This window comes from Salmo trutta, chromosome 38 (genome assembly GCF_901001165.1).
Source record: "Salmo trutta chromosome 38, fSalTru1.1, whole genome shotgun sequence".
NCBI lineage: Eukaryota > Metazoa > Chordata > Actinopteri > Salmoniformes > Salmonidae > Salmo > Salmo trutta.
Window position 1 is genome coordinate 30,246,167 of NC_042994.1, and position 72,089 is coordinate 30,318,255.

Consider the following 72,089-nt stretch of genomic DNA (forward strand, 5'->3'; position numbering starts at 1 on the left):
AGTGTCACGTTACAGCAGAGATCCTTTGTTTTCAATAAAGAGAGTGTAGAAGGCCAAGAAATGGTCAGAGAGGGCACTTCCTGTAAGGAATCTTCTCAGGTTTTTGCCTGCCATATGAGTTCTGTTATACTCACAGACACCATTCAAACAGTTTTAGAAACTTTAGGGTGTTTTCTATCCAAATCAAACAATTATATGCATTTTCTAGTTTCTGGGCAGTAGTAATAACCAGATTAAATCGGGTACGTTTTTTATCCGGCCATGCAAATACTGCCCCCTACCCTAGAGAGGATATGTTATGTTTCGTATGGTTACATAAGACAGATGGTTACTTAAGGCAAAAACGAACGGATGCATAACGTCTAGCAATCCAAAGGTTGTGCGTTTGAATCTCATCACGTACAACTTTAGCATTGTAGCTAATTAGCAATTTTGCAACTACTTAGCATGTTAGCTAACCCTTCCTCTAACCTAACCCCCAACTCCTAGAGCTAGCTAATGTTAGCTACAACAAATTGGAATTCGTCACATATCATACATTTTGCAAATTCATAACATATTGTATGAAATGGATGCTGGGCATCCACAAATTAATCCACACCATACGTAACATATCATACTAAATGGAGTGTCTTAGATTTACGTACAGAATAATACAAAACGCTCCGAGACCATGTTGTTATTTCTATATAACCTACACTTTCTCATTCTTAACTTCTAAAGCAAGTGGGGCTGTTGTGGCATTTGTGACAACGGTCGCAAGAGTAGCTGCTCACCGATTTGAGGCTCCAACGCAGTTCCACCACCACATCCGCTATGTGGGTGTCTGCTATCACCAGTTAAGACTTGATCTGATTGAATCAAAGTAATAAATTAGAAAAGCAGATGGTGCATAACCCCGCCTAAACAGGTGTTCTATTCCCCTAGCCAGCACCTCTCCTAAACAGGTGTTCTACTCCCCTAGCCAGCACCTCTCCTAAACAGGTGTTCTACTTCCCTAGCCAGCACCTCTCCTAAACAGGTGTTCTACTCCCCTATCCAGCACCTCTCCTAAACAGGTGTTCTACTCCCCTAGCCAGCACCTCTCCTAAACAGGTGTTCTACTCCCCTAGCCAGCACCTCTCCTATACAACTGTTCTACTCCCCTAGCCAGCACCTCTCCTAAACAGGTGTGCGTTTCTTTCGCCTCCAGCTGTTATCGCCACAAGACAGTTCAATGGAAATACACCAAACTTTCTAAATATCGACCAAAATTACTGGACAAGTTAAATGAAAACCTATCTACTGTCATAAAAAAATCATATAAAAATAACCAGACATGTTTTCCCTTACATCTTACAGATAATAATGTCCTCTACCCCGATGTAGACGCTGAATAGGAATACACATTATTAATAAATACTGTTATGAACAGGTAGTGTTAATTTTTTGGGGTACTCTATTGTTGTAAACTTGCTCTTTTTCACATCCAAAGTTTTTATCTAGATGAGACCATACTATTCCTTTCAAGCCACACCGTAAGAACAATCTTCCAAGTGGGGGACCGACGATGCAGATGTCAACCATGGAGCACATGCATCACATGCAAACATAACCGGATTATCTGTAGAGGAATGACACACACACACACACACAGAGTGAGAGAAAGAGCCAAGAGTTTGAAAAGAACAATTTAATCAAAGAAAGCATACAAATGGAATCTGATGTGCTCTATACTCAAGACATGAATTCATGTCTTGAGATTTGTTTTAAAACATACCAATTATTTTTTTAGTAGGCTTTATCCAATTAGATTTCATATGGCATAACAAACAGCACACATTTTCTGTAACAAATATGAGACAATGGGAGCACTGTGTATGTGTTCTCTCATGAATTCTAAGTATGTGTGATGTACTAGATCTCTTTCCACACTGGGAGCAGTGGTAAGGCTTCTCCCCTGTTCTCTTCTCCCCTGTGTTTGTTACCTCATGGTCCTTCAGGTTCCCTAACTGGGTAAATATCTTTCCACACTGGGAGCATTGATATTGTTTCTCTCTGGTGTGGATTATTTCATGCTCTGTCAGTTGCCTTAACAAGGTAAATCTCATTCCACAGTAGGATCAGTGGAAAGGCTATTCTACAGAGTTTGTTTGCTCATGTTAATTTTATTCTACAGTGGGAGAAATAACAAAAGACTTCACGCTTGTGTGTACTTTCTCATGCTGTTTCAGTTTGCCTAATTTCTTAAAACTCTTTCCACACTGGGAGCAGTGGTAAGGCTTCTCCCCTGTGTGTGCTCGCTCATGTATTTTCAGGCTCCCTAGCTGGTTAAAACTCTTTCCACACTGGGAGCATTGATAGGGCTTCTCTCCTGAGTGTATTCTCTCATGTGTTTTCAAGTTACATGACATGGTGAAATTCTTTCCGCACTGTGAGCAATGGTAAGGCTTCTCTCCTGTGTGTGTTCTTTCATGGTATTTCAGGTATGCAGACTGGGAAAAACTATTTTGACACTGGGAGCATTGGTAGGGCTTCTCTCCAGTGTGTATTCTCTCATGTCGTTTCAGGCCGTTTAACCGGCTAAATCTTTTCCCACAGTCTGAGCAGTGGTAAGGCTTTTCTCCAGAGTGTAAACCTATATGTCTTTTCAGGGAATCTGATGAGGTAAAACTATTTCCACACTGGGAGCATTGGAATGGTTTTTCTCCTGTGTGTACACTCTTATGCAATTTAAGATGCGATGACCGGATGAATCTCTTTCCACACTGGGAGCATTGGAACGGCTTCTCTCCTGAGTGTATTCTCTCATGTGATTTCAGTGAACCTGATGAGGAAAATCTCTTTCCACACTGGGAGCATTGGAAAGGCTTCTCTCCTGAGTGTATTCTCTCATGTGATTTCAGGGAACCTGATGAGGAAAATCTCTTTTCACATTGAAAGCAGTGATAAGGCTTCTCTCCTGTGTGCATTCTCTTATGTTTTTTCAGGTGTCCTAACTGGATAAATCTCTTTCCGCACTGAGAGCAGTGATGTGGTCTTGCTGATTTGGACATCACTGGGTCTGGTTCCTCGGAGGGACACGTCCCACTTTCAGAGTAAGAGTCTGGTCTCTCTCCTGCCAAAGACAGAGTATTTTTCAGTTTAACAGAGAATTTCCAGAGTGGGCTCTCTGTTACCTTTGAAGTAATGACCATTTTACACATAGAAATTGACATTATAGGCTATTAACCTCTCTAGGGGGTGTGGGACGGTAGCGTCCCACCTGGCCAACATCCAGTGAAATTGCAGAGCGCCAAATTCAAAAACAGAAATACTCATAAAAATTCATAAAACATACAAGTGTTATACATCGGTTTAAAGATTAACTTCTTGTTAATCCAACCACGGTGTCAGATTCCAAAAAGGCTTTACAGCGAAAGCATATTATGCGATTATCTGAGAACAGCGCCCAGCAGACAAATCATAACAAACAGTAACCAGCCAAGTAGAGGAGTTACACAAGTCAGAAATAGCGATAAATTTAATCACTTACCTTTGATGATCTTCATATGGTTGCACTCACAAGACTCCCATTTACTCAATAAATGTTCGTTTTGTTCAATAAAGTCCCTCTTTAAATCCAAAAACCTCAGTTTTGTTTGCGTGTTTTGTTCAGTAATCCACAGGCTCAAAGGCAGTCACAACAAGAAGACGAAAAATCCTAAAAGTATCAGTAAAGTTTGTAGAAACATGTCAAACGATGTTTATAATCAATCCTCAGGTTGTTTTTAGTCATAATAATCAATCATATTTCAACCAGACAAAAGCTTTGTCAATATAAAAGGAAAACAAGAAAGGCGCACTCTCGGTTGTGCGCATGAAAACCTCTGGGACACTGAATGGTCCACTCATTCAGAGTGGTCTTACTCCCTCATTATTCAGAATACAAGCCTGAAACCATTTCTAAAGACTGTTGACATCTAGTGGAAGCCATAGGAAGTGCAATTTGAGTCCTAAGTCAATGGAATCTGTATAGGCAGTCTATGGAAAATTACAAATATAAAAAAATCCCACTTCCTGGATGGATTTTTCTCAGGTTTTCGTCTGCCATATCAGTTCTGTTATACTCACATACATTATTTTAACAGTTTTAGAAAGTTTAGAGTATTTTCTATCCAAATTTATATGCATATCCTAGCTTCTGGGCCTGAGTAACAGGCAGTTTACTTTGGGCACGCTTTTCATCCGGAGGTGAAAATAGTATCCCCTACCGTAATGAAGTTAACCAATCACAGCCCTCCTTTATGATTGCACATTCAGTAAACCACCAGCAGAGGGAGTTTCCTTTGAATCCATTTTCCCATTCACTGTGTTGGTGGTGCTTAATACAATTGATCATAACTTCAAAAGTAGCAGAGAGCCTACTCTGGAAATGTACATTTACATCCTTTGGCAGTCGCTCTTATCCAGAGCGACTCACAGTTCATCTTAAGATCTCTTGGTGAGACAACCACATGTCAGTGACAGTAAGTAAATGTTTTCCTCAATAAAGTCGTTCTCAGCAAACTCTACTGTTATGTACCGCACTCTACTGTTATGTACTGCACTCTACTGTTATGTACTGCACTCTACTGTTATGCACTGCACTCTACTGTTATGCACTGCACTGAACTCTACTGTTATGCACTGCACTGAACTCTACTGTTATGCACTGCACTGCACTCTACAGTTATGCACTGCACTGCACTGCACTCTACAGTTATGCACTGCACTCTACAGTTATGCACTGTTCTATACTCTACTTTTCTGTACTGAACTGTGCTGTCCTTTGATGTCCAAACTTCAGATTTGGTACGGACCAACCCAATGTGGTCTTGTTTGGGGGCAGAGCTCATTAACCTCCCTGGGCTAGGTTAGTCAACAGCCAGTGGAATCGCATGGCGCGAAATAGAAATACCTAAGAAATGCTATAACTTCAATTTCTCAAACATATGACTATTTTACACCATTTTAAAGACAAGACTCTCGTTAATCTAACCACATTGTCCGATTTCAAAAAGGCTTTACAGCGAAAGCAAAACATTAGATTATGTCAGGAGAGTACCCTGCCAAAAATAATCACACAGCCATTTTCAAAGCAAGCATATATGTCACAAAAACCAAAACCACAGCTAAATGCAGCACTAACCTTTGATGATCTTCATCATATGACACTCCTAGGACATTATGTTATACAATACATGCATGTTTTGTTCAATCAAGTTCATATTTATATCAAAAACCAGCTTTTTACATTAGCATGTGATGTTCAGAACTAGCATACCCACCGCAAACTTCTGGTGAATTTACTAAATTACTCATGATAAACGTTGACAAAATACATACCAATTATTTAAAGAATTATAGATACAGAACTCCTTTATGCAAACGCGGTGTCAGATTTTAAAATAGCTGTTCGGCGAAAGCACATTTTGCAATATTCTGAGTACATAGCTCGGCCATCACAGGCTAGCTAATTTGACACCCACCAAGTTTGGGGCTCACTAAACTCAGAATTACTATTAGAAAAATTGGATTACCTTTGCTGTTCTTCGTCAGAATGCACTCCCAGGACTTCTACTTCAACAACAAATGTTGTTTTGGTTCCAAATAATCCATAGTTATATCCAAATACCTCCGTTTTGTTTGTGCGTTCAGATCACTATCCGAAGGGTAACGCGCGAGCGCATTTCGTGACAAAAAAATGCAAAATATTCCATTACCGTACTTAGCAGCATGTCAACCACTGTTTAAAATCAATTTTTATGCTATTTTTCTCGTAAAATAGCGATAATATTCCAACCGGGCAACGTTGTATTCATTCAAAGGCTGAAAGAAAAAAATGGAGAAGTCTCGTGACCACACATCTCAGTCTCACTGTCCCCAGGCTAACCACTTACAAACTCTGCTGCTGTACTTTGCCCAGAGACAGCAGACACCCCATTCCACTTTCTTGCGATTTTAGCGAGCCAATGGAAGCCTTAGAAAGTGTCACGTTACAGCACAGATGCTGTATTTTCGATAGAGATGCAACAGAAAGACAACAAATTGTCAGACAGGGCACTTCCTGTATGGAATCTTCTCAAGTTTTGGCCTGCCATATGAGTTCTGTTATACTCACAGACACCATTCAAACAGTTTTAGAAACTTTAGTGTTTTCTATCCAAATCTACTAATTATATGCATATTCTCATTTCTGGGCAAGAGTAGTAACCAGTTTAAATCGGGTACGTTTTTTTATCCGGCCGTGAAAATACTGCCCCCTAGCCCCAACAGGTTAAAATAATAGCCAGTGTATAGAACAATACCCGAATATGCAAAGAAGGATAGTGCATATTTCTACCTTTGTGTACCTATTCAGGATACATCACCACGAAGAGAGAACCCACTTCACTTACTGTACTTCAATAACCAAAACAGTCATGTCATAGACGACACCTCATTCTTTCTGCAGACATCGTTGATTCTTAATTCAAAGTGAATATTTAACAGAGTTTTTTGGAATGTACACAAACTGAGGGAGATGGAACCAACATTCTGTAACCAAACTTTGCATCTGCACAATTCCGCCAGTAAAAGTTTTTTTTGTTTGTCAAATGTTAAAATGCTGTTCGGATGCTGGAGTGAGTAGTCGTGCTGTACTTTGCTCTGCGGGTAATATTACATTTCATTACATTGGAACGATTTGATTAGTGTAATGTTAGCTAGCTAGCTACATAGATGTCTTTGCATCAAGGATAAAGGTGTAGCTAAAGGTGTAGGTGTAGGTGTAGCTTTGAGAAACTAACAAGGTTAGCTAGCCAGCTGTATTCGTTCGTTCGCGCCGTTTTCCAAACAGCGTCAACACCACAGCCACTGCTAGCTAGCCAACTTTACCAACTAGCAGTACTGTAGAAACTAAATACATTACAACGGAACGATTTGATTAGTGTAATGTTAGCTAGCTACATAGTTGTCTATGTATCAAAGATAAAAGATAAAGGTAAACGCAGCCACTGCTAGCTAGCCAACTCTACCAGCTAGTAGTACTGTATCATTTTTAGTCAATAAGATTTTTGCAACGTAAGCTTAACGTTCTGAACTTTCGAGTTGTGTAGTCCACTTGTGTAGCTAGCAGGACTGACTTTGCGTTAGCTAGCCAACGTTTAATTACTTCTGCGTTATGAAAGGAACTAGACACGGACACGAATGATCCATTGGTAGTTTGTTGTAATCAAGTATTGGTGCTAACCGTGTGTTATTGGATGCTAGCATGCTAGTTAGCTACGGCGTCATAGGACACGGTGCACTGGGTGGGTTTCACGGAAGAATACTGTACCAAGTTATCTAGCTGAATAAACTAAGTTTGAGCCTATTCCTGGAAACATTGAACCACTGTAGTTTACATCAATTATAATTTCTAAAGTGGAAGTTGGAAAAGTTATATTTGAGTATTTCAGTGAATGGTTCGTGAGGGAGGCCCTGCTCTCTCGCTTCCCCAGTTGTTTAGTTAATTTTCATTCCAATCTCTTTTGCATTAGCGTAGCCTCTCCTGTAGCCTGTCAACTATGTGTCTGTCTATCCCTGTTCTCTCCTCTCTGCGCAGGCCACACAAACGCTTCACACCGCATGGCCGCTGCCACTCTAACCTGGTGGTCCCAGCGCGCACGACCCACGTGGAGTTCCAGGTCTCCGGCAGCCTCTGGAACTGCCGCTCTGCGGCCAACAAGGCAGAGTTCATCTCAGCCTATGCTACCCTCCAGTCCCTCGACTTCTTGGCGCTGACGGAAACATGGATTACCACAGAAAACACTGCTACTCCTACTGCTCTCTCCTCGTCTGACCACTTGTTCTCGCATACCCCGAGAGCATCTGGTCAGCGGGGTGGTAGCACTGGAATCCTCATCTCTCCCAAGTGGACATTCTCTCTTTCTCCCCTGACCCATCTGTCTATCTCCTCCTTTGAATTCCATCCTGCCACAGTCACTAGCCCATTCAAGCTTAACATCCTCATCATTTATCGCCCTCCAGGTTCCCTTGGAGAGTTCATCAATGAGCTTGACGCCTTGATAAGTTCCTTTCCTGAGGATGGCTCACCCCTCACAGTTCTGGGTGACTTTAACCTCCCTACGTCTACCTTTGACTCATTTCTCTCTGCCTCCTTTCCACTCCTCTCCTCTTTTGACCTCACCCTCTCACCGTCCCCCCCTACTCACAAGGCAGGCAATACGCTTGACCTCATCTTTACTAGATGCTGTTCTTCTACTAATCTCACTGCAACTCCCTTCCAAGTCTCCAACCACTACCTTGTATCCTTTTCCCTCTCGCTCTCCTCCAACACTACTCACTCTGCCCCTACTCAGATGGTATTGCGCCGTCGCAACCTTCGCTCTCTCTCTCCTGCGACTCTCTCCTCTTCCATCCTATCATCTCTTCCCTCTGCTCAATCCTTCTCCAACCAATCTCCTGATTCTGCTTCCTCAACCTCCTATCCTCCCTTTCTGCATCCTTTGACTCTCTATGTTCCCTATCCTCCCGTCCGGCTCAGTCCTCCCCTCCTGCTCCGTGGCTTGATGACTCATTGCGAGCTCACAGAACAGGGCTCCGGGCAGCCGAGCGGAAAACTAGCCTCCCTTCGGACCTGGCATCTTTTCACTCCCTCCTCTCTACATTTTCTTCCTCTGTTTCTGCTGCTAAAGCCACCTTCTACCACTCTAAATTCCAAGCATCTGCCTCTAACCCTAGGAAGCTCTTTGCCACCTTCTCCTCCCTCCTGAATCCTCCTCCCCCTCCCCCCTCCTCCCTCTCTGCGGATGACTTCGTCAACCATTTTGAAAAGAAGGTTGACGACATCCGATCCTCGTTTGTTAAGTCAAACGACACCGCTGGTCCTGCTCACATTGCCCTACCCTATGCTTTGACCTCTTTCTCCCCTCTCTCTCCAGATGAAATCTTGCGACTTGTGACGGCCGGCCGCCCAATAACCTGCCTGCTTGACCCTTTCCCCTCCTCTCTTCTCCAGACCATTTCCGGAGACCTTCTCCCCTACCTCACCTCGCTCATCCTTGACCGCTGGCTACGTCCCTTCCGTCTTCAAGAGAGCGAGAGTTGCACCCCTTCTCAAAAAACCTACACTCGATCCCTCCGATGTCAACAACTACAGACCAGTATCCCTTCTTTCTTTTCTCTCCAAAACTCTTGAGCGTGCCATCCTTGGCCAGCTCTCTTGCTATCTCTCTCAGAATGACCTTCTTGATCCAAATCAGTCAGGTTTCAAGACTGGTCATTCAACTGAGACTGCTCTTCTGTGTCACGGAGGCTCTCCGCACTGCTAAAGCTAACTCTCTCTCCTCTGCTCTCATCCTTCTAGACCTATCTGCTGCCTTTGATACTGTGAACCATCAGATCCTCCTCTCCACCCTCTCCGAGTTGGGCATCTCCGGCGCGGCTCACTCTTGGATTGCGTCCTACCTGACAGGTCGCTCCTACCAGGTGGCGTGGCGCGAATCCGTCTCCGCACCACGTGCTCTCACCACTGGTGTCCCACAGGGCTCAGTTCTAGGCCCTCTCCTATTCTCGCTATACACCAAGTCACTTGGCTCTGTCATATCCTCACATGGTCTCTCCTATCATTGCTATGCAGACGACACACAATTAATCTTCTCCTTTCCCACTTCTGATAACCAGGTGGTGAATCGCATCTTTGCATGTCTGGCAGACATATCAGTGTGGATGACGGATCACCACCTCAAGCTGAACCTCGGCAAGACGGAGCTGCTCTTCCTCCCGGGGAAGGACTGCCCGTTCCATGATCTCGCCATCACGGTTGACAACTCCATTGTGTCCTCCTCCCAGAGTGCTAAGAGCCTTGGCGTGACCCTGGACAACACCCTGTCGTTCTCCGCTAACATCAAGGCGGTGACCCGATCCTGTAGGTTCATGCTCTACAACATTCGCAGAGTACGACCCTGCCTTACACAGGAAGCGGCGCAGGTCCTAATCCAGGCACTTATCATCTCCCGTCTGGATTACTGCAACTCGCTGTTGGCTGGGCTCCCTGCCTGTGCCATTAAACCCTTACAACTCATCCAGAACGCCGCAGCCCGTATGGTGTTCAACCTTCCCAAGTTCTCTCACGTCACCCCGCTCCTCCGCACACTCCACTGGCTTCCAGTTGAAGCTCGCATATGCTACAAGACCATGGTGCTTGCCTACGGAGCTGTGAGGGGAACGGCAATTCCGTACCTTCAGGCTCTGATCAGTCCCTACACCCAAAGAAGTTCACTGTGTTGATCCACCTCTGGCCTGCTCGCCTCCCTACCTCTGCGGAAGCACAGTTCCCGCTCAGCCCAGTCAAAACTGTTCGCTGCTCTGGCACCCCAATGGTGGAACAAGCTCCCTCACGACGCCAGGACAGCGGAGTCAATCACCACCTTCCGGAGACACCTGAAACCCCACCTCTAAGGAATACCTGGGATAGGATAAAGTAATCCTTCTACCCCCCCCAAAAAAATATATTGATGTACTATTGTAAAGTGGTTGTTCCACTGGATATCATAAGGCGTATGCACCAATTTGTAAGTCGCTCTGGATAAGAGCGTCTGCTAAATGACATAAATGTAAATGTAAATGTAGTGATTGTGCATTGAGTGGAAAGGTTTGTTCAGCTTTGAAATCAATGTATTTTTTTTGTTTGGCATACATTTAAAGTAAGAAATATGAGTCTCGCGATTCCATACCTTTAACAATTCCTACTACAGAACAAATTATTGAAAGTGTAGAACTTCAGTCGAATGCCCATTTAAAGGGGCAATCTGCAGTTGCTACGTCCACTTTTTTGGACTTCTACATGAATTATATGTACTCATTGATTCTTGAAAATATAAGTTATTAATACCTCATGAGCTTAGTTCAACTGTCATACCCCATCAGAACCCACTATATACAATCAAAACATGGTTAAAACTATAATTCTAGATGGTCAGTCTTTGCATCCATAGTTCTGTCTATGAATTTGAGAATGGTTACATTTCATCAGCCCCATCCCTCAGATTTTTATAGAAACAAGGGGTGGGGATCCCACTTTGATATTGTTTCAACTGCAGATGTCCCCTTCAAAACCACTCATTTGGATCAACAACTGCAGCGCTTGTGCCCATGTTTTTAAGATAGTACTCACTGGTGTTAATCAGATCTCCAGTCTGCTCTTCTTCCTCCTCCAACGTGACAGTAATCTCCCCCTCCTCTTCTTTCACTGTGACAGTCATCACCTCTTCCTCCCCTTTCACTCCGAAAACGTTATCCTCTTCCTCGTCGTCTTCCTTCACAGTAACATCCTCCTCTTTCACTCTGAAAGCTTCTTCTTCTTCTTTCAATGTAACAGCTTCATCTTTTTTAACTGTGACAGCCTCCTCTCCCTCCTCCTCTTTCACGAGAGCTTCTTTCTCTGTCCAGCAGACCTGCTCTTCTTTAGCAAGGGACAAACTCATGGTCGAATATGTTAGCTAGCTAGTTAGCATTAGCGAATAGCCCAGTAGCGTTACTAGGCTAAGTTAATAAGTAATCTGACCGACAACGTAAATATGAAATTTTAGGAAGTATAGTAAATAAGCAGATAGTGTTTTTAAGTGTTTAAAACACGGCGGTTAATATACACCAAAAATTGTCAATGAGCTCCAATGTTTCGGTTTTATGTTGGCTAGCTAGCTCTGAAGATGGCTGAATCAGTAGCAGTGTTGTAGCTGTTGTTGAAGAAGCGTCCCGCACCGTCCATTAGATTATACGTCACCAGCTGAAAGACCCAATTGCCATCTGCTGACTCACGTGGGTAATGCAATTTAACAAAAAGAATATTCTTGCAATGAATTAAACACTTGGCAGGTTTTCATTTACCCAGGATAATTCGAAAAGCAATGTCCCAAAAAGAAAATCATTGCGACCTGTGTAACAGAACCGGCAGGAGAAATCTTCAAAAGATACCATTTTAGTCTCAGTTAAGCAGGGCTGGAATTGTCTTTTGTATAACTTTCTTTATTGCAACAAAAAAGTGATGGATGATGGAAAATGTGCAGTTGGGGCTGTAACACAGGGTTATAAACTGTATGTTTCATCTAGTATAACATCCAGCTCAGAGTTACACCCAGCATTCGGCTCAGAGTTACACCCAGCATTCGGCTCAGAGTTACACCCAGCCTTCGGCTCAGAGTTACACCCAGCCTTCGGCTCAGAGTTACACCCAGCCTTCGGCTCAGAGTTACAGTGCCTTCAGAAAATATTTATACCCCTTGACTTATTTTGCATTTTGTTGTGTTTAAGCCTGAATTCAACATGGATTAAATAAATACAAATTCTCATTCATCTAAACACAATACCCCATAATGACAAATTGATGTGATATGTTTGCAAATTTATTGAAAATGCAATATAGAAATATCTCATTTACATAAGTATTCACACCACTGATTCAATGCATGCCAGAATCACCCTTGGCAGTGATTACAGCTGTGAGTCTTTCTGGATACGTCTCTAAGAGCTTTGCACACCAGGATTGTGCAATATTTGCACATTATTATTCCATAAAATTCTTCAAGCTCTGTCAAGTTGCTTGTTGGCTTTGTGTTTTAGGTTATATACTTTGGGTGGTGTATCCATACACCCAGTCACTACAAAGATGCAGACGTCCTTCCTAATTCAGTTGCCAGAGAAGCAGGAAACTGCTCAGGAATTTCACCATGAAGCCAATGGTGACTTTAAGACAGTTACAGAGTTTAATGGCTGTGATAGGAGAAAAGTGAGGATGGATCAACAACATTGAAGTTACTCCACAATACTAACCTGACAGAGTGAAAAGAAGGAAGCTTGTACAGAATACAAATATTAATCAAAAAGTTTGCAAAAAGGCACTAAAGTAAAACTGCAAAAATGTGGCAAAAAAAGTACTTTATGTCCTGAATACAAAGTGTTATGTTTGGGGAAATTAACAAAACACATCCCCGAGTACCATTCTTCATATTGTCAAGCATGGTGGTGGCTGCATCATATTATGGGCATGCTTGTCATCGACAATGAATATGGAGGTTTTTTTTCAATAAAAATAAACAGAAATAAAAATGTTTCTAAAAATATGTGTTCACTTTGTCATTATGATGTGTTGTGTGTAGATGGGTGAAACAAAAATCAATTGAGTTCAGGCTGTAGCAAAACAAAACATGGAACAAGTCAAGGGGTTTGAATACTGTCTGAAGGCACTGTATAATAAGGATGCATTTGATCCAACAACGTCTTGTTGTTGGTTCCCACTCTTTGTAGCTGTAACAATACAGTACATCATACAGTATTCAAGTGTAGAACTTCAGTAGAATGCCCCTTTGACCTTTTAACCTTCTGACCCTTAAACCCTTTTCTAAACCGGCTGATAAATCATGTCTTAATAGTAGATTTACAATTTGATGTGACAAAAAATCTTAACTTGAACTTGATTGATCGACTCCCCCAGCCCTCCTGCAGCAATTTACATAATTTGTATATCCTTTATATTTTTTTTATTTGGACTTTTATTTAACTAGTCAAGTCAGTTAAGAACAAATTCTTATTTACATTGACGGCCTTCTTTTGGGTTTCTGCACATCAGTGTTGTGGCAGTAAATCAGTCACCAAAGATATGAGATGAAAGGCATCCTGTTACGTGCAGGACTATGTAAAGAAATAGTTCAAATGTAAAAAAATATCATGCTCCATGGTGTCAAATAATCACTATTGATTAAAAGTCATCTATCAAGTAAACCCTATAATTATAATAAAACACTGCACTTCATCTATTTTCTCAACCTGTAGTCTGAACATGTGGGAAACATGGTGGAAGAAGCTAGATCATTTGACATTTAAAGAGGCATTCCAAAGGATTGGAAACTACCTCGTTATTTTATAAACCACCTGTTTTGGACTCAACGTGTCAATGTATGGCTCATAGACCTACATGCATTATAACCCACCTGTAGTCCTCTCCCAGCTGGGAAAGGAACAGAATCCTTACATTTTTACCTGCCATCGTTCATGTCATTTACTGAGTGTGTGGATTGCTTGGCGACATGCGCTTACCATTAGTCAAATGAGACACTCGTGTTTGTTTGAGTCAGACGCTTAGTATTTTGAGAATTACTTTCACCAAACAACCCAGTCTCGTAACGTTGGCTGTTCATTAATGTGTAATTATTCCGTGATTAAACTAATCACGGAATAGAAATTAACTAGGAAGTCGGGGCACCACGGGAAAATTTTGTTTAAAGAGTTACAATTTCCCGAATTGAACTCTTTTCAGATATTTTCATATCTTATCGATTAGTCACTTATTTATGTATTATTACCTCAGTCATATTCAAAGTTGCGCAAACCCTTGGATATCTGCATGAACCCTAGCGTAAATTATGAATCAGCGATATTCAAATTTGCATAATTATTAATTTACTAACTAACTAAATAATCACACAGAATTACATAAACACACACAGGATAGGTTATACATTGGTTACTCACATGATACACTGAATAGTCCCTATGGGACTAAACCGATATGACGGCTTGGTAGACAAAGGAAAGGGGTGAGTACAGATAAAGAGTGGGAAAAACAAAGTGGACCCATGTACATACAGTTGATAACCACGCTCATGGAAATGCTAACCCTTTTGCACATGAACAGCCGCTCATTCGAAAATAAATTCAATTTACATATTTACGAGTGTATAGCTTTGTTGTCACTCTCTGTGATCGCCGATCCATCTGCTGGATAGTCAGTCGACAGAAAGTCTCTGGTTTGTCCAACAGAGATCAAAGTATTTTGTAGTTGTAGCTTGTTATAATGGATACGTCAGGCGTACCAATGGTTGTTCGATAGTGAAAAGTTTTCTAGAATGGATCTTTCAGAGTACGATTCGTCGTTCAATCAGTCGCGTTTACCAGACTAAAGTACTCAAACAGCTGCAGACTGAATTACTAGTGTTCAGTTTTGTAGAGATTTTCTTCTTAACCATTTGTAACGTATGGACTGCGTCCCTACGTCCTCTGGTCTGTATTTAAATTGGCAACCATGTCACTGCCGTTTCATGCTCTCTGGTCTCAATGGTTGATTACTCAGGTCACAGCTAGAACCACTTCACACACCGGCAGCAACCCGGGATGTTTTGGTCGAATGTAAATTTAGTCCGAAGTGGGTTTTATACTGGAGTAGAGAAGGGGCGTTCCATGACGCCAATGTAAATGTCTGTGCTCACGGGGGGGGGGGGGGGGGGGGCGTGGCCACTGCCTGATCATAAGTTACTATGAAAAACAATTCTCATTTAGAACACTAAAACACTAAAATACTTTCAAAAGTATTCTTATGCTTAATCATTTATTTTATACAACATTCAGATGCAAACCCCATAGTTGAGAAGTGTATACAAACAAACATACAATAATGTGGGCCTCCTGTCTTTCATGAGGTCACCAAATGAAACAAATTCGACATGGTCATTCGATTTCCCACCGACCATTCGAACTGTCCGGATTTACAGAAATATGGTTTCATCATTCAACCTTTTGATGTTAAAGTTTGGCCAAGTCTCTCTCTGTGTCCCACAGTCACATATTCCAATTCCAATTCTACAGACCCAGAAGCAGAGTATTTAAGACCGTCATAAAACTGTGGAGAGAGAGAGAGCGAGGGGGGGGGGACTATGATCCCCCCCCCCAAGGGCACGTCATGACACCATGATTTCCTTTGTTTGATCAAAATGATCCAGAAGAATAAGACCCAACGTTGCCATGATAACCCCGATAGCAGGGCATCACTGCCTGGTATGGCAACTGCTTGGCCTCCGACCACAAGGCACTACATAGAATAGTGCGTATGGCCAGTATATCACTGGGGCCAAGCTTCCTGCCACCCAGGACCTCTATACCAGGCGGTGTCAGAGGAAGGCCCAAAAATTGTCAAAGACTCCAGGCACCCTAGTCATAGACTGTTCTCTCTGCTAGCTAACTTAACTACCTAGCCAGCTTAACTAGCTAGCTTAACTACCTAGCCAGCTAGCTAGTTTAATTACCTAGCTAAACAGCCTGTGTTTATGTGAAATCTCTCTTTCCACACAGATGTAAGGCAACTCCCCAGTGTGTGGTCCATGGTCTTTCAGGTTCCCTAACTAGGTAAATATCTTTCCACACTGGGAGCAGTGGAAAAGCTTCTCTCTTTCAAGGCTTCAGCAGAGTGTGTTAGCGCATGCTTTTTCAGGTATCTTGACTGGGTGAAACTCTTTCCACACTGGGAGCAGTGGAAAAGCTATTTTCCTGTGTGTGTCATCTCATGTGTTTTCAGTCTCCTTAACCTGGTAAAACCCTTTCCACAATGAGAGCATTGGAATGGATTTTCTCCTGTGTGTATTCTTGTGTGCTCTTTCAGATGCGATGACTGAATAAATCTCTTTCCACACTGGGAACATTGGAAAGGCCTCTCTACAGTGTGTGTTCTCTCATGTTTTTTCAGGTCCCCTGGTGAGAAGAATGTATTTTCACACTGGGAGTATTGATATGGTTTCTCTTCGGTGTGCGTTCTTTCATGCACTTTTAGATACCCTGATCGTCCGAAACCTTTCCCACAATGAGAGCATTGATAAGGCTTCTCCTCCCCTGTATGTATTCTCTCATGCGTTTTCAGGCCCCTTAACGTAACAAAACCCTTTCCACACTGAGAGCAAGTGTGAGACTTTTCTTCTGTGTGTCCACTGATGTGTTTTTAAAGTCCATAACTGAGTAAAACTCTTTCCACACAGGGAGCAGTGGAAAGGCTTCTCTCCTTTGTGTATTCTCTTATGTTTGATCAGGCCCCCTAACTGAGTAAAACTCTTTCCACACAAGGAGCAGTGGAAAGGCTTCTCTCCTGTATGTGTCCTCATGAGTTTTCAGGTTCCCTATCCAGGTAAAATTCTTTCCACAATGGGAGCACTGGAAGGGCTTTTCTCCAGAGTGTATTCTTTCATGTTCTTTCTGGCTCCCTAACTGGGCAAAACTCTTCCCACAATGGGAGCAGAGGAAGGGCTTTTCTCCTGTGTGCATTCTCTTATGCATTTTCAGGTGCCATGATTGGGTAAAACTCTTTCCACAATCGGAGCAGTCGTGAGGCTTCTCTCCTGTGTCCCTTCTCTCATGCATGTTCAAGTGCCATAAACGGGTAAAACTCTTTCCACACTGGGAGCAGTGGAAAGGCTTTTCTCCTGTGTGTGTCCTTTCATGTCTTTTCGGGCTATATAACCTGGTAAAACTCTGTCCACAATGGGAGCAGTGGAAGGGCTTTTCTCCTGTGTGTGTCCTCTCATGTCTTTTCACGTGCAATAACCGGGTAAAACTCTTTCCACACTGGGAGCAGTGGTGTCGTCTTGCTGATGTCTCTGGCTCTGGTTACTCTGAGTCTGGTCTTTCTCCTGCCAAAGACAAACCCAGAGTGTTTATTTAAATAGAGACCTCAATTAAACCTCCATATGATACAACTGTCTTGCTATGAAGTTTAATCTAAATCAGATCCCTCAATAACCTGGGGCCAGTAAAAAAATATGATTTAAAAAAACAAAATGATGTAGAGTTCCAACTCGAATCTTGCCGTCATGGAATGTCATGTTTTTAGGCTGAACAGAGCTCTATAATAGACAGAGGACTACAGTATTTAAATCAATGTCATAGGCTGCATTTGATCCATTGATAATAATGTTTTGTTGGTGGCCCACTCTTTGATGGTAAACATCTTACATTGTGGCTTTAAAGGGATATTGTGAGATTCTGGCAACTAGCATTAGTGCAATGACTGAAAGTCATTTCCTGGTTAGAATTGGCTACTGAAAGTACCTCTAACTTCCTTCACATCATCCGCTGAGACATAAAAATGGTATCCACGAGTTCATCTGACTCTGGGAAAGTAGATAAAAATGCCAGAATCTCACAGTATCCCTTTAACAATTCCTATACTGGACAAAAATATAAATAGGAAAACTTGTTTTTTATGAAGCTGAACATGACAGAACGGACATTTTTGTAAAATCATATATTTTTTTTAATACAAATTATACTTCTCAAAAGGCAACAAATTGGTGGTATGGTCCAGTAAGCAATTTAACCAATCATAGCCCTCCATTTACTTGTATCATTAAACATCTTGCAAATCACCAGCAGAAAGTGAACATTTTGAATCCATTTTCACATTCATTCTGTTGGTAAAGCTGTTGGTAGCAGAGATCCCACTCTGTAACATTGATATGCTCATAGAGTATATTATGTTCAACAATATATATTTTTTAAATGTGCTAAGTGTGTTTCTATATTTCAATATTCATAAATAACACTACTGATATTCTAGTAAAGCTTCATATTACAACTTTTTTTCTTTGTATCACCTACAGATGAAACATTATGGAGTCTTAAAGGAGGCCTAGGTAAGACCAAAATGTCACAAATATTGTAACTTCAAGTAATTATTTCTCAATTATGCTTGAAGATACAAATGTCAAATTTATGTCAACAATCCTTCCTCCAAATGACCCTTCTATGAATTAAATGTGGTGAAAATTACAGAGTAAGAGACCAGGTCTAAAAAAAGCCCACAATTACAGAGTAGGAGGCTAGAAATGGAATGTCGTGTGTACTAGGTAAAGTATATTATTTAAAACAGTATGTCAAACATTTTACAAAATCAAAAAGGGTACTTCTGAGCCTACTAATATGTTGAATAAATGAATGTGAAAAATTCATTGCATTTCTGAATCTAGACATACTCCATATTTTAGGGCTCACTATAAGGAGAACAATGACACTAAGATGATGTCTGTATCATGTCTGGTTTACAGATCATAGGTCTGACAGTATAATGACTAGATGTTGTCTGTATCATGTCTGGTTTACAGATCATAGGTCTGACAGTATAATGACACTAAGATGTCTGTATCATGTCTGGTTTACAGATCATAGGTCTGACAGTATAATGACACCAATATGTTGTCTGTATCATGTCTGGTTTACAGATCATAGGTCTGACAGTATAATGACTAGATGATGTCTGTATCATGTCTGGTTTACAGATCATAGGTCTGACAGTATAATGACTAGATGATGTCTGTATCATGTCTGGTTTACAGATCATAGGTCTGACAGTATAATGACTAGATGATGTCTGTATCATGTCTGGTTTACAGATCATAGGTCTGACAGTATAATGACTAGATGTTGTCTGTATCATGTCTGGTTTACAGATCATAGGTCTGACAGTATAATGACACTAAGATGTCTGTATCATGTCTGGTTTACAGATCATAGGTCTGACAGTATAATGACACTAAGATGTCTGTATCATGTCTGGTTTACAGATCATAGGTCTGACAGTATAATGACTAGATGATGTCTGTATCATGTCTGGTTTACAGATCATAGGTCTGACAGTATAATGACACTAAGATGTCTGTATCATGTCTGGTTTACAGATCATAGGTCTGACAGTATAATGACACTAAGATGTCTGTATCGTGTCTGGTTTACAGATCATAGGTCTGACAGTATAATGACTAGATGTTGTCTGTATCATGTCTGGTTTACAGATCATAGGTCTGACAGTATAATGACACTAAGATGTCTGTATCATGTCTGGTTTACAGATCATAGGTCTGACAGTATAATGACTAGATGTTGTCTGTATCATGTCTGGTTTACAGATCATAGGTCTGACAGTATAATGACACTAAGATGTCTGTATCATGTCTGGTTTACAGATCATAGGTCTGACAGTATAATGACTAGATGTTGTCTGTATCATGTCTGGTTTACAGATCATAGGTCTGACAGTATAATGACACTAAGATGTCTGTATCATGTCTGGTTTACAGATCATAGGTCTGACAGTATAATGACACCAATATGTTGTCTGTATCATGTCTGGTTTACAGATCATAGGTCTGACAGTATAATGACTAGATGATGTCTGTATCATGTCTGGTTTACAGATCATAGGTCTGACAGTATAATGACTAGATGATGTCTGTATCATGTCTGGTTTACAGATCATAGGTCTGACAGTATAATGACTAGATGATGTCTGTATCATGTCTGGTTTACAGATCATAGGTCTGACAGTATAATGACTAGATGTTGTCTGTATCATGTCTGGTTTACAGATCATAGGTCTGACAGTATAATGACACTAAGATGTCTGTATCATGTCTGGTTTACAGATCATAGGTCTGACAGTATAATGACACTAAGATGTCTGTATCATGTCTGGTTTACAGATCATAGGTCTGACAGTATAATGACTAGATGATGTCTGTATCATGTCTGGTTTACAGATCATAGGTCTGACAGTATAATGACACTAAGATGTCTGTATCATGTCTGGTTTACAGATCATAGGTCTGACAGTATAATGACACTAAGATGATGTCTGTATCATGTCTGGTTTACAGATCATAGGTCTGACAGTATAATGACACTAAGATGTCTGTATCATGTCTGGTTTACAGATCATAGGTCTGACAGTATAATGACACTAAGATGTCTGTATCATGTCTGGTTTACAGATCATAGGTCTGACAGTATAATGACACCAAGATGTTGTCTGTATCATGTCTGGTTTACAGATCATAGGTCTGACAGTATAATGACTAGATGATGTCTGTATCATGTCTGGTTTACAGATCATAGGTCTGACAGTATAATGACACTAAGATGTCTGTATCATGTCTGGTTTACAGATCATAGGTCTGACAGTATAATGACACTAAGATGTCTGTATCATGTCTGGTTTACAGATCATAGGTCTGACAGTATAATGACACTAAGATGTCTGTATCATGTCTGGTTTACAGATCATAGGTCTGACAGTATAATGACTAGATGATGTCTGTATCATGTCTGGTTTACAGATCATAGGTCTGACAGTATAATGACTAGATGATGTCTGTATCATGTCTGGTTTACAGATCATAGGTCTGACAGTATAATGACTAGATGTTGTCTGTATCATGTCTGGTTTACAGATCATAGGTCTGACAGTATAATGACACTAAGATGTTGTCTGTATCATGTACGGTCCACAGATTTTGGCGAAATGTATAGAATTGCAAGAAAGTGTGCTTTAAAACTGCTACGTTTTCTTTGCACCCCATGACAATATGCGTAGTTTGAAACATGCAAAATTCTCTCCACCAAACAAGAGGGGTGTGAACAGTTTGTGTCAAGAACAGTGCTTGTGCTCATAGAAAAACATGGTATGTGCGCGCAGGGAGGGGGTGCGGGATGTTCCCCAATACTGGAAGGGGGGCCCCCCCCGCGTGAAAACGTTTGGGAACCCCTGGTCTAATCCACACACACCGTTGTTCTTACTTGATGACATTGAATCTGAATCTCCCTCTTCTCCTTCTCTCACAGTTCCACTCAGCCCTGGAGTTTTCCTGCAGTTCACCAGCCGCACAGACACCCTCTTCAGACCCCACATTAAGGCATTACCGGGAGAGGCATGACCTGGGGACTCGGGGAGAGGGGAGGGGTGTGGGAGCGATGGGTCCTGAAAACCACAAAATTAAAGACGATCAATTTAGGGTGGGAAAAACTCTCCTGCCTGACAAGGAATTTAAAATTCTCAAAAGTCTTTGCAGTCTTTCCCTTGAATCCTCTCATTCTCTGGACCTCCTGCTATAAAAGCATTGGAGGAGAAAGTCCAAGAGGAGGAACCTGTATTTACCAAGTACATTTACACACAGTGAGCTCCAACAGTATTGGGACAGTGACACATGCTGTTGTTGTTTTGTCTTTGTAGTCCAGCACTTCGGATTTGAAACGATACAATGACTATGAGGTTAAAGTGCAGACTGTCATGTCTAATTTGAGGGTATTTTCATCCATATTGGGTGAAACGTTTAGATATTACACCACTTTTTGTACAATCTCCCCCTGATTTTAGGGGACCAAAAGTATTGGGACAAGTTCACTTATATGTGTATTAAAGTAGTAAAAGGTGTCGTATTTTGTCCCATATTCCTAGCACACAATGATTACATCAAGCGTATGACTCAACAAACTTGTTGGATGCATTTTCTGTTTTGTTTTGGTAGTGTTCCAGATACTTTTGTGCCAAATATAAATGAATGGTAAATAATGTATTGTGTCATTTTGAAGTCACTTTTATTGTAAACAACAATAGAATATGTTTCTAAACACTTTTACATTAATGTGGATGCCACCATGATTACGGATCATCCTGAATGAATGGTGAATAATGACGAGTGAGAAAGTTACCGAGGCTAAAAAAAATATCAACCAAAAAGCACATAGTTCGTTTTCATGAATTTATACGATAAGCCTATATTCTATACTCACACCGCCCTCCCTCTGCGCTGGCTTGTGCTTCTCTGCGTCGTCACCACCACCACCAAACTGTCTGGGACTCATGGGTGCCACGCTAGACTCTTCCTGTATCTTTCTGTGGTGCTCTTTCAATGTAGAGCTCTGGGAGGGACAGAAAAGAGCATATTGCCTCGTTTTTGGCTCTGTAAAGGGAAGAGTTTGACTATCGGTGAAAACAGAGGGTGTAGCTTGCTCTCTACCGTCATATGATTTCAGACATATTCCTCATCATCCTAGGATCTTCCGTCGGAGAGCAATTGACGAGCGAACTCTGAATACAAACGACACTAAAATGGAGGTCACCAGAATGCCTATATAAAACCACACATTGGTTCAACAACTGTATAGTTTGTGCCCCTGTTTTTAAGACAGTACTCACTGGTTTTAATCGGATCTTCAGTCTCCTCCTCTTCTTTCACTGTGACAGCCTCTAACTCCTCTTCCTTTTTCACAACAAACGGTATTTTCTCTTCTTTCACTTTAACATCCTGTTCTTCTTTCAACGTGATAGCCTCCATTTTATATTGTTTCATTCTGAATGCTTCTTCCGCTCCTTTCACTGTAATATCATCGTCTTCCTCTTTTACGACAACGTTCAGCCTAAGAGCTTCTTTCTCCATCCAGCAGACCTCTTCAATAGCAGGGGGGGAATAACTTTGTGAGTTCATGGTCGGGGATGTTTGCTAGCTAGCATTATCGACTACCCTGGTGCTAGGCTCCGAAGCGAATTAAGTTTAAATCAACTAGTACATATGTTAACAGAGCTGTGTTTAAAACACTGGGATTCGTGTAGTTACACAACAACGGTATTCAGAGCTTCAATGTTTCGAATTCATGTTGGCTAGCAAGCTACCGAGGTGGTTGAATCAGTAGCCGTGTTGTTGTTCCTGAAGAAACATCCGGTGCCGTCCACAGGATTATACGTCACGCAAGAAGCGCCACCTAAAAGACTCACATTGCCATCTGTTGACTGGAGTGGGTAACACAGTTTAGAAGAAATATTCACTACCTTATTTATTCTGGCAAACAATGTCTGAATGACATAGCAAATAATTCCAAATAAGCAAATATGTTTTCTCTTTTGTTGCAGCCAATATATTCCTGGGTATGAATATGTACATACTGTATATACTGAATATATGCTGAATATATACTGAATACATCAAATCAAACTTTGTCACATGCGCCGAATACAACAAGTGTAGACATTACCATGAAATGCTTATTTACAAGCCCTTAACCAACAGTGCCGTTCAAGAAGATTTAAGAAAATCTTTACCAAATAAACTAAAGTAAAAATTATAAAAAGTAACACAATACAATAACAGTAACGAGGCTATGAACAGGGGGTCAATGTGCTGGGGTACAGGTTAGTCGAAGTAATTTGTACATGTAGGTAGGGGTGAAGTGACTATGCATAGATAATAAACAGCGAGTAGCAGCAGTGTACAAAACAAATGGAGGGGGAGGGTGTCAATGTAAATAGTCCAGTGGCCATTTGATTAATTGCTCAGCAGTCTATGGCTTGGGGGTAGAAGCTGTTAAGGAGCCTTTAGGTCCTAGACTTGGCGCTCCGGTACCACTTGCCGTATGGTGGCAGGAAGCTCTGCCCCAGTGATGTACTGGGCCATACGCACTACCCTCTGTATTTAATTTTTTATTTAACTAGGCAAGTCAGTTAAGAACAAATTCTTATTTACAATGACAGCCTACCGGGGAACAGTGGGTTAACTGCCTTGTTCAGGGGCAGAACGACCGATTTTTACCTTGTCAGCTCGGGGATTCAATCTCGCAACCTTTCGTTTACTGGCCCAACACTCTAACCACTAGGCTACCTACCGCCTTACAGTCAGATGCCGAGCAGTTGCCATACCAGGCGGTGATGCAACCAGTCAGGATGACTAAGTACACACCCCTGAGTGGCCCCAGTGCTGAGGATCAGCGTGGCAGACGTGTTGTTACCATCCCTTACCACCTGGGGGTGGCCCGTCAGGAAGTCCAGGATCCAGTTGCAGAGGGAGGTGTTTAGCCCCAGGGTCCTTTGCTTAGTGATGAGCTTTGAGGGTACTATGGTGTTGAATGGTGAGCTGTAGTCAATGAACAGCATTCTCACATAGGTGTTCCTTTTGTCCAGGTGGGAAAGGCCAGTGTGGAGTGCGATTGAGATTGCATCATCTGTGGATCTGTTGGGGCGGTATGCGAATTGGACTGGGTCTAGGGTATCCAGGAGGATTCTGTTGATGTGAGCCATGACCAGCCTTTCAAAGCACTTCATTGCTACCAACGTGAGTGCTACGGAGCGGTAATAATTTAGGCAGGTTACCTTCGCTTCCTTGGGCACAGGGACTTTGAATACATACTGTTAGAATAGGAATTGTTTTCTGTCTGTTATTTTTTCACATCTAGATGTGAACATACTGGGTCCATACTTGTGAACATTAGAAAAATGTTAATTCTCCATCTCAAAATCCGCATCAGCCAATTAAAATCCTCACACATGATGTTGCTGTTCTGAAGTTGTTCCAGAAGCTGTTTTTGGTCGTAGGAAATGATGGCGGAGACATTATGTTCAAAAAAAGTAAAGATCAGCGTAAAAAACCCACACAAAGTAGCAGAATTAGTCAGGAGACAGTAAAACGGCCTCTATCCACTGCAGCACCATCTTTTCATAAAAACCTGAAAAGATGGCTGGAAAGATTTAGAATGGGCCCTCAGATCCTCCAAAAGTTGTACAGCTGCTCCATTAAGAGCATCTTGACTGGCTGCATCATCACTTGGTATGGCAACTGCTTGGCATCCGACAGCAAGGCAATACAGAGGGTGGTGAGGACTGCCCAGTACATCATGCTCCCTGCCATCCAGGACCTCTATACCAGGTGGTGTCAGAGGAAGGCCCAGGAAATTGTCAAAGACCCCACCCACCCAAGCCATAGACTGTTCACTCTGCTACTGCACGGCAAGCGGTTCTGCTACTCTGTTTATCTATCCTGCCTAGTCAATTTTACCCCTACCTACATATACATATTACCTCAATTACCTCGTACTCCTGCACATTGGTACTGGTACTAATTGTATATAGCCTCATTACTACCTGGTACCCTTGCACATTGACTCAGCACTGGTTCTCATTGTACAGTTGAATTCGGAAGTTTACATACACTTAGGTTGGAGTCATTAAAACTCATTTTACAACCACTCCACAAATTTCTTGTTAACAAACTATAGTTTTGGCAAGTCGGTTAGGACATCTACTTTGTGCATGACACAAGTAATTTTTCCATCAATTGTTTACAGACAGATTATTTCACTTATAATTCACTGTATCACAATTCCAGTGGGTCAGAAGTTTACATACACTAAGTTGACTGTGCCTTTAAACAGCTTGGAAAATTCCAGAAAACGATGTCATGGCTTTAGAAGCTTCTGATAGGCTAATAGACATCATTTGAGTCAATTGGAGGTGTACATGTGGATGTATTTCAAGGCCTACCTTCAAACTCAGTGCCTCTTTGCTTGACATCATGGGAAAATCAAAAGAAATCAGCCAAGACCTCAGAAAAAAACCTCCACAAGTCTGGTTCATCCTTGGGAGCAATTTCCAAATGCCTGAAGGTACCACGGTCATCTGTACAAACAATAGTATGCAAGTATAAACCCCATGGGACAACGCAGTCGTAATACCGCTCAGGAAGGAGACGCGTTCTGTCTCCTAGAGATGAACGTACCTTGGTGCGAAAAGTGCAAATCAATCCCAGAACAACAGCAAAGGACCTTGTGGAGGTGCTGGAGGAAACAGGTACAAAAGTATCTATATCCACAGTAAAACGAGTCCTATATCGACATAACCTGAAAGGCCGCTCAGCAAGGAAGAAGCCACTGCTCCAAAACCGCCATAAATAAGCCAGACTACGGTTTGAAACTGCAGATGGGGACAAAGATCATACTTTTTGGAGAAATGTCCTCTGGTCTGATGAAACAAAAATAGAACTGTTTGGCCATAATGACCATCGTTATGTTTGGAGGAAAAAGGGGGAGGCTTGCAAGCCGAAGAACACCATCCCAACCGTGAAACCCGGGGTGGCAGCATCATGTTGTGGGGGTGTTTTGCTGCCGGAGGGACTGGTGCACTTCACAAAATAGATGGCATCATGAGGATAGAAAATCATGTGGATATATTGAAGCAACATCTCAAGACATCAGTCAGGAAGTTAAAGCTTGGTCGCAAATGGGTCTTCCATATGGACAATGACTGCAAGCATACTTCCAAAGTTGTGGCAATATGGCTTAAGGACAACAAAGTCAAGGTATTGGAGTGGTCATCACAAAGCCCTGACCTCAATCCTATAGAAAATTTGTGGGCAGAACTGAAAAAGCATGTGCGAGCAAGGAGGCCTACAAACCTGACTCAGTTACACCAGCTCTGTCAGGAGGAGTGGGCCAAAATTCACCCAACTTATTGTGGGAAGCTTGTGGAAGGCTACTCGAAACGTTTGACCCAAGTTAAACAATTTAAAGGCAATGCTACCAAATACTAATTGAGTGTATGTAAACTTCTGACCCACTGGGAATGTGATGAAAGAAATAAAAGCTGAAAGAAATCATTCTCTCTACTATTATCTGACATTTCACATTCTTAAAATAAAGTGGTGATCCTAACTGACCTAAGACAGGGAATTTTTACTAGGATTAAATGTCAGGAATTGTGAAAAACTGAGTTTAAATGTAATTGGCTAAGGTGTATGTAAACTTCTGACTTCAACTGTATATAGCCTCATTACCACCTGGTACCCCTGCACATTGACTCAGTACTGGTACTCCTTGTATATAGCCTCATTATTACCTATAGGCTCGCTACTGTTATTTTTTGTGTTACTATTTTCTATTTGCTAATTTTCTTACTTTTTAACTCTGCATTGTTGGGAAAGGGCTCGTCAGTAACCATTTCAAGGTAAAGGCCTGTTGTATTCGGTGCGTGTCAAGTACAATTTGATTTGATGTTTACATAGTTGGACGTGATCAAACACTTTTTCATGAAAGCATCCTAGGGCCCTTGTTAAGGTCAATGACATCATGAACTCGACCAAGTACCAGGATCATTTAGCCAGTAAGCTGAAACTTAGCCACAAGTATTCTGAACAAAAATATAAACGCATCACACAACAATTTCAAAGATCTCACTGAGTTACAGTTCATATAAGGAAATCAGTCAATTTAAATAAATAAATTAAGCCCTAGTCTATGGATTTCACATGACTGGGAAACAGATACCTTATGGGCCTCAGGACCTCGTCACGGTATCTCTGTGGGTGCAGCGATGGCCCACCCACTTGGCAGCCATGGCCACCCACTGGGGAGCCAGGCCCAGCCAATCAGAATGAGTTTTCCCCACAAAAGGGCTTTATTACAGACAGAAATAATCCTCAGCACCCCCCACTCTCAGACGATCCCACAGGTGAAGAAGCCGGATATGGAGTACCTGGGCTGGAGTGGTTACACGTGGTCTGCAGTTGTGAGGCCGGTTGGACATACCTCCGAATTCTCTAAAACGACGTTGTAGGCAGCTTATGGTAAAGAAATGAAAATTAAATTCTGGCAACAGCTCTGGTCTGCATTCCTGCAGTCAGCGTGCCATTTTCACACTACCTGTCTTGTGTGACAAAACTGCAGATTTTAAAGTGGCCTTTTGTTGTATCCAGCAGAAGGTGCGCCTGCGTAATGATCATGCTGTTTAATAATCAGCTTCTTGATATGCCACACCTGTCAGGTGGATGGATTATCTTGGCAAAGGAGAAATGCTCACTAACGGGGATATAAACAAATTTGGGCACACAATTTGAGAGATATAAGCTTTTTGTGCATATGGAACATTTCTGGGATTTTTTATTTCAGCTCATGAAACATGGGACCAACACTTTACATGTTGCATTATATTTTTGTTCAGTGTAGATCTTCCAGCAAGGCAATTACCCCAAGCACACATCAAAATCCACAAATAAATTATTAATTGTCCACAAAAATCAACATTTTTCAATGGCAATCTCAGTCTCTGGACTCGAACCCCATTGAAAACCTGCCTCGGTAAGCTCAAACTGAAGCATATCAAGGATCTGGAAAGATTCTGTATGGAAGAATGGTCTTAGAACCAATGTGAACTCCAATGTCATAAAACCTTTCAGAAAAAATGCTCTGTGCTGTTATCCTCGCAAGTGGAGGGTGCTGGATTATTGAAAACAAGGGCTACCAATAATTGCTTTATTACTTGTTAAACAACTTGTAGTGCATGTCATCAGAAGGGGCCACCATCGCAATGTAAACAATGGCCCAAATGCAAACAATGGAGCAAATAGCCTGATTATCTGTAGAGGAATGACACAGGAAGATAAACAATAACATGCACACACAAACACAAATGGCTAAAGTTTGAAACATATAATTTAATCACAGGTTGTTTATATGGAAACTGACATACTCTATATTCAAAGTGACGTGACATTTCTGTAAAAAAAATACAACAATACAAACACTGTTCAATTCGATTTCAGGTGACATGAACCAAAACACATTCCCAATCAAATACAAAGTGTATATAAAAAGTCTACACCCCCTTCTACTTTCCCCACAGTTTGTTGTCAGGGCCTCAGAGTTTCATGCATTTAAATAAGGACTCTGAGATAGGTCTCTACCAACTTTAAACGTGTAGATTTGGCAATATAGTTCATTGGGCTAGTGTTGATGGACAGCAATCTTCAAGTCATGCCACACATTGTTGATTGTATTTAGGTTGGTGCTCTGACTGGACCACTCAAGGACATTTACCTTTTTATTCCTGAGCCACTCCACTGTATCTTTGACTGTGTGCTTCGTCTAGTTGTCATGCTGAAAGGTGAACATGCCATTTTCAGCTTTCTTGCAGAGGTCAGCAGGTTTTGCTCAATTACTTTTCTGTACATTTCTGCTCCCTTCTATCCCCATAACATGATGCTGCCAACACCATGCTTCACAGTAGGGATGGTGTTCTTTCGGTGATGGGTCGTGTTGTGTTTGCGCCAAATGTAACATGTTGCAATTAGGACAAAAAGTTTAATTTGGCAACAGTTAATTTGTTTTGCCTACTTCAAAACAGGATTCAAGGTGGGCTTTCTTGAGTAATGGCTTCCTTTTTGCCACCCTACCATACATGTCAGATTTGTGGAGTGCCTTGGATATTGTTGTCACATGCACACTTTGACCAGTCTTGGCCATAGAAGCCTGTAGCTCTTTCAAAGTTGCCATTGGCATCTTGGTAGCCTCTCTGATCAGTCTCCTACTCATTGTTGAGTATTTGCTTTGCAATTCACTACCCAGCAGAGGGATCCTAGAGGAACTGCTGAATTTATCCTGAAATCATGTGAATCACGACAGTTTAACACAAGATGATCGATTACACCTGAGCTAATTTAGGATTGCTATTACAAGGTGGACACTTATCCAACCAAGCTATTTCAACTTAAATGTTTTTACTGATTTTCCAAAATATATATATATATATATATAAAATATTTTTTTCCCTTGGAAGTTGCGGGGTAGGATGTGTATATCAATGGAGAAAAAAAGTATTTGAATGCATTTTAATTCCAAATCAAAACAAACTTTATTTGTCACATGCGCCGAATACAACAGGTGTAGACCTTACAGTGAAATGCTTACTTAAGAGCCCCTAACCGACAGTGCAGTTTCAAAAAATACAGATAAGAATAATAGATAAAAGTAACAAGTAATTAAAGACTAACAAGTAATTAAAGAGAATTCCAGGCTATAAGGCAACAAAAGGTAAATCATTTGAAAGGCGTTGCAGACTCTCTATAGGTACCATACGTATAAGACAATGGACTCTGTGTTTTCTGTTGGACTCACAGGGCTACATTTATTCTATATGCTATTTTCTCCATTGTTTATATTTGTGTTGGTGGCTCACTCTGACATTTGTATCTTACAGAGTGTGACTTTAAGGGAATACTATGTTCACATCTAACAGTGTGACTTTAAGGGAATACTATGTTCACATCTAACAGAGAGTGACTTTAAGGGAATACTATGTTCACATCTAACAGTGTGACTTTAAGGGAATACTATGTTCACATCTAACAGAGAGTGACTTTAAGGGAATACTATGTTCACATCTAACAGAGAGTGACTTTAAGGGAATACTATGTTCACATCTAACAGTGTGACTTTAAGGGAATACTATGTTCACATCTAACAGTGTGACTTTAAGGGAATACTATGTTCACATCTAACAGTGTGACTTTAAGGGAATACTATGTTCACATCTAACAGAGAGTGACTTTAAGGGAGTTCTATGTTCAGAGATTATGGCTTTAAAGGGGCAATCTGCAGTTGCTACAGCCATTGTTGGACTGATACATTAATGATGTACCTATTGATTCTTGAAGAATATAACTGATTTGTAAAGCTGGCATCCTATGGACTTATACATTAATATGTCTATTGATTCTTGACAAATATAACTGAGTTGTAAAGGTGGCATACAATGACGGTGCCACGTTGAAAGTCACGGGGGGGGGGGGACGATGACGACGACGACGACTCCATATGCCCCTTTAAAGCCACACTCTATCAGATACAAATGTCATAGTGAGCCACCAAAGCAAATATCAACAATGGAGAAAATAGCATATAGCACTTGATTATGAGTAGTGCTGGAGGAATGACACACAGATATAAACACACACAGAAAGAAAACACAGCCAGAGCTTGAAAATGATAATTGAATCACAGAGCATCTACATTCAAACATACAAACTCTACTTTCAAGCTGACATACTCCATATTCAGTTCATGTGTTTAAATAAAAAATGTAAAAATGTATTTTGGAACGAGCTTTATACAATTTGATTTCATGTGGCATAAACAAAAGCACAATTTCTCAGTCAAAAATATGAGACAAGTGTGGGAGAAGTATGTGTGTACTCTCATGAACTTTAAGTCCATTTGATGTGTTATATTGCTTTCCACACTGTGAGCAGGGGTAAGGCTTCTCCCCTGTGTGTTTTACCTCATGATCTTTCAGGTGCCTTAACTGGGTAAATATCTTTCCACACTGGGAGCATTCATAACGTTTCTCTCCGCTGTGGATTCTTTCATGCTTTTTCAGTTGGTGAAACAAGGTAAATATAACTCCACAGTGGGAGCAGTGAAAAATCTTCTCCCGTGTATGTCTTTTCTCATGCTTTTTCAGGTACTGTAAATTCCCAAAACTCTTTTCACAATGTGAACAGCGGAAAATCTTTTCTACGGAATGTGTTTGCTCATGGTTTTTCAGGTACCATGATGTGGAAAAACTCTTTCCACACTGGGAGCAGGGGTAAGGCTTCTCTCCTGTGTGCATTCTTTCGTGTGATTTCAGGCTTCCTAACCTAGAAAAACTCTTTCCACACTGGGAGCAGTGGTGTCGTCTTGCTGGTTTAGACGTCTCTGGGTCTTGTTCCCCTGAAGGACTCTTCCCGCTGTCAGAATGAAAGTCTAGACTCTCTCCTGCCAAAGACAGACAGTATTTAGTAAACAGAGAGACCTGGGCCCATATTCACAAACTGTCTCATAGTAGGAATACTGATCTAGGATCTTTCCATACAATCTCATTCATTGTTATATAAAAGTGAATAGTGACGCTAGTTCAGCACGCTTTGTGGATACGAGCACTGAATGAAACCTCTACATTATCAAACTGTCTTCTCTGAGGTTTAATCCAGACTAGATCCTTCAATAACCTGAGGTCATTTAAAAATAACATTTAATCCAGAATAATCAAATGAGCAATATGATCCTGCATAGTCTTAATTCTGTCCACTGAAAAGGCAAGATTTCAACCAAATGTCATGAAATCAGATATGAGTTGGTTGTAATTAAAGGATATATGATGCGGTATCATAGAGATTTCAATCAGATCAGTCTGTCTTACCTTATAGCTAAAATATGAAGGAGCTAACAACACCATAGATATTTTAAAAACAAATGACACAGAACTTCAAACCTGTTTGTAAGACTTCTAATATGATCAAAATCAAACCTTTTGTCTTGATCAATGACCAAGATATGTCTGTCTCATGGTAGGGTGGAGTATGACTGGCAGAAAGGGTCAACTTTGATCTGATTCAAGACATATCACTCTCATCATCCTATGACCTTCATTGAAGGGGTATTGACGAGTGAACTCCAAATATCAAACCAATATCTAATGCAGGGGTCTCCAGCAGGTCTTAGCTCACCAAACAATTCCGAAAGTAAATGCAATTTTTCATGTGTTCCACCGCAAACAGTCATAAACAAATCTCACAAGTACCTACAAAGCATTACATGGGTTTGCTCCTACCTATCTTTCCGATTTGGTCCTGCCGTACATACCTACACGTACGCTACAGTCACAAGACGCAGGCCTCCTTAATGTCCCTAGAATTTCTAAGCAAACAGATGGAGGCAGGGTTTCTCCAATAGAGCTCCATTTTTATGGAATGATCTGCCAACCCATGTGAGAGACGCAGACTCTTTTAAGTCTTTATTGAAGACTCATCTCTTCAGTAGGTCCTATGATTAAGTGTAGTCTGGCCCAGGAGTGTGAAGGTGAACGGAAAGGCACTGGAGCAACGAACCGCCCTTGCTGTCTGCCTGGCCGGTTCCCCTTTCTCCACTGGGATTCTCTGCCTCTAACCCTATTACAGGGGCTGAGTCACTGGCTTACTGGTGTTCTTCCATGCCGTCCCTAGGAGGGGTGCGTCACTTGAGTGAGTTGAGTCACTGACGTGGTCTTCCTGTCTGGGTTGGTGCCCCCCTTGGGTTGTGCCATGGCGGAGATCTTTGTGGGCTATACTCGGGCTTGTTTCAGGATGGTAAGTTGGTGGTTGAAGATATCCCTCTAGTGGTGTGGGGGCTGTGCTTTGGCAAAGTGGGTGGGGTTATATCCTGCCTGTTTGGCCCTGTCCGGCGGTATCATCGGACAGGGCCACAGTGTCTCCCGACCCCTCGTCTCAGCCTCCAGTATTTATGCTGCAGTAGTTTATGTGTCGGGGGCTAGGGTCAGTCTGTTATATCTGGAGTATTTCTCCTGTCTTATCCGGTGTCCTGTGTGAATTTAAGTATGCTCTCTCTAATTCTCTCTTTCTCTCAGAGGACCTGAGCCCTAGGACCTTGCCTCAGGACTACCTGGCCTGATGACTCCTTGCTGTCCCCAGTCCACCTGGCCGTGCTGCTGCTCCAGTTTCAACTATTCTGCCTGCGGCTATGGAACCCTGACCTGTTCACCGGACGTGCTACCTGTCCCAGACCTGCTGTTTTCAACTCTCTAGAGACAGCAGGAGCGGTAGAGATCCTCTGAATGAAAAGCCAACTGAGGTGCTGACCTGTTGCACCCTCTACAACTACTGTGATTATTATTATTATTATTTGACCCTGCTGGTCATCTATGAACATTTGAACATCTTGGCCATGTTCTATTATAATCTCCACCTGGCACAGCCAGAAGAGGACTGGCCACCCCTCATAGCCTGGTCCCTCTCTAGGTTTCTTCCTAGGTTCTGGCCTTTCTAGGGAGTTTTTCCTAGCCACCGTGCTTCTACACCTGCATTGCTTGCTGTTTGGGGTTTTAGGCTGGGTGTCTGTACAGCACTTTGTGACATCAGCTGATGTAAGAAGGGCTTTATAAATACATTTGATTTGATTGATTTAAGTATCAGACACCGCAAGCTCCCAGCTACTATCTAAACAACACAACATTGACATTATCCCCACCCCTGGTTAGACACTATTGGCTTTAAAAGCCAAACCTTACACAATATCTGCCAATTAATTTACAGCAATATTGCCCCTGTCTGTCTGTGTGGTGTGCGTGTTTGTCTATCACTCTGTCTGAAGCCAGTTGATGTCATAACCGTCTTGTGGGTTGATGAAAACTTTCCCCAAAATCTTCTCAATTAAATGTTAACTGCAAAGTAGGCTTACCTGGCAGAGGTATATCACGAGGAAGTCCATCATTTGTATCCATTATTTGTTATTTGCCTAACGTTGTCATGAAATGAGCAGAAGCAGTATAGAACCATCGCTAGACCGGCTCATTAGATGGAACATTCCTCACTCGCTCGACAGGCAATTAAAGGGCCAGATGAACAATTAAAGGGGATGTCAGTTTTCTTCCAGCCCTAAAAAAAATATTCTAACGTGATTTAACCATTGACATATTCTCAGAACATCCAGTTTCGTTGTTTCTCTATAAAACAATTTAAATTTTGAATGAAAAAGCTAAATCTAAAACTAGAAAAGTAAAACAGAGAAAACATAATTTGTGAAAGTAAAAAACAAAATCACAGATTTTATAGGGCCCCCCTTAGAGTTGTTTATTAACCATTATTTTACCAGAAAACATAGTGCACTACAATCTCTTGTACACTAAGGACCTGTGTGAAGAGTTGGCAACATAGTGTTCAAGAGAAAGTAGTGTACTAAAGACACGGGTAGAGTTGCAGTTTCCCCAGTGTTTTTGACCACACACCGCTCCTGGACAGGAGAATGGAAGTTTCCCCAGTGTTTTTGACCACACACCGCTCCTGGACAGGAGAATGGAAGTTTCCCCAGTGTTTTTGACCACACAACGCTCCTGGACAGGAGAATGGAAGTTTCCCCAGTGATTTTACCCACGTGAGAAGAAGAATGTGCCTAATTGAAAGCTAGAAAAAAATTACGTATGTACTCACTGGTGTTCATCAGATCTCCAGTCTCGTCTTCCTCCTCCTCCTCCTCCAATGTGACAGTAATCTCCCCCTCTTCCTTCATTTCAAAAAGTTGCTCCTCTTCTTTCAATGTGACAGTCACCTCCTCCTCCTCTTTCACTACAAACACGGCACCCTCCTCTTTCTGTTCATCCCCCTCTTTCACCCCGAAATCTTCTTCCTCTTCTTTCACTGTAACATCCTCTTCTTTCAATGTTGAAGCGTCCTCTTCCTTCACTGTAACATCCTGTTCTTCATTTACTGTGATAGCTTCCTCCACGTCCTCTTCTTTTACAGTAAATTCTTCTTCTTTCACGTAACTGTTCAGCCCTGGAGCTTCTTTCTCCGTCGAACAGACCTCATTTTCTTTAGCAGGCGGAGAGCTTAGTGAACTCATGGTCGGGGACGTGAGCTAGCTAGCTATTTAGCATTAGCCTAGCGCTGGACTAACTTAACAAGCTAGATAGCTGACAACGTAAATATGAACTTAAATGGATTAACTAGTACATACACATATACAGTGTGTTTAAAACACTGTGATTAATATACACAAAATTAGTCCAAAGCGCTTCAATGTGTCATGTTTGCTAGCGAGTTACCGAGATGGTTGTTGAAGAAGCCTCCCGTCCCGTCCACTAGATTTTACGTCACTCGAGAAGCATCACCTGAAAGACTCACATCGCCATCTGCTGACTGGAGTTGGAAACGCAGTTTAACAAACAAAAATTATTCTCGCAAACAACGTCAAAACAAATAATTGTAAAAAAATAACCAGACGTGTTCTCTCTTAGTTCTTACAGATAATAATTTGCTCTAGGCAGACGTAGAATCTGAATCGTATGGTGGCTAGTGGAGCGCGGGTCAGCTGATTGTTCACCCGCAATTGATAATGACTCATACGCAACCGCCCGACTCCATGTGAAAAAGTGTTAAATCTGAGGCACGTACACGACTCTAACCCGCTAATATGAGGAAATACACCGTAGACTACAGTCATATATTTTTTTTTACAGGGAGTGCATGATTTTTTGTTGTTGCCTGATTGAGATGTTTCTGCTTATAATTCTCGACATTTTCGTAAGCTATTTGTTAGGCTAGTCAACTTGTCTATAATTAGATACATCAATTAAAATACAATCACATACACATATTTAGCAGATGTTATTGCGGGTGTAGCGAAATGCTTGTGTTCCTAGCTCCAACAGTATAGTTGTATCTAAAAATTCACACATCTAAAAGTAAAATAATAGAATTAAGAAATATATAAATATTAGGAAGAGCAATGTCAGAGTGGCATAGACTAAATACAGTAGAACAGAATACAGTACATACATATGAGATGAGTATTTTTGGGGGGTATTTTTTTAACCTTTATTTAACCAGGTAGGCTAGTTGAGAACAAGTTCTCATTTACAACTGCGACCTGGAGTAAAGCAGCATGTAAACATTATTAGAAGTGACTCGTGTTCCATTATTGAAGTGGCCAGTGATTAAATGTCTATGTATATAGGGAAACAGCCTCTAAGGGTTTGAGGAGCCAGGTGGTAGCTGTTTAACAGTCTGATGGCCTTGAGATAGAAGCTGTTTCAGTCTCTCGGTCCAGCTTTGATGCACTTGTACTGACCTCGCCTTCTGGATGTTAGCGGGGTGAACAGGCCGTGGCTCGGGTGATTGATGTTCTTGATGATATTTTTGTCCTTCCTGTGACATCGGGTGCTGTAGGTGTCCTGGAGGGCAGGTAGTATGACGCCCGGTGATGCGTTGGGCAGACTGTACCACCCTCTGGAGAGCCCTGCAGTTGCAGGCGGTGCCATTGCCATACCAGGTGGTGATGCAGCCCGACAGGATGCTCTCAATTGTGTCTCTGTAATAGTTTCTGAGGGTCTTAGTGCCCAAGACACATTATTTCAGCCTCCTGAGGTTGAAAAGGTGCTGTTGCGCCTTCTTCACCACACTGTCTGTCAGGGTGGACCATTTCAGATTGTCAGTGATGTGTACGCAGAGGAACTGGAAGTTTTCCACCTTCTCCACTGCTGTCCCGTCAATGTGGATAGGGGGCTGCTCCCTCTGCTGTTTCCTGAAGTCCACGATCAGCTCCTTTGTTTTGTTGACGTTGAGGTAGAGGTTATTTTCCTGACACCACACTCCGAGGGCCTCACCTCCTCCCTGTAGGGCTGTCTCATCACTGTTGGTAATCAGGCCTACTACTGTTGTGTCGCCTGCAAACTTGATGATTGAGTTGGAGGCGTGCATGGCCACACAGTCATGGGTGAACAGGGAGTACAGGAGGGGGCTGAGCACGCACCCTTGTGAGTCCCCTGTGTTGAGGGTCAGCAAAGTGGAGGTGTTGTTTCCTACCTTCACCACCTGGGGGCGGCCTGTCAGGAAGTCCAGAACCTAGTAGCACAGGGCGGGGTTCAGACCTAGGGTCTGTCAGGAAGTCCAGAACCTAGTTGCACAGGGCGGGGTTCAGACCCAGGGCCTTGAGCTTAATTATGAGCTTGGAGGGTACTATGGTGTTGAATGCTGAGCTATAGTCAATGAACAGCATTCTGATGTAGGTATTCCTCTTGTCCAGATCAGTGGTGGTTCTAGACCATTTCAACTGGGGGGGGGGGCAAGCTGGGGCCAGTTGTACTGTTAGAGGGGCCAGTTACATTAGACGTTATTGTTGTCATATCGTTTTGCATGTGGTACGATACTGTTGTGTTCCGCCTAAAGCCGTCCCTCTAGAAAATGGGTGGGTTAATTTAGTGTTCCGCGTTGCCACTGTCTAATAATGGATGTAAAAAAAGAACGATAGCAAAAATTAGTTATGTAAAAATGATTTCATACTCCACAATTAGGGGGGCCACAAGGGGGTCCAAAATTGTTGTCACAGGGGCACTCTAACTGCTCATTCGCATTCTCTCAAGATGCCGAAAGAAAGAAATCATATTTCTCCACTCCTATTCCCAAATTTTGCCTACATTTGGTGTATCATTTTACTGCACGACATGCTTAATTCTGCAGGAGGTAATATTAAGGCTGTGTGAGAGGTTATAGATCTACAGTCTACAATTTAACACATTTGAACAGAAGGCTACAGTTCCCTTGATGTGCCGTAGCTCTTTTTGAAGTCCCCATCTTGTGACCGTCGAATTTGAATATTACCTCACAATCACCACACTGCTATCATCCTCTTTTATCACTTCACCCAGCCTGGTCTCATAGATTAAACGTAACATAATAAATGTAAATCCGAGACTATCAAATTTGGTCTTATAACACGAATGTCTAGAAACCCAAAGGTTGCGAGTTCGAATATCATCATGGACCACTTTAGAATTTTTGCTAAATAGCAACTTTTCAACAACTTACTACTTTTTTTTAGCTACTTTGGAATTACTTAGCATGTTAGCTAACCCTTTCCCTCAACCTTACTCCTAAACGTATTAATACAAATGCCATATGGCTTCAGTTTATCGTAGGAGTTAATGTGCCACAAAAAATAATACAAATTAAAAATTAATTAAAAGAAATCGGACCTGGGTTCCTAGAAAGACATTTTTGAAGATGATTCCTACGTCTCTGTTGCACTAAACGTGTGACTGTATTTTGGGTCACCGTATATCTCAGTTTGATGCATTGAAGATGCATTAGATTGTATCCATTAAGCTTCACATGTTGGCCCAGTTGATCAAGAAGGAATAGCGTTATGTCCAGGAGGCCCGATAATTCTCTGCAAGGTATGTCTGAGATTCCCATAGATTGGAAAGCTGCCACAGTCATCCCCCTCTTCAAAGGGGGAGACACTCTAGACCCAAACTGCTACAGACCTATATCTATTCTACCCTGCCTTTCTAAGGTCTTTGAAAGCTAAGTTAACAAACAGATTACCGACCATTTCGAATCTCACCGTACCTTCTCCGCTATGCAATCTGGTTTCAGAGCTGGTCATGGGTGCACCTCAGCCACGCTCAAGGTCCTAAACGATATCATAACCGCCATCGATAAGAGACATTACTGTGCAGCCGTATTCATCTGGCTAAGGCTTTCGACTCTGTCAATCACAACATTCTTATTGGCAGACTCAACAGCCTTGGTTTCTCAAATGATTGCCTCGCCTGGTTCACCAATAAAACTGTCAACTAATGACAACACCATCCATATTGCTCAATGAAACTAATATCTCCCAGTGCCTCAAACCGATGAGAAAATAAAAGTTGATCAACTCAAACAAACCCAGCCATAATGTCAACCTGTGCATGAAAGGAAGCCAAGCTTGCCAAGTAGCCTATGTTAACATTTCAGCAAAATGAATGCATAGGCTATTTTTCATAATAACTTGCAACCAGATTATTTCGTAATAACGACATCTTTCTAGTTATAACATAATCTTTCTCGTATTAACAATATATATTTTTCTAATAATGTTATCATTCTCGTAATAGCGAGATAATGTATTATTTCGTTATAATGATTTACCGAATTATTTCAGAACAACGTGATCTTCTCTCATAATAATGATAAAAATTTGAGTGGCAGCAATACGCCAGTATAAAAAAAGTTTTAATTATCCATTTTAGAAAACAATCCATTTCTAAAATGTTCCGTTCAGAAGAATAAACAGTCATTAAACATTTCCAAACCGCGTTACCCAACCTAGTCAGCAGATGGCAATGTGACGCTTCTTGAGTGACGTGTAATCTAGGGGACTGGACGCTTCAACAACACGGCTACTGATTCAGCCACCTCTGTAGTTTTGGGGGAATTGTGAGGAACACGAAAGTGTGATGACGTGAGGGCATAAGAATGTCGCTAATATCTTCGTCTCCTGTGTACACACCTTCGTCTCATGAGTACATACCTTGGTCTCCTGAATACAAACCAAGTAAACTTAAAAGTCTACATGCTCTCTTGAGAACATTAATGATCACGAAATGGAGTCAGTAGGAGTGAGATTTTTGGCCCCCCATACACTGTGTCAAGCTGGGCAAAGGACAAACTAGGAATGGTTACATCTGTGAAAGTTTCAAGAAGTGGAATTGTTTAGATTTTTCCCACTTCCTCTGCCCAGAGGAAGTGGGCGCTTCGTGTCACGCCACTTGGGTCTCAACCTGTGTTGTGCTTTGCTCTCCGGAGCAGGACGCCTCTCAAAGGGGTGATCATTGGGGTAGCGTTGAGTGTAGAGGCGGCCAGGAGTAGGAACGGTTAGTGAAATGCAGTGGGATAACATGCTAACCAAACCGGCTTTTCCCACCAGATGCGTTCAGTGCATTCCGAAAGTATTCAGAACCCTTGACCTTTTTCACATTTTGTTACGTTACAGCCTTATTCTAAAATGTATTCAATTGTATTTTCCCCTTCAATCTACACACAATACCCCATATTGACAAAGCAAAAACAGGTTTATATACATTTTTGCAAATGTATAAAGAAAACTGCCCTGAAATATCACATTTACATAAGTTTTCAGACCTTTTACTCAATACTTTGTTTGAGGCACCTTTGGGAGCAATTACAGCCTAGAGTTTTATTGGGTATGAAGCTCCAAGCTTGGTACACCTGTATTTGTGGAGTTTCTCCCATTCTTCTCTGCAAACCCTCTCAAGCTCTGTCAGGTTGGATGGGGAGCATCCCTGCACAGCTATTTTCAGGTCTCTCCAGAGATGTTCGATCGGGTTCAAGTCTGGGCTCTGGCTGGGCCACTCAAGGACATTCAGAGACTTGTCCCGAAGCCAATCCTGCATTGTCTTGGCTGTGTGCTTAGGGTCGTTGTCCTAAGCAGTCTGAGGTTTTCATCAAGAAGCTTTCTGTACTTTGCTCCGTCCATCTTTCCCTCGATCCTGACTAGTCTCCCTGTCACTGAAAAACCTCCCCACCGCATGATGCTGCCACCCATGCTTTACCGTAGGGTTGGTTCCAGGTTTCCTCCAGACGTGACGTTTGGCATTCAGGCCAAAGAGTTCAATCTTGGTTTCATCAAATCAAATGTTATTGCAAGATACACATGGTTGGCAATGTTATTACGAGTGTAGCAAAATGCTTGTGCTTCTAGTTCCGACGGTGCAGCAATATCTAACAAGTAATCTAACAATTCCACAACAACTACCCAATACACACAAATCTAAGTAAAGGGATGGAATAAGAATATATCCATATAAATATATGGATGAGCAATGACCGAGCGGCATAGGCAAGATGCAATAGATGGTATAAAATACAGTTGAAGTCAGAAGTTTACATACTTAGGTTGGAGTCATTAAAACTCGTTTTTCAACCACTCCACACATTTCTTGTTCACAAACCATAGTTTTGGCTAGTCGGTTGACATCTACTTTGTGCATGACAAGTAATTTTGCCAACAATTTTTTACAGATTTATTCACTTATAATTCACTGTATTACAATTATAGTGGGTCAGAAGTTTACATACACTAAGTTGACTGTGCCTTTAAACAGCTTGGAAAATTCCAGAAAATTATGGCTTTAGAAGCTTCTGATTGACTCAAATTATGTTAATTAGTCTATTGGAGGTGTACCTGTGGATGTATTTCAAGGCCTACCTTCAAACTCAGTACCTCTTTGCTTGACATCATGGAAAAATCTAAATAAATCAGCCAAGACCTCAGAAAAAAAATTGTAGACCTCCACAAGTCTGGTTCATCCTTGGGAGCAATTTCCAAATGCCTGAAGGTACCACGTTCATTTGCACAAACAATAGTACGCAAGTATAAACACCATGGGACCACGCAGCCGTCATATGCTCAGGAAGGAGACTCGTTCTGTCTCCTAGAGATGAACGTACTTTGGTGTGAAAAGTGCAAATCAATCACAGAACAACAGCAAAGGACCTTGTGAAGATGTCCTCTGGTCTGATGAAACAAAAATAGAACAATTTGGCCATAATGATCATCATTATACTTGGAGGAAAAAGGGGGAGGCTTGCAAGCCGAAGAACACCATCCCAACCATGAAGCACGGGGGTGGCAGCATCATGTTGTGGGGGTGCTTTGCTGCAGGAGGAACTGGTGCACTTCACAAAATAGATGGCACCATGAGGAAAGAAAATTGTGTGGATATATTGAAGCACCATCTCAAGACATCAGTCAGGAAGTTAAAGCTTGGTCGCAAATGGGTCTTCCATATGGACAATGACCCCAAGCATACTTGTGGCAAAATGGCTTAAGGACAACAAAGTCAAGGTATTGGAGTGGCCATCTCAAAGCCCTGACCCCAGTCCTATAGAAAATTTGTGGGCAGAACTGATAAAGCGTGTGTGAGCAAGGAGGCCTAAAACCTGACTCAGTTACACCAGCTCTGTCAGGAGGAATGGGCCAAAATTCACCCAACTTATTGTGGGAAGTTTGTGGAAAGCTACCCGAAACATTTGACCCAAGTTAACCAATTTAAAGGCAATGCTACCAAATACTAATTGAGTGTATGTAAACTTCTGACCCACTGGGAATGTGATGAAAGAAATAAAAGCTGAAATAAATCATTCTCTCTACTATTATTCTGACATTTCACATTCTAACAATAAAGTGGTGATCCTAACTGACCTAAGACATGGATTTTCTACGAGGATTAAATGTCAGGAATTGTGAAAAACTGAGTTTAAATGTAATTGGCTAAGGTGTATGTAAAGTTCCAACTTCAATTGTACATATGGGATGAGTAATGCAAGATATGTAAACATTAAAGTGGACAATGATTTAGTCTGTATGTAGGCTGCAGCCTCTTATTGTTTTAACTTCATTTTATTTCACCTTTATTTAACCAGGTGAGAACAAGTTCTCATTTACAACTGGGATAAAGCAAAGCAGTACGGCAAAAACAACAGAGTTATACCTGGGATAAACAAACGTACAGTCAATAACACAATAGAAAAATCTATAAACAGTGTGTGCAAATGTAGGAAGATTAGGGAGTTAAGGCAAAAAAAATAGGCCAATTCTCCCGATTGCTCAGTTTGTCCGGGCGGCCAGCTCTAGGATGTCTTGGTGGTTCCAAATTTATTCCATTTAAGAATGATGGAGGCCACTGGGTTCTTGGGGACCTTCAATGCTTTAGACATTTTTTGGTACCTTTCCCCAGATCTGTGCCTCGACACAATCCTGTCTCGGAGCTCTACGGACAATTCCTTCGACCTCACGGCTTGGTTTCTGCTCTGACATGCACTGTCAACTGTGGGACCTTATATAGACAGGTGTGTGCCTTTACAAATCATGTCCAATCAATTGAATTTGCCACAGGTGGACTCCAATCAAGTTGTAGAAACATCTCAAGGATGATCAATGGAAACAGGATGCATCTGAGCTCAATTTCGAGTCTCATGGCAAAGGGTCTGAATACTTATGTAAATAAGGTATTTCTGTTTTTTATTTCTAATACATTTGCAAACCTGTCTAATAACTTGTTTTTGCTTTGTCATTATGGGGTATTGTGATGTCATTATGGGGTATTATGTGTAGATTGATGAGGAAAACATTTATTTACTCAATTTTAGAATAAGGCTAACGTAACAAAATGTGGAAAAAGTCAAGGGGTCTGAAAACTTTCCGAACGCACAGTATAAACAAAAGTTGTATTGCATTTGGCCAGAACTGTATATCATTAATTTCAAGTTTGAAAATGGATGTAGCAATCACAGATTGCCCCTTTAAAGCCACACTCTGATGTGAACATATTAATCCCTTACTCTGTAAGATACAAATGTCAGAGTGACCCACCAACGCAAATATAAACAATAGAGAAAATACGACATAGCACACGATTATGTGTAGTGCTGGAATGACGCAGATACAAAAACACACAGAGTTTGAAAGCTATAATTTAATCAGTATCTACATTCAAACTAACATACTCCATCTTCAGTTCAGGTGTTTAAATAAAAAACAAAATGTATTTGTGCTTTATACAATTTGATTTCAAGTGCCATAAACAAAAGCACAATTTCTCAGTCAAAAATATGAGACAAGTGTGGGAGCAGTATGTGTGTTCTCTCATGAACTTTAAGTCCATGTGATGTTTTATATTCCTTTCCACACTGGGAGCAGTGAAAAGTCTTCTCTTGTGTATGTCTTTTCTCATCCCTTTTCAGGTACTCTAAATTCGTAAAACTCCTTTTGCAATGTGAACAGTGGAAAGGCTTTTCTACGGAATGTGTTTGCTCATGGTTTTCAGGGACCCTGATGTGGTTAAACTCTTTCCACACTGGGAGCAGTGTTAGGGCATCTCTCCTGTATGTTTTCATTCATAATCTTTCAGGGTCCTTGAAGTGGTAAATCTCTTTTCACATTGAGATCAATGTTAAGGCTTTTCTGCTGTGTGTATTTTCTCATGCTTTTTCCATTGCCCTGACCAGCGAAAACCCTTCCCACACTGGGAGCATTGGTAGGGCTTCTCTCCTGTGTGTATTCTCTTATGAGTTTGCAGATGCCCTAACTGAGAAAATCTCGTTCCACACAGGGAGCATTGATAGGGCTTCTCTCCTGTGTGTGTCCTCTCATGTGATTTCATATTTCTGTATGCAGAAAATCTTTTTCCACACTGGGAGCACTGGTAGGGCTTCTCTCCTGTGTGTATTCTATTATGAGTTTGCAGATGCCCTAACTGAGAAAATCTTGTTCCACACTGGGAGCATTGATAGGGCTTCTCTCCTGTGTGTGTCCTCTCATGTGATTTCATATCCCTGGATGCAGAAAATCTTTTTCCACACTGGGAGCACTGGTAGGGCTTCTCTCCTGTGTGTATTCTTTCATGTGATTTCAGGCTTCCTAACCTAGAAAAACTCTTTCCACACTGGGAGCAGTGGTGTCGTCTTGCTGGTTTGGACGTCTCTGGGTCTTGTTCCCCTGAAGGACTCTTCCCGCTGTCAGTGTGAGAGTCTAGTCTCTCTCCTGCCAAAGACAGACAGTATTTAGTAAACAGAGAGACCTGGGCCCATATTCACAAACTGTCTCATAGTAGGAATACTGATCTAGGATCTTTCCATACAATCTCATTCATTGTTATATAAAAGTGAATAGTGAAGCTAGTTCAGCAAGCTTTGTGGATACGAGCACTGAATGAAACCTCTACATTATCAAACTGTCTTCTCTGAGGTTTAATCCAGACTAGATCCTTCAATAACCTGAGGTCATTTAAAAAAAACATTTAATCCAGAATAATCAAATGAGCAATATGATCCTGCATGGTCTTAATTCTGTCCACTGAAAAGGCAAGATTTCAACCAAATGTCATGAAATCAGATATGAGTTGGTAGTAATTAAAGGATATATGATGCAGTATCAGAGATTTCAATCAGATCAGTCTGTCTTACTTCATAGTTAAAATATGAAGGACCTAATAACACCATAGAGATTTCAAGCTTCAATCCTGTTTGTAAGATATCAAATAATGAAATTAGCAGCAGCAGTACAGAAACATCACTAGACCGGCACATTCCTCACTCGCGATACAGGAAGTTAAAGAGCCAGATTCACAATTTAAGGGGAATTACACTCAAAAATAAATGTGTTCCTTTTCTTCCAACCCCCCCCCCCCCCCAAAAAGTATTCTAATGTGATTTAACTATTGACAGACTAAGAACATACAATTACGTTGTTTCTCTATTAACAATTGTAATTTAGAGATAAAAAATAATAATAATAAAATAACCAGAAAAATAAAACAGAAAACATTATTTAGGAAAATAGAAAACAAAAACCATTGTTATATAATTATTATTTTACCAGGTATATTGACAGAAAACAGTGTACAAGATAAAGTTGTGCATTAAGAACCTGGGGAAGAGTTGACAACATAGTGTACTACTTTCTCTTGTACATTAAGAACCTGGGGAAGAGTTGACAACATAATGTACTACTTTCTCTTGTACATTAAGAACCTGGGGAAGAGTTGACAACATAGTGTACTACTTTCTCTTGTACATTAAGAACCTGGGGAAGAGTTGACAACATAATGTACTACTTTCTCTTGTACATTAAGAACCTAGGGAAGAGTTGACAACATAGTGTACTACTTTCTCTTGTACATTAAGAACCTGGGGAAGAGTTGACAACATAATGTACTACTTTCTCTTGTACATTAAGAACCTGGGGAAGAGTTGACAACATAATGTACTACTTTCTCTTGTACATTAAGAACCTGGGGAAGAGTTGACAACATAATGTACTACTTTCTCTTGTACATTAAGAACCTGGGGAAGAGTTGACAACATAGTGTACTACTTTCTCTTGTACATTAAGAACCTGGGGAAGAGTTGACAACATAGTGTACTACTTTCTCTTGTACATTAAGAACCTGGGGAAGAGTTGACAACATAATGTACTACTTTCTCTTGTACATTAAGAACCTGGGGAAGAGTTGACAACATAGTGTACTACTTTCTCTTGTACATTAAGAACCTGGGGAAGAGTTGACAACATAATGTACTACTTTCTCTTGTACATTAAGAACCTGGGGAAGAGTTGACAACATAGTGTACTACTTTCTCTTGTACATTAAGAACCTGGGGAAGAGTTGACAACATAATGTACTACTTTCTCTTGTACATTAAGAACCTGGGGAAGAGTTGACAACATAATGTACTACTTTCTCTTGTACATTAAGAACCTGGGGAAGAGTTGACAACATAATGTACTACTTTCTCTTGTACATTAAGAACCTGGGGAAGAGTTGACAACATAGTGTACTACTTTCTCTTGTACATTAAGAACCTGGGGAAGACTTGACAACATAATGTACTACTTTCTCTTGTACATTAAGAACCTGGGGAAGAGTTGACAACATAGTGTACTACTTTCTCTTGTACATTAAGAACCTGGGGAAGAGTTGACAACATAATGTACTACTTTCTCTTGTACATTAAGAACCTGGGGAAGAGTTGACAACATAGTGTACTACTTTCTCTTGTACATTAAGAACCTGGGGAAGAGTTGACAACATAATGTACTACTTTCTCTTGTACATTAAGAACCTGGGGAAGAGTTGACAACATAATGTACTACTTTCTCTTGTACATTAAGAACCTGGGGAAGAGTTGACAACATAATGTACTACTTTCTCTTGTACATTAAGAACTTTTTACTTAATTCTCCGTACTGGCCAATGATTATAACGTTGATTCAGATCCAACTACTCATTCAAACATTGTGCCCCCTGGCACAATGTTTGTAGCTAGACGTAGAAGGCTAATGTTAATTACCTAACGTTGCCCATGAATGAAGTTAGGCTTGCGAGCAAACATTTTAGACAGGTAACCTAGGACAACAAAAATTCCAAATGTGTATTGTATTATAGAGTGCTAGACCATTTAGTCTACATGAAAGAGGAGGATGGCATTGGTGTTTCTCTACAAGTAGGGTGAGTCAACATGAGAGAGGAGGATGGTGTTTCTCTATAAGTAGGGTGAGTCAACATGTTTTTTCTACTTGCACGAACGCCAACCCTGACGTCCTTGCCGTGTCTGAATCCTGGCTTAGGAAGGCCACCAAAAATTGGTGAGATTTCCATCCCCAACTACAACATTGTCCGTCAAGATAGAACTGCCAAAGGGGGAGGAGTTGCAATCTACTGCAAAGATAGCCTGCAAAGTTCTGTCACACTTTCCAGGTGTATGCCCAAACAGTTCGAGCTTCTAATTAAAAGAATGTCTCTCTCCAGAAATAAGTCTCACTGTTGCCGCCTGTTATAGACCCCCCTCAGCACCCAGCTGTGCCCTGGACACCATATGTGAATTGATTGCCCCCCATCCAATAGTCCCCGCAATATGCAACTTTTCAGGGAAGTCAGGAACCAATACACAGTCAGTTAGGAAAGCAAAGGCTAGCTTTTTCAAACAGAAATTTTAATCCTGTAGCTCTAACTCCAAAAAGTTCTGGGACAGTGTAAAGTTCATGGAGAAGAAGAGCACCTCCTCCCAGCTGCCCACTGCACTGAGGCTAGGAAACACTGTCACCACCGATAAAGCCACGATAATCGAGAATTTCAATAAGTATTTCTCTACGGCTGGCCATGCTTTCCTCCTGGCTGCCCCAACCAACAGCTCCGCACCGCCCCCCACAGCGACTTGCCCAAGCCTCCCCAGCTTCTCCTTCACCCAAATCCAGATAGCAGATGTTCTGAAAGAGCTGCAAAACCTGGACCCGTACAAATCAGCTAGGCTAGACAATCTGGACCCTCTCTTTCTAAAATTATCCGCCGCCATTGTTGCAACCCCTACTACTAGTCTGTTCAACCTCTCTTTTGAATTGTCTGAGATTCTTAAAGATTGGAAAGCTGTCGCGGTCATACCCCTCTTCAAAGGGGGTAACACTCTAGACCCAAAGTGTACAGTACTTTGAGATATCAGCTGATGTAAGAAGGGTTATATAAATAAATGATTTGATTTGAAACTGTTACAGACCTATATCTATCTTAGCCTGCCTATCTAAAAAGTCTTCGAAAGCTAAGTTAACAAGCAGATCACTGACCATTTAGAATCCCACCGTACCTTCGCCGCTGTGTAATCCAGTTTCCGAGCTGGTCATGGGTGCACCTCAGCCACGCTCAAGGTATTAAACGATATCATAACTGCCATCGATAAAAGACCTTACTGTGCAGCCGTCTTCATCGACCTGGCCAAGGCTTTTGACTCTGTTAATCGCCGTATTCTTATCGGCAGACTCAACAGCCTTGGTTTCTCAAATGACTGCCTCACCTGATTCACCAACTACTTCTCAGATAGAGTTCAGTGTGTCAAATCGGAGGGCCTGTTGTCCGGACCTCTGGCAGTCTCTATGGGGGTACCACAGGGTTCAATTCTCAGGCCGACTCTTTTCTCTGTATATATCAATGATGTCGCTTTTGGTGCTGGTGAATCTCTGATCCACCTCTATGCAGACGACACCATTCTGTATACATTTGGCCCTTCTTTGGACACTGTGTTAACAAACCTCCAAACAAGCTTCAATGCCATACAACACTCCTTCCGTGGCCTCCAACTGCTCTTAAACGCTAGTAAAACTAAATGTATGCTCTTCAACCGATCGCTGCCCGCACCCGCCTGCCCGACTAGCATCACTACTCTGGACAGTTCTTAGAATATGTGGACAACTAGAAATACCTAGGTGTCTGGCAAGACTGTAAACTCTCCTTCCAAACTCTTATTAAGCATCTCCAGTCCAAAATTAAATATAGAATCAACTTCCTATTTCGGAACAAAGCCTTCTTCACTCACGCTGCCAAACATACCCTCGTAAAATTGACTATCCTACCGATCCTTGACTTCGGCGATGTCATTTACAAATTAGCCTCCAACACTCTACTCAGCAAACTGGATGCAGTCTATCACAGTGCCATCCGTTTTGTCACCAAAGCCCCATATACCACCCACCACTGCGACATGTAAGCTCTCGTCGGCTGGCCCCCGCTACATATTCGTCGCCAGACCCACTGGCTCCAGGTCATCTATAAGTCTATGCTTGGTAAAGCTCCGCCTTATCTCAGCTCACTGGTCACCATAACAACACCCACCCGTAGAACACGCTCCAGCAGGTATATCTCACTGGTCATCCCCAAAGCCAACACCTTCTTTGGCCGCCTTTCCTTCCAGTTCTCTGCTGCCAATGACTGGAACTAATTGCAAAAATCGCTGAAGTTTAAGACTTATATCTCCCTCACTAACTTTAAGCACCAGCTATCTGAGCAGCTTACCAATCGCTGAAGCTGTATACAGCCCATCTGTAAATAGCCCATCCAACTACCTCATCCCCATGTTGTTTTATTTACTTTTTTTTGCTCTTTTGCACACCAGTATTTCTACTTGCACATCATCATCTGCACATCTATCAGTCCGGTGTTAATTTGCTAAATTGTAATTACTTCGCTACTATTGGCCTATTTATTGCCTTACCTCCTTACTCCATTTGCACACACTGTATATATATATTTTCTATTGTGTTATTGACTGTACTTTTGTTTATCCCACGTGTAACTCTGTGTTGTTTTTTTAATCGCACTGCTTTGCTTTATCTTGGCCAGGTCGCAGTTGTAAATGATAACTTGTTCTCAACTGGCCTACCTGGTTAAATAAAGGTTTAAAAAAAATTATATATATATATATTTTTTTTTTAAACGCACATATAAAATCAGAAACATGGACAGCCACATATTTAGCTTACGTTGATTAGACTAAATTGTTTTTGGTATCTTTTAGTTGTCACTGTAGTAGACTAAGCATAAGTGATTTGATGATGTTAAAATGTTGAAGTTGAAATGGTGCTGGAATAGTGGAGGCAGCTCTTGTTTTCTTTGCGACTTGCATTAACTCTTTGTGGTTCTAAATCAATAGTTGTTTGACCATACTGTAGGTCATGTAACTGCTTGTTACATGCAATAAGCTTTGTGGACTTCACAGGACAGATGTTGCTCTCCGGGTTTTGTGGTGAAACAAAGGTGTGGTTGAATTTATTCTGCAACTGTGTCTTCTTATTGTCTCTGCCTTTAAGCCTATATATCACAGTCCTGAGGCATATGAACTAACAGGTTATAGAGCAAACACAATTATCACAAAATAGGTTGGTTTTTATATGATGAAGGATCTATTGACACTCTAGAAAACCTAAACATTGATGACTGCTTCTGGGCAGTCACTTCTACCAATCTATACATGGAGTCCGCTAAAGGTACCAATCTATACATGGAGTCCGCTAAAGGTACCAATCTATACATGGAGTCCGCTAAAGGTACCAATCTATACATGGAGTCCGCTAAAGGTACCAATCTATACATGGAGTCCGCTAAAGGTACCAATCTATACATGGAGTCCGCTAAAGGTACCAATCTATACATGGAGTCTGCTAAAGGTACCAATCTATACATGAAGTCTGCTAAAGGTACCAATTAGGGAAGCACGATATATTGGTAAGCATATCGGAATCGGCCGGTATTAGCTAAAAATGCCAAAATCGGCATCGGCCCGATGTCTAGTTTAACGGCGATGTGCAAAACCGATGTCTTAGCTGACGTGCCATACCTATATAACGTAGGTACATGACATAATGACAGCATGAAAAATACAGCGTTACATGTACAACACAGCATTCCTAACCTCACCTACAATGTCTGCTGTGTGGATCTATTTAAGTTTCAAAGGAAGATAACAAAAAGGCCATATGCAACGTTTGTGCTGCTATTATTTCCAGAGTGGAGTTATTTCCTGAGGGGAGTGAAATCGTTCAATACCACAAACCCAATTACTCATTTGAAAGTGCATCACCCCCAGACGTTCAGCGACTACTGAGAACAAAAGCAGAAAAAAAACAAGGGCACACTTCCAACACCTAAACAAGTTCAAATCCAGCAGTCATTCGAAAGAGTAAGAACATTTCAGTGAGACAACTCAAAGACTAAATCCATTAACGCCAAGATAAAGGAATTCATTGCCCTTGACAATCAACCGTTCTCTGTCGTGGATGATGTTGGCTTTTGCCGACTGGTCGAGCTCCGGTACACACTACCAAGTAGGCGCTATTTTTCAGATGTTGCCCTACCGGAGCTAATAGCTTCAATTAGCTTCACAACTGACATTTGGACCAACGATGTCAGCCCCATGAGCATGCTGAGTCTGACAGCACAGTGGATCGACGAGGATTTCGTACTGCATGCTCAAGAATGTGCTGGTTCTCATACCGCTGCTGCCATTTCAATGGCATTTGAGAACATGTTTGAAACGAACACACTCCTAGCGCCATTTGAACAACTGACTCGAGAAACAAGCTCATCAACTGTGTCTGCAGATACCCTCTCATGGCCTGCTCAACAAAACCCTGCGGTCTGTGTTGGCAGTTAACTTGGAAAAGTACTCTACTAGAAGCTGTGAACAAGCGAGTCGGTGGCATTCTCTCTGAGCCTCTTTACTGTGTCGCCACCATGCTCGATGCTAGGTACAAGGACTGCTACTTCAATGCAGACAAGAAACAGGGTTTACGAGAAATGTTACATACACAGCTGGAAAAGATGGAAACGGACACAGTGACAGTGCGCACCGAGGAAGAGAGGCCACGGACAGACAGAGCTGAAACTTCACTGCTTGACATGTATGATGAAATCCTGGTTGAGAATTAAACGACTTAACAACGAAACAGCACAGCAAGTCAGTGAAATAATTCGTTTTTTGATTGTTTTACTGGTAAAGGGGACATACATAAATGCCAACAAAATAACTTTTTGGTTAGTGTGTGTGTGTTTCAACTATTTAACTGTACTAGAATGCTGAAAAGGCAGAAACAATTTTAAATATCGGTTATCGGTATCAGTTTTTTTGGCAAGGAAAATATTTGATATCTGTATCGACCAAAAATGACATATCGGTGCATCCCTAGTTGTAATATGTTCACCGCTCCTAAACAGAAGGGCAGCTTCCCCAGTGGTTTTACCCACACACCGCTCCTGAACAGAAGGGCAGCTTCCCCAGTGGTTTTACCCACACACCGCTCCTGAACAGAAGGGCAGCTTCCCCAGTGGTTTTACCCACGTGAGAAGAATAATGTGCCTAATTGAAAGCTTGAAACAAAAAAATGAGTAGCTCGCGACATGTTTCATTTTTTTAAAGTAATTCTCACGCTAGAAAAGATTGGAGACCCCTGATCTAACGTGAAAACACATTTACGGTGGTAAATTATTCAAGTGTAGAACATCAGTAGAATGCCCATTTAAAACCCCACATTGGTTCAACAGCAGAGGTTGTGCCCCTGTTTTTAAGACAGTACTCACTGGTGGTAATTTGATCTACATTCTCCTCCTCCTCCAATGTGACAGTAATCTCCCCCTCTTCCTTCATTTCAAAAAGTTGCTCCTCTTCTTTCACTGTGACAGTCACCACCTCATCTTTCACTACAAACACGGCACCCTCCTCTTTCTGTTCATCCCCCTCTTTCACCCCGAAATCTTCTTCCTCTTCTTTCACTGTAACATCCTCTTCTTTCAATGTTGAAGCGTCCTCTTCCTTCACTGTAACATCCTGTTCTTCATTTACTGTGATAGCTTCCTCCACGTCCTCTTCTTTTACAGTTAATTCTTCTTCTTTCACGTAACTGTTCAGCCCTGGAGCTTCTTTCTCCGTCGAACAGACCTCATTTTCTTTAGCAGAGGAAGAGTAGCTTAGTGAGCTCATGGTCGGGGACGTGAGCTAGCTAGCTATTTAGCATTAGCTAATAGTCTAGTGCTGGGCTAACTTAACAAGCTAGATAGCTGACATGAAATTAAATTCAATGGATTAACTAGTAAATAAATATACAGTGTGTTTAAAACACGGAGCTTCATATAAAATGGTATAAAGAGCTTCAATGTTTCGGTTGTATGTTTGCTAGCAAGTTACCGAGGCTGTTGAACAAACCCTACCTGTTGTTGAAGAAGAATCCCGTCCACTAGATTATACGTCACGCAAGAAGCATTACCTTAAAGACTCACATCGCCATCTGTTGACTGAAGTGGGAAACGCAGATTGCCCAAGAAGACTAAATAAACCCTTGCTCACCAGAATAATGTCATACATCGACAATGCGTCAATCCAGTCATCAGTTTGGTCGGTTTTAAGGAAACAGAAAGCTGTGAAAACGACCCAACATGTTTCTGATAAGATTGAAGTTCTTCTAGATACATATTTTATGTGCTTGAAATACTATCAGCTTTTATGATGCAGATAAAGATAGCACCTCTACAGGTGGTATCTTACTGCTCATTCGCATTCTCTCAAGATGCTGAAATAAATAAATCATATTTCTCCACTCCTGTTCCCGAGTAAGAAATTAGCCTACATTTGGTGTATCATTTTCCTGAACAACATGCTTAATTCTGCAAGAGTTAATATTAAGGCTATGTGAGAGGTTATGGACCTACAATCAGTATCCAGATTTCAGTTTTCATTTAACACATCTGAACAGAAGGCTACAGTTCCCTTGATGTGCCGTAGCCCTATTTGAAGTCTCCATCTTGTGACTATCAAATTTGTATATTACCTCACAATCACCACACTGCTATCATCCTCTTTTATCACTTCACCCAGCCTGGTCTCATAGACTAAACGTAACATAGTCAATGTACATCCGACTCATCAAATTATTTATTTATTTAACTAGGCAAGTCAGTTAAGAACAAATTCTTATTTACAATGATGGCCTACCAAAAGGCAAAAGACAAAATGCATCCTGCGGGGAAGGGGGCTGGGATTAAAAATACAAATATAGGACAAAACACACATCACGACAAGAGAGACACCACAAACAACATAGCATGGCAGCAACACATGACAACACAGCATAGTAGCAACGCCACATGACAACAACATGGTAGCAACACAACATGGCAGCAGCACAACATGGTAGAAGCACAACATGGTAGCAGCACAAAACATGGCACAAACATTATTGGGCACAGACAACAGCACAAAGGCAAAAAGATAGAGACAACAATACATCATACGAAGCAGCACATATCACACATAGTATCTGGTACTTTAGTGTGTATGTGTGTAGCCTTCTCCTATTCAACTCATTAGCAGACATAGTATCTGATACTTTAGTGTGTATGTACTGTGTGCTGTAAATGGTGTGTGTACTGCTCACCACGTACTCCAACTGTCAGTAAGAGTGACCATAATTGAGTCTTTGAATGAAGAGATAAAACTGTCCAGCTTGAGTGTTTTTTTGCAGCTCGTTCCAGTCGCCCGCCGTAATTATTGGGACAGTGATTTTTTCTTCTTCTTTTGGCTCTATATTCCAACAGTTTCAATTTGAAATCAAACAATGACTATGAGGTCAAAGTGCATTGTCAGCTTTAATTTGAGGGTATTTTCATCTGTATCGGGTGAATTAGTCCTGTATTATCTGACCGATATATAGTACCAGTCAAAAGTTTGGACACACCTACTCATTCAAGGGTTTTTCTTATTTAAAAAACAAACAATTTTTACTACATGATTCCATGTGTTATTTCATAGTTTTGATGTCTTCACTAATATTCTACAATGTAGAAAATAGTACAAATAAAGAAAAACCCTGGAATGAGTAGGTGTGTCCAAACTTTTGACTGTTACTGTATATATTTGTTATATGTAATTTTATGGGTCTTAAAATTCAAAATCAAATAGCTAAAGGATTCATTTTATGGCGGAAGAAGCTTTCAGGGTGAAGGAGCGGAAAAATCACAGACGATACATGTGGTAGTTGTAGCAGCAGAGAAATATTTGGTGTGAGAGATTTTAGTGCTATAGGAATATTTTAGATCTATATAGGAAGTTTTTAAGAGAAAGTGTTCCACCGTCCCAGGCCAAAGTAGAGACATGGGGTGGTGGGTTTTCGGGGATAGTGTATAGGTCAGTGGAGGCTGCTGAGAGGAGGACAGCTCATAATAATAGTTGGAATGGAAGGAAGGGAATGGCATCAAACACATGGAAACCATATGTTTGATGTATTTGATACCATTCCACTGATTCTGCTCCAGCTATTACCACGAGCCTGTCCTCCCCAATTAAGGTGCCACAAGCCTCCAACAGGTGCTGGGTTAGATGGTGGTGTAATTTAAGTTGTCCCTTTTGGGGGGGGGGTGACCAAAATATGCAATCTGCACTCCGACCGGCAAAAGGCAGCAATAGACAATACAGCGTCTAGTCTGCCGGAAAGCCACACAAAAGAAGAAGACGCGACCTCAGTAGCTTGCTAGCCAACATAAGACCTAAACATTGGAGCATTTTGTGTGTATTAACATCAGTGTTTTAAACACACTGTCTGTGTCCCTAGTTACTGCAAAACTAGTTTCTCCATTTCATATTTACGTTATTAGTCAGCTAGCTAGCGGTTAAGATAGCCTAGCACTAGGCTAGTCGCTAATGCTAACTAGCTAACGTCACTGACCATGGGCTTAATAGGCGACTCCCCTTCTGCTAAAGAAGAGGGGGTCTGCTGGATGGAGAAAGAAGCTCTGGGGCTGAATATTGTCGCGAAAGAGGAATCAGAGGAGATGACTGTCACAGTGAAAGAAGAGAAGGAAACTTTTGGAATGAAGGAGAAGGAAGAGGTTATCACAAGATTGAAAGCGGAGGACGAAGAGAAAGGAGAGGATGCCAATTTTGTAGTGAAAGAAAAGGAGGAGATGACTGTCACAGTGAAAGTAGAGGAGGAACCTATCTGTGTGAAAGAGGAGGGTGTTTCAGTGAAGGAAGAAGATGTTTTTGGAGTGAAAGAGGAGGGGGAGGAAGAAACAGAAGAGATGACCGTCACAGTGAAAGAGGAGAAGAAGGATGAGGAGACTGGAGATCTGATGAACACCAGTAAGTATTGTCTTAAAAACAGGGGCACAAACTCTGCTGTTGTTGAACCAATGTGTGGTTTTAAAGGGGCATTCTACTCAAGTTATACAGATAAATAATGTTAGGTACTGTAGGAATTGTAAAAGCTACAATGACTGGGGGCAACAAACACAATGTTAACAATGGATCAAAGGCTTTTGATTGGGGCGGCAGGTAGCCTAGTGGTCAGAGCTCACTGAAACACTAGTAACCGAAAGGTTACAAGATCAAATCCCCGAGCTGACAAGGTAAAAAGCTGTCGTTCTGCCCCTGAACAAGGCAGTTAACCCACTAGGTCGTCATTGAAAATAAGAATTTGTTCTTATGACTTGCCTGGTAAAATAGGCTATATTTTTCACAACTAAACATCTCAATATCTTTCTGTTGTGCTTTGCTCAGTCTCAATACTTGACATCCCATGAGAACAGAATTATTATTTTTTAAATGAGCATGTGTCAATCTCATCCCACCGAGTGACTGCAGGGTTATCACTCCTGCCTTGTACTTGATTGATGAATTAAGGTCACTGATTAGTAAGGAACTCCCCTCACCTGGTTGTCTAGGTCACTGATTAGTAAGGAACTCCCCTCACCTGGTTGTCTAGGTCACTGATTAGTAAGGAACTCCTCTTACCTGGTTGTCTAGGTCTTAATTGAAAAGAAAAACCAAAAACCAGCAGACACTAGGCCATCCATGGATGAGTTTGACACCCCTGCCCTAGAGGCACCAATTCCTCAAATTTGAAAGTGCATTGGATATTTGTATTTTATGTTTTTATTTAGCGTTTGGACATGGCAAGTACACTAAGCCTCAATACAAAGGTTTTTTTTGTTAGGACATTACATTGACTGTTGGATTAATGGCTACTAGCAGTAGGTGTTATATTTAGAGTTAGCATCAGTGTTTTACGTTTCTGTCACGCTCTGACCTAGGAGAGCTGTTTTTTCTCTGTTTAGTTAGGTCAGGGTGTGATGGGGGTGGGCATTCTAGGTTTTTGTTTTCTATGTTTTAGCCGGGTATGGTTTCCAATAAGAGGCAGCTGTCTATCGTTGTCTCTGATTGGAAGCCATACTTAGGCAGCCTTTTTCCCTTGGTTTGTGTGGGTAGTTGTTTTCTGTTTTGTTAGATTAACCTGACAGAACTGTCGGCTGTCATTTTTGTTTATTTGTATTCAGTGTTCATTTTCATTAAAATTTACGATGTGCACTCAACACGCTGCGCCTTGGTCCCCTTCATATGACGCCCGTTACAGAACTATCCACCACGATTGGATCAAGCGGCGTTCCCGGGCAGAGATGGATACCTGGTCGACGGAGGATTGGATGGAAAGGAGAAACTGGACTTGGGGCCAGGTAATAGACAGGTATCGTAGCCTACCGGGGAAGAACGAGAGGCAGCCCCCCCAATTTTTTTGGGGGGGGCACACGGGTAGTTTGGCAGGGCCAGGGGTGAGACCTGAGCCAACTCCCCGTGCTTATTGTGGTGAGCATGTGCCTGGCTCTCGCACTCTCCCTCCAGTGCGCCTCCATAGCCCAGTACGTCCTGTGCCTGCTCCTCGCACTCTCCCTCCAGTGCGCCTCCATAGTCTAGTACGTCCTGTGCCTGCTCCTCGCACTCTTCCTCCAGTGCGCCTCCATAGCCCAGTACGTCCTGTGCCTGCACCTTGCACTCTCCCTCCAGTGCGCCTCCATAGCCCAGTACGTCCTGTGCCTGCACCTTGCACTCTCCCTCCAGTGCGCCTCCATAGCCCAGTACGTCCTGTGCCTGCACCTTGCACTCTCCCTCCAGTGCGCCTCCATAGCCCAGTACGTCCTGTGCCTGCACCTTGCACTCTCCCTCCAGTGCGCCTCCATAGCCCAGTACGTCCTGTGCCTGCACCTTGCACTCTCCCTCCAGTGCGCCTCCATAGCCCAGTACGTCCTGTGCCTGCACCTTGCACTCTCCCTCCAGTGCGCCTCCATAACCCAGTACGTCCTGTGCCTGCACCTTGCACTCTCCCTCCAGTGCGCCTCCATAGCCCAGTACGGCCGGTGCCTGCTCTGAGCACCCGGTCCTCAGTGCGTCTCTCTAGTCCGGTGAGACCTGTTCCAGAGTAAAGCCCCCAATGATAATCTACGGTCCGAAGCCTGTAGAGATGATCCATGGCACGAATTCTCTAGTGATGATCCATGGCCCGGAGCCTGTAGGGATATTCCATGGCACGAAGCCTCCAGAGGTAATCCATGGCCCGGAGCCTGTAGAGATAATCCATGGCAAGAAGCATGTAGGGATTATCCATGATCCGGAGCCTGTAGGGATAATCCATGGCAAGAAGCCTGTAGGGATAATCCATGGCCTCGAGCCTGTAGAGATGATCCATGGCACGGTACCTGTATTGATGATCCATGGCATGGAGCCTGCAGCAACGGTCCTCAGTCCGGAACCTACAATGACGCTCTCCAGTCCGGAGCCTCCGGCGACGCTTCTCAGTCCGGAGCCTCCAGCGATGCTCCTCAGTCCGGTGCCTCCAGCGACGCTCCTCAGTCCGGAGCCTCCAGGGACGCTCCTCAGTCCGGAGCCTCCAGCGACGCTCCTCAGTCCGGAGCCTCCAGGGACGCTCCTCAGTCCGGAGCCTCCAGCGACGCTCCTCAGTCCGGAGCCTCCAACGACGCTCCCCAGTCAGGAGCCTCCAGCAACGCTCCCCAGTCCAGAGCCTCCAGCGACGCTCCTCAATCCGGAGCCTCCAGCGACACACCTCAGTCCGGAGCCTCCAGCGACACACCTCAGTCCGGAGCCTCCAGCGACACGCCTCAGTCCGGAGTCTTCAACGGCGGTCCGCAGCCCGGAGTCTTCAACGGCGGTCCGCAGCCCGGAGTCTTCAACGGCGGTCCGCAGCCCGGAGTCTTCAACGGCGGTCCGCAGCCCGGAGTCTTCAACGGCGGTCCGCAGCCCGGAGTCTTCAACGGCGGTCCGCAGCCCAGAGTCTTCAGTGGCGGCCTTCAGCCCAGAGTCTTCAGCGGTGGTTGGCGTTCCAAAGCCTCCGGCGATGATCCACGGTCTGGTTCCTCCGGACACACAGAAGCAGGGGGGTCAGCGGGCGGTGTGGGTGCTTCGCCCTGAACCAGAGCCGCCGCCAATTATAGATGCCCACCTGGACCCTCCCCTATAGGTTCAGGTTTGCGGCCGGGAGTCCGCACCTTTGGGGGGGGGGGGTACTGTCACGCTCCGACCTAGGAGAGCTGTTTTTTCTCTGTTTAGTTAGGTCAGGGTGTGATAGGGGGTGGGCATTCTAGGTTTTTGTTTTCTATGTTTTGGCCGGGTATGGTTTCCAATCAGAGGCAGCTGTCTATCGTTGTCTCTGATTGGAAGCCATACTTAGGCAGCCTTTTTCCCTTGGTTTGTGTGGGTAGTTGTTTTCTGTTTTTTTAGATTAACCTGACAGAACTGTCGGCTGTCATTTTTGTTTATTTGTATTCAGTGTTCATTTTCATTAAAATTTACGATGAGCACTCAACACGCTGCGCCTTGGTCCCCTTCATATGACGCCCGTTACAGTTTCCACTTTCTAAGGTGGTGAATTAGCACCAATTTAATGAGACCTATATATTAGTGCACATAAAGATGAAGGAAAATTCCTCTCTATTAAACAAAACAATCGGAAATTTTGGAACCCTATTTTGACAGTAAAATATAACAAAAATAGCCTAATTGTCAACCCAAAATTCATGACAATCACTGAATTAGCTTGCATATCAATATATTCTGAATCACGCATTCCTGCATTGACTTGTTAGATGTAAAAACGTATTTATTAAATACCATCTCAGTACTCTATAATACCTGTTAAGCAGGGCGTCACCAGAGTTTCATCGCATTTAGGACTTCACAACATTCTGGGGGGGGGGTACCCACCTTTATAATAAAACATATCATTGTATTTGCGTGTCTGAGAAAAAAATGCCTTCTCTAAAATAATTTAATGCATTTTCTTTGTCATTTTACACGACTGGTGATATTAGAAGGATACTTTTTAATACCACACAAAATACCGAAAAGACAGGCTACTCTGAGATCATTAAAATAATTGACTCTGTCTTAAATGCAACCATTTTATTTGACAACCAATAGTATTGCCTAATGAAAAGAGTGGAGACACAGATGGTAACAACATAAGGAGAAAACTATGATCCACAAACTTTCCAGTGGCACTGACTCGTCCAAACTGTTTTCCAATTGTATTTCAAAATATTACGAAATGCCTTTTCAAGTCAATTTAAAATGTATTTGTCACATGCGCCGAATACAACAGGTGTAGACTTTACTGTTAAATGCTTCCTGACGAGCCCTTTCCCAACAGTAGTTTAAAAAGTAATACAAAAACAAGTTGTGTGTGAAAGAGTGATCACACAGTCGTCCTGAACAGCTGGTGCTCTTACGCATGGTTCAGTGTTGCTTGCCTTGAAGCAAGCATCAAAGGCATTTAGCTTGTCTGTTAGGCTCGCGTCACTGAGAAGCTCGCGGCTGAGTTTCCCTTTGTAATCGGTGATAGTTTGCAAACCCTGGCACAGCAGACAAGTGTCAGAGCCGGTGTACTAGAATTCAATCTTAGCCCTAGCCCTATATTGATGCTTTGATGGTTCTTCGGATGGCATAGCAGGATTTCTTATAATTTTGGTACATTTTGCTGCCGACTAACTGACCCTTATTAATCAATCAACAAACTGTAAAAAAAAAAATTCTAAACAGTACTGGTACTGCTGAATTTTAATGCAGCATCGCAAAGCTTGCGGCAAACTTCATCACCCTTTTGAATGAAATGGTTTCCCTCATTAAAATGCAAAACAATTTAAAACATTTTTGACATGCGTTTTTCTGGATTTTTTGTTGTTATTCTGTCTCTCACTGGTCAAATAAACCTACCATTAAAATTATAGACTGATCATTTCTTTGTCAGTGGGCAAACGTACAAAATCAGCAGGGGATCAAATACTTTTTTCCCTCACTGTACATGGTGTAACAAAAAGCAGCTGGGTCTATACTGCTCCTACATGGTGTAACAATAAGCAGCTGGGTCTATACCGCTCCTACATGGTGTAACAATAAGCAGCTGGGTCTATACTGCTCCTACATGGTGTAACAATAAGCAGCTGGGTCTATTCTACTCCTACATGGAGTTACAATAAGCAGCTGGGTCTATACTGCTCCTACATGGTGTAACAATAAGCAGCTGGGTCTATTCTACTCCTACATGGAGTTACAATAAGCAGCTGGGTCTATACTACTCCTACATGGTGTAACAATAAGCAGCTGGGTCTATTCTGCTCCTACATGGTGTAACAATAAGCAGCTGGGTCTATTCTGCTCCTACATGGTGTAACAATAAGCAGCTGGGTCTATTCTGCTCCTACATGGTGTTACAATAACCAGCTGGGTCTATTCTGCTCCTACATGGTGTAACAAAAAGCAGCTGGGTCTATACTGCTCCTACATGGTGTAACAATAAGCAGCTGGATCTATACTGCTCCTACATGGTGTAACAATAAGCAGCTGGGTCTATACTGCTCCTATATGGTGTAACAATAAGCAGCTGGGTCTATACTGCTCCTACAAAAACAAATAGATGTAGATGTATAATGAATGTTCACTAGTGACTAACACAGTTAAACAAATATTCATTTAGACTTTTATTCAGATATAAATGTTGCAAAGTCATTACATTTTCAGCTTGATGTCTGCTACACAAATTAACTCAATGAAATGCAACTAAATTCAAGAGTTTTCATGGTTAAAATCAATAAATGCACAAGGGTAGAATCAAGAAATGCATTTTATTCATCTGGAAAAGTATTTACATTTTGAAATACCAATATCCAAATCCTACAATGAACATCTAAGGGTTAATACATGAACACAATCAATCAAACCTCATAATTAAAATCATGTCTTGGGAAGAAAAAACAACAAATGTAGGCATATTTTTCAGTAAGCTTTCATACATACAAATTGAGTTAATACGTCGTAAACCAAAAACACAAATTCTTAGTAAAAAATATCAAATATACAGTTGAAGTTGGAAGTTCACATACACCTTAGCCAAATACATTTAAACTAAGTTTTTCACAATTCCTGACATTTAATCTTAGTAAAAATCCCTGTTTGCGGTCAGTTAGGATCACCACTTTATTTTAAGAATGTTAAAATGTCAGAATAATAGTAGAGAGAAGGATTTATTTCAGCTTTAATTTCTTTCATCACATTCCCAGTGGGTCAGAAGTTTACATACACTCAATTAGTATTTGGTAGCATTGCCTTTAAATTGCTTAACATGGGTCAAACGTTTCGGGTAGCCTTCCACAAGCTTCCCACAATAAGTTGGGTGAATTTTGGCCCATTCCTCCTGACAGAGCTGGTGTAACTGAGTCAGGTTTGTAGGCTTCCTTGATCGCACACGCTTTTTCAGTTCTGCCCACAATTTTCTATAGGATTGAGGGCAGGGCTTTGTGAAGGCCACTCCAATACCTTGACTTTGTTGTCCTTAAGCCATTTTGCCACAGCTTTGGAAGTATGCTTAGGGTCATTGTCCATTTGGAAAACCATTTGCAACCAAGCTTTAACTTCCTGACTGATGTCTTGAGATGTTGCTTCAATATATCCACATAATTTTCCTCCCTCATGATGCCATCTACTTTGTGAAGTGCACCAGTCCTTCCTGCAGCAAAGCACCCCCACAACATGATGCTGCCAGCCCCGTGCTTCATGGTTGGGATATTGTTCTTCGGCTTGCAAGCCTCCCCCTTTTTCCTCCAAACATAACGTTCGTCGTTAGGGCCAAACAGTTCTATTTTTGTTTCATCCGACCAGAGGACATTCTCCAAAAAGTAAGATCTTTGTCCCCATGTGCAGTTGCAAACTGTAGTCTGGCTTCTTCCTTGCTGAGCGGCCTTTCAGGTTATTTTGATATAGGACTCGTTTTCCTGTGGATATAGATACTTTTGTACCTGTTTCCTCCAGCATCTTCACAAGGTCCTTTGCTGTTGTTCTGGGATTGATTTGCATTTTTCGCAACAAAGTATGTTCATCTCTAGGAGACAGAACGTTTCTCCTTCCTGAGCGGTATGATGGCTGCATGGCCCCATGGTGTTTATACTTGCGTACTATTGTTTGTGCAGATGAACGTGGTACCTTCAGGCATTTGGAAATTGCTCCCAAGGATGAACCAGACTTGTGGAGGTCTACAATTGTTTTCTGAGGTCTTAGCTGATTTCTTTGATTTTCTCATGATGTCAAGCTTAGAGGCACTGAGTTTGAAGGTAGACCTTGAGATACATCCACAGGTACACCTCCAATTGACTCAAATGATGTCAACTAGCCTATCAGAAGCTTCTAAAGCTATGACATCATTTTCTGAAATTTTCCAAGCTGTTTAAAGGCACAGTCAACTTAGTGTATGTAAACTTCTGACTCACTGGAATTGTGATACAGTGAATTATAAGTGAAATAATCTATCTGTAAACAATTGTTGGAAAAATTACTTTTGTCATGCACAAAGTAGATGTCCTAACCGACTTGCCAAAACTATAGTTTGTTAAGAAATTTGTGGAGTGGTTGAAAAACGAGTTTTAATGACTACAACCTAAGTGTATGTAAACTTCTGACTTCAACTGTATACAGTGCCAATCAAAAGTGTGGACATACCTACTCATTCAAACCCTACTCAAGGGTTTTTCTTTATTTTTACTGTTTTCTACATTGTAGAATAATAGTGAAGACATGAAAACTATGAAATAACACATATGGAATCATGTAGTAACCAAAAAAGTGTTCAACAAATCAAAATATATTTTATATTTGAGATTCTTCAAAGTAGCCACCCTTTGCCTTGATGACAGCTTTGCACACTCTTGGCATTCTCTCAACCAGCCTTTTCCCTCATCAATCTACACACACAAAAAAATATGACATTTACATAAGTATTCAGACCCTTTACTCAGTACTTTGTTGAAGTACCTTTGGCAGCGATTACAGCCTCAAGTCTTCTTGTGTGTGACGCTACAAGTTTGGCACTCCTGTATTTGGGGAGTTTCTCCTATTCTTCACTGCAGATCCTCTCAAGCTCTGCCAGTAAAAATAAATAAAATCATTGAATGAGTAGGTGTGTCCAAACTTTTGACTGGTACTATATGTCAAAACACAGCCTCTCTATTCTCTCATGTAATTGCAGGTCCTCTGACTGGGAAAATGTCTTTCCACAATGAGAACATTGGAAAGGCTTCTATCCTGTGTGTGTTCCTTCATGCCTTTTCAGGTTCACTAACTGGGTAAAACTCTTTCCACACAGGGAGCAGTGGAAAGGCTTCTCTCCTGTGTGTATTCTCTCATGCATTTTCAAGTTCCCTAAGCAGGCAAAACGTTTTCCACACTGGGAGCATTGGAAAGGCTTATCTCCTGTGTGTGTCCGCTCATGTGATTTCAGGTCCCCTTGCTGGGTAAAGCTCTTTCCACAGTCTAAGCAGTGGTAAGGCTTCTCTCCTGTGTGTGTTCTCAAATGCCTATTCAGGTTCCCTAACCGGGTAAAACTCTTTCCACACTGAGAACATTGGAAAGCCCTTTCTGCTAAGTGTGTTTTCTCATGTGATTTCAGGTCCCGTGATGAGAAAAATGTATTTCCACACTGGGAGCATTGATATGGCTTCTCTCCAGTGTGTGTTCTTTCATGCCTTTTCAGGTTCACTAACTGGGTAAAACGCTTACCACACAAGTAGCAGTGGAAAGGCTTCTCTCCTGTGTGTGTTCCTTCATGCCTTTTCAGGTTCACTAACTGGGTAAAACTCTTTCCACATTGGGAGCATTGGAAAGGCTTCTCTCCTGTGTGTGTCAACTCATGCTTTTTCAGTGTCACTAAATAGGTAAAACTGTTCCCACACAGGGAGCAGTGGAAAGGCTTCTCTCCTGTGTGTATTCTCTCATGCATTTTCAAGTTCCCTAACCAGGTAAAACTCTTTCCACACAGGGAGCAGTGGAAAGGCTTCTCCCCTGTGTGTGTTCTCAAATGCATATTCAGATTCCCTGACCGGGTAAATCTCTTTCCACACTGAGAGCATTGGAAAGGCCTTTCTCCTAAGTGTGTTCTCTCATGTGATTTAAGGACCCCTGATGAGTAAAAGAAAAGATCGCACTGGGAGCATTGATATGGCATCTCTCCAGTGTGTGTTCTTGCATGCACTTTTAGATGGCCTGAGTGTCTAAAACCCTTTCCACACTGGGAGCAGTAGAAAGGGTTCTCTCCTGTGTGTGTTTTCTTATGTTCTTTTAGGTGCCCTAACCTGATAAATCTCTTTCCACACTGGGAGCAGTGGTGTGGTCTTACTCTTTTGGATGTCTTTGGGGCTGCTTCTTCTGAAGGACTCTTCCCACTGTGAGAGTCTGGTCTCTCTTCTGTCAAAGACAAACATAGTATTTGGTTTAAAAGAGAGCTGAATGAAACCTCCACATGATAAAATGGTCTGAGGTTTAATCTAGACAAGATCCCTCAATAAAAGAGCGTCATCACAGAGTGGCTGTAGTGCTTTCTAGGCTAATAAAAACACTACTACATTTAAGGTGGGTTTCACCAACATGGATTAACTCTTAAACTGAGTTAAATCAAGGTTTTATACGTAATCTTGTTGCACCAAACTTAAAACCTAGATTTGAATTAATCCTAGATATATGTAATCCTTCTGCTAAACTAACTTTAATTTGGACTTTAATCCAAGATCAAATGTAATCTTGATGCTCCATTGTTTAAAAAAAAGTACATGTAGTTTCATTTAAACTGCTACTGATTGAGGAAGTTTAAATTCATCAAATGTCCATGTATGTGCTTTATTTTAGGTGTGATTCACAATTTTAGCTCCTGTGGTTTATCCGTGAATGTACAATTCAACTAGCCAGCTAACTCATTAACATTTTTTTAAATCATTAGCCTGAAGTGAAAACTCACTTTGCTAACTATCTAGTAATCTAGCAATGACCCGTGCTGGTTTGTTTTCAAGGAAAAAGAATTAGAACATGTTGCTATGGTGAATCCATTGACACGTGTCACTAACCATAGTTTAGTGATTTAACCTTACATTAACTAATCCAGGTTTAAAATTAAGTGGTGCAACACATCTCTGATTAATTATATATCTAGATTTACAAACTTTAGATTAGGTTGCTCTGGATAATAGTATCTGCTAAAATGTAAAAATGTATATGAGGAAACTTTGTACAGTTGGCTAAAAATAGTGGCGAATAGACCTATGGTACTTTTTTCTCCAACACACGTAGGCCTACCTAGCGAAATTAGCTAACATTAGCCCCTTTTCAGCATTGTTTTTAAAACACTCCTGAGTCAATTTCCACAGCCCAGCGGAAAACGAATTAGCATTAAAAAAATCCCCATAAAAATCTGTTTAAACTATATACTGTATCTTAATAGTGTTTAATCGCAATGGCTGCTGACAAAACATGAAAGGCTAAATAGATTTATTGACCACGTCAAATTGGCTACCTAAGCTAATAACAGATCATGTCAATATGGATAGCTAGCTAGCTAATAACAGTTTACGTCAATATGGCTAGTTAACTAGCTAATAACAGTTTACGTCAATATGGCTAGTTAACTAGCTAATAACAGATTATGTCATTATGGCTAGTTAACAAGCTAATAACAGTTTACGTCAATATGGCTAGTTAACTAGCTAACGTTCAGGGGATAAACTAGATGGCTATATTTTCTTGCCATCTATAGTGGTGATGACAGTTGGTCCGACTGACAACTTTACCAGGAGGAGGACTTGCCGATGTCAAACTCTTTCCAAAAGCCTAATCTCTGATGAAGCAAGCTAAATGACACCTTGTTTGCTTAGCTAATGGATCTGGCTACCCTCACATATCTGAAAATACATGATCGATTGGTGTTTACTGATCATGAAAAGCATACAGTTACTGCTGTTTAACTCTGATAGAGATACATGTGGAATAATCAGAAATGTGTAGTTCTAACTAGGCGCTTAAAAGAGGTGATGATATTAAAACCAAATAGTTATAACATTTATTTACCAATCCCCTGAAAACGGCACGTAGTTGTCAAGGGTTTTAGTGGAGTTGAGGTCTCCTTACCTCTCAGCAGACAAGTTGAACACTCGGCACCATATTGTGACGTTTTATTGATAACGACCTATTAAATTACCAGAGAGGCTATTTCATAAACCCTCAAAGTTCCATATTTCTATTGACTCAGTCTGTCTTACCTTATAGGCCTAACTCAAATATTAGGGACCTAATAACACCATAGAGATTTCAATCAGATCAGTCTGTCTTACCTTATAGGCCTAACTCAATATTAAGGACCTAACAACACCATAGATGTTTTAAAAACAAATAATATAGAGCTTCAAATCATGTTTGTTTTAAAAATAATAATCATATTTTCATGGGATGTTGAGTTTTGAGACTGAACAAAGCACTACAAAAATAGATATTCAGAGATGTTTTGGCTTAAATGTGAAAAATATATCCTAAATAGGAGCATTAGATCCATTGTTAACGTTTGTGAATTGCCCCTAGCTCTGGATCATGACTCAGTTCCATTCCATTACACATAAGTGTCATTTGATCATGACTCAGTTCCATTACATTACACATAAGAATAATTTGATCATGACTCAGTTCCATTACATTACACATAAGTGTCATTTGATCATGACTCAGTTCCATTACATTACACATAAGAATAATTTGATCATGACTCAGTTCCATTACATTACACATAAGTGTCATTTGATCATGACTCAGTTCCATTACATTACACATAAGAATAATTTGATCATGACTCAGTTCCATTACATTACACATAAGTGTCATTTGATCATGACTCAGTTCCATTACATTACACATAAGTGTCATTTGATCATGACTCAGTTCCATTACATTACACATTAGAGTAATTTGATCATGACTCAGTTCCATTACATTACACATAAGAATAATTTGATCATGACTCAGTTCCATTACATTACACAATAGTAATTTGATCATGACTCAGTTCCATTACATTACACATAAGAATAATTTGATCATGACTCAGTTCCATTACATTACACATAAGTGTCATTTGATCATGACTCAGTTCCATTACATTACACATAAGTGTCATTTGATCATGACTCAGTTCCATTACATTACACATAAGTGTCATTTGATCATGACTCAGTTCCATTACATTACACATAAGAATAATTTGATCATGACTCAGTTCCATTACATTACACAATAGTAATTTGATCATGACTCAGTTCCATTACATTACACATAAGAATAATTTGATCATGACTCAGTTCCATTACATTACACATAAGTGTCATTTGATCATGACTCAGTTCCATTACATTACACATAAGAGTCATTGAGTTTTGTTAAGAGCCCTGATGCTCACACTAACACACATTGGTTTTGGTAGAAATAAGGACCATATCTTTCATATCAGCAAGAAATAATAAATTAAAAACAACTAAAAGGTTCAATAGAAACACACCTTTATAGGGTTTGTGTTCTCACACGGCCATATCTCCATGTTACAGCAGCGTGTTTACAGAAAACAGACGGAAGACAGCGTGGACTACATGCTCTAGTTAGCTATATGCATCTCCGAACACCAGTGTGTAAACGGGAAGACGGAAGCCACAAACGTAACCGGTTAAAACAGTAAGTGTGCATTTCACATTTGTGAAATTATTTTTGATGTGATGATATGAAAGTCGAGAGACTTGTGTTTCTAGAACCGTACCGCAATTGAGAATCGATTCACGTTTCGATTGAGTTTTTGGCTCTTTTTGGCTTCCAGAGCCAATTTGCCTGTAAAACAGAACATGTCCTTGGACTGTAAGGAGTAACAGACTGCTTTAGTTAATTATTGGGCTAGGTTGCCCCCAGTCTTTCTAGCTTTAACAATGCCTACAGAATAAAATTATTAAAGTGTATAACTTCAGTAGAATACCCCTCTAAAACCACACAGCTGCAGAATTTGTGCCCCTGTTTTTAAGACAATACTCACTGGTGTTCATCAGATCTCCAGTCTCCTCCTCCTCTTCCACTCTCAAAGCTTCTTCCTCCTCCTCTTTCACTAAAACATCCTCTTCCACCCTGAAAGCTTCTTCCTCCTCCTCTTTCACTAAAACATCCTCTTCCACCCTGAAAGCTTCTTCCTCTTCTTTCACTGTAACATCATCTTCTTCATTCAATGTGGTATATTTCTCTTTCAATGTGATAGCTATTTCCTCCTCTTCTTTCACTGAAACATCCGCTTCTTCCTCTTCTTTCACTGTAACATCATCTTCCTCTTTCAATGTCATAGCTTTCTCCTCCTCTTCTTCTTTCATTCCAAAAGCTTCTTTATCTTCTTCTTTGACAGTCATCTCCTCCTCCTGCTTCACTGTGATATCCTCCTCTTCCTCTTTCACGACAATGTTCAGTCCCAGAGCTTCTTTCTCGGACCAGCAGACCTCTTCTTTAGCAGGGGGGGAGTAGCTTATTGAGCTCATGGTCTGGGATGTTAGCTAGCTAATAAGCATTAGGGAAAGGGAACGGGGGATACCTAGTCAGTTGTACAACTGAATGACTTCAACTGAAATGTGTCTTCTGCGCCCGGGGAACAGTGGGTTAACTGTCTTGCTCAGGGGCAGAACTGCGATTAGCCTATAGTGCTCGGCTATCTTAACCAGAGCTGACTAACAACGTCAATATTAAATGAATCAGCTTTATACACAGACAGTGTGTTTAAAACGCTGAGGTTAATACCTATATAATGGTCCAAAGAGCTCCAATGCTTTGGTTTTATGTTTGCTGGTAAGCTACGGAGGTGGTTGAATCAGTAGCCATGTTGTTGTTTTTTGAAAAGTAAGCGCCCGGTCCACTAGATTATACGTCACGCAAGAAGCATCACTTGAAATACACCCATCGCCCACTGCTGACTGGAGTGAGTAACGCAGTTTAGGAAAATATTCACTACATTGTTTATTCTGGCAAATAATGTCATAAGAAGTCATTTCAAAACAACCAGATGACATGTGTTCTCTTACTTCTTACAGATATGCTTTCCACTAGACATATTTACACCTGAGGGGTACAACAAAGCAGAATCAATGAGTTAGCCAGCAGTAATTGTAAATAAGAATTTGTTCTGAATTGGTAATACTTTCCTCTATGCAGATTTAGACCTAAAGTGGATTCAACAAACAAGATCAATGAGATAATTAGCTAACTTGCCTAATTATTATGGGGATATGTTTTAATATATTTTTCAAAATAAACTTGAAATTTTCATGGTCTCTAATTGAATAACCAAAACAACCAAAAACGCATATCTAAGTTTAGTATTGGTTTTTTTTTATAAATCAGAAATTCAATAGTAACTTCTGGTTCTTTATTAAAGTCCGCTGGATAACTTATTGATCCTGCTTAGTAGCATACTCATTTGAATATGGAATTGGACAATATTGATCTGTCTTTTTTTCACCTCTACATGAAACCATGTGTGTATTAGGTAGTTGTTGTGGAATTGTTAGATTACTTGTTTGATATTGCTGCCACTGTCGGAACTAGAAGCACAAGCATTTCCTCTACACTCACATTAACATCTGCTTAACATGTGTATGTGACCAATAACATTTAATTTGATGTTGTCCCTTTAAAGCCACCCTCTTCCAACGCCAGGACAGTGGGTCCCATTCCCAATATGTCAAATGTATTCACACATGACCGGAAGTCACTTTAGATAAAAGAGTCTTTACTATATTATTATATTATGAGATCCAAATGGAAACAATAGAGGAAGAGGCATCAGATGCAGAACGCTCTTGATTATCTGTAGTGCTGGAGGAACAAACATATTAACACACGCTCTTGATAATATGTTTGTTCCTCCAGCACTACAGATAAACACACGCTCTTGATTATCTGTAGTGCTGGAGGAACAAACATATTAACACACGCTCTTGATTATCTGTAGTGCTGGAGGAACAAACATATTAACACACGCTCTTGATTATCTGTAGTGCTGGAGGAACAAACATATTAACACACGCTCTTGATTATCTGTAGTGCTGGAGGAACAAACATATTAACACACGCTCTTGATTATCTGTAGTGCTGGAGGAACAAACATATTAACACACGCTCTTGATTATCTGTAGTGCTGGAGGAACAAACATATTAACACACACTCTTGATTATCTGTAGTGCTGGAGGAACAAACATATTAACACACGCTCTTGATTATCTGTAGTGCTGGAGGAACAAACATATTAACACACGCTCTTGATTATCTGTAGTGCTGGAGGAACAAACCATTAACACACACTCTTGATTATCTGTAGTGCTGGAGGAACAAACCATTAACACACGCTCTTGATTATCTGTAGTGCTGGAGGAACAAACCATTAACACACACTCTTGATTATCTGTAGTGCTGGAGGAACAAACATATTAACACACGCTCTTGATTATCTGTAGTGCTGGAGGAACAAACCATTAACACACGCTCTTGATTATCTGTAGTGCTGGAGGAACAAACCATTAATACACGCACACACACGCACACACAGAAAATTTACAAAGCCAGAGTTTGAAAATGAT

The 72,089-nt window shown here is 41.4% G+C and overlaps 4 protein-coding genes and 1 pseudogene across 5 annotated transcripts; all 5 read right to left on the bottom strand.

The window, feature by feature from the left end:
* Positions 1-1,657: 1,657 nt before the first annotated feature.
* LOC115177661 (zinc finger and SCAN domain-containing protein 2) lies at positions 1,658-11,716 on the bottom strand. The gene is made up of 2 exons (XM_029738601.1): positions 11,159-11,716; positions 1,658-3,097 (listed from the first exon to the last, which is right to left on the bottom strand). Exons 1-2 carry the CDS (start codon positions 11,466-11,468, stop codon positions 2,148-2,150), a joined length of 1,260 nt encoding a protein of 419 aa, XP_029594461.1. The 5' UTR covers positions 11,469-11,716; the 3' UTR covers positions 1,658-2,147.
* A 5,527-nt stretch (positions 11,717-17,243) lies between these two features.
* On the bottom strand, positions 17,244-23,260 carry LOC115177694 (uncharacterized). Of its 2 annotated transcripts, XM_029738644.1 has the most exons (4): positions 22,766-23,260; positions 22,360-22,529; positions 21,367-21,547; positions 17,244-17,429 (listed from the first exon to the last, which is right to left on the bottom strand). In XM_029738644.1, the coding sequence occupies exons 1-4, from the start codon at positions 23,052-23,054 to the stop codon at positions 17,407-17,409; spliced, it is 663 nt and encodes a 220-aa protein (XP_029594504.1). In that variant the 5' UTR covers positions 23,055-23,260; the 3' UTR covers positions 17,244-17,406. The 2 variants fall into 2 exon arrangements, with proteins under 2 accessions (XP_029594504.1, XP_029594503.1); XM_029738643.1 differs by lacking the exon at positions 17,244-17,429 and having other exon boundaries at positions 21,089-21,547.
* A 6,788-nt stretch (positions 23,261-30,048) lies between these two features.
* LOC115177682 (zinc finger protein 79-like) lies at positions 30,049-35,796 on the bottom strand. Its single transcript, XM_029738630.1, has 2 exons — positions 35,127-35,796; positions 30,049-31,920 (listed from the first exon to the last, which is right to left on the bottom strand). The coding sequence occupies exons 1-2, from the start codon at positions 35,536-35,538 to the stop codon at positions 31,313-31,315; spliced, it is 1,020 nt and encodes a 339-aa protein (XP_029594490.1). The 5' UTR covers positions 35,539-35,796; the 3' UTR covers positions 30,049-31,312.
* An 8,143-nt stretch (positions 35,797-43,939) lies between these two features.
* On the bottom strand, positions 43,940-53,536 carry LOC115177700 (zinc finger protein 3-like). Its single transcript, XM_029738651.1, has 3 exons — positions 53,510-53,536; positions 52,883-53,248; positions 43,940-45,024 (listed from the first exon to the last, which is right to left on the bottom strand). Exons 2-3 carry the CDS (start codon positions 52,947-52,949, stop codon positions 44,435-44,437), a joined length of 657 nt encoding a protein of 218 aa, XP_029594511.1. The 5' UTR covers positions 52,950-53,248; positions 53,510-53,536; the 3' UTR covers positions 43,940-44,434.
* An 11,135-nt stretch (positions 53,537-64,671) lies between these two features.
* Positions 64,672-70,059, bottom strand: LOC115177649 (gastrula zinc finger protein XlCGF57.1-like; annotated as a pseudogene).
* Between the last annotated feature and the right edge of the window lie 2,030 nt (positions 70,060-72,089).

Coding starts and splice junctions, on each gene's coding strand:
- LOC115177661 (XM_029738601.1), bottom strand. CDS start 11,468: ATGAGTTTGTCCCTTGCTAAAGAAGAGCAGGTCTGCTGGACAGAGAAA. Junction 3,098..11,158: donor TGGAGATCTGATTAACACCA/GTGAGTACTATC, acceptor TGTCTTTGGCAG/GAGAGAGACCAGACTCTTAC.
- LOC115177694 (XM_029738643.1), bottom strand. CDS start 23,054: ATGAACTCACAAAGTTATTCCCCCCCTGCTATTGAAGAGGTCTGCTGG. Junction 22,530..22,765: donor TGAAGATCCGATTAAAACCA/GTGAGTACTGTC, acceptor TTCCCTTTACAG/AGCCAAAAACGAGGCAATAT. Junction 21,548..22,359: donor CAGCGCAGAGGGAGGGCGGT/GTGAGTATAGAA, acceptor TGTGGTTTTCAG/GACCCATCGCTCCCACACCC.
- LOC115177682 (XM_029738630.1), bottom strand. CDS start 35,538: ATGAGTTCACTAAGCTCTCCGCCTGCTAAAGAAAATGAGGTCTGTTCG. Junction 31,921..35,126: donor TGGAGATCTGATGAACACCA/GTGAGTACATAC, acceptor TGTCTTTGGCAG/GAGAGAGTCTAGACTTTCAT.
- LOC115177700 (XM_029738651.1), bottom strand. CDS start 52,949: ATGAAGGAAGAGGGGGAGATTACTGTCACATTGGAGGAGGAGGAGAAT. Junction 45,025..52,882: donor TGTAGATCAAATTACCACCA/GTGAGTACTGTC, acceptor TGTCTTTGGCAG/GAGAGAGACTAGACTCTCAC.